Source organism: Ischnura elegans, chromosome 12 (genome assembly GCF_921293095.1).
Source record: "Ischnura elegans chromosome 12, ioIscEleg1.1, whole genome shotgun sequence".
Taxonomy (NCBI): domain Eukaryota; kingdom Metazoa; phylum Arthropoda; class Insecta; order Odonata; family Coenagrionidae; genus Ischnura; species Ischnura elegans.
Window position 1 is genome coordinate 57,340,957 of NC_060257.1, and position 72,089 is coordinate 57,413,045.

Sequence of the window (72,089 nt, forward strand, 5' to 3'; positions counted from 1 at the left end):
GGTGGGTGAAATACTACCAGCGATGTGTATCGACGCGGATAGGAAGCTGAATAATATATATTACGTCAGGTGAGAGGGGAATATGTAATGCAGTAATTGGGGAGGACTTGACCAGGACTTGTTAGTTTATGGGATTAAAAAAAAATGTGGAAACAAAAAAGCTGAAATATACGGAAGCCGCTATCCACGGAGAGAAAATAAAAACGGAAAGATAATTGGAAATAACATATCTTTTGATGCTTAGACTTGGAATGACCGATATCTTTTTGATGTGTGTTTTTATATACTTTTGAAATCTTTTTATATATTTAATTTTCTGAAGTTCATTTGTTGTTTTTTGTATTTGTTTTTATTTTTTAGTGTTTTGTGTTGAGTTGGTTCCTTGGTTACAAAAAGGAAAACAAGGGATTGTTGAGGAAAAAGTCATATTGATATGCGTGGGATGAATTAAGATAAAATGGTGTCGAGAGATACTGAAGTTTTCTTTTATATGATAGCTTTGATACACTACTTTCTAATTTCCTGTATAAATATATTATCTACCAACGTATATGCGTTACAAATATGTTAAGCGAATTAGGCCGTTACCCGCTAGGTACTCGGAGGCTGCGCGTTAGGTTTAGATTGCTGGAGCTATTGAGGATAGATACCTGGTAAGAGCAACACAGAGAACATCATATTAGAGTCCCACTACGCTTCCAGGTCCGACAGAAGTGATAAATTGCCGAACGGATTGGTATGGGAATTATTTTTTCCCCGAACAATAAGGGACTTTAATAAATGCTAGTCTTAATTACGTTTGAGAATTTTATTTTTATACGTAAACGGCTGATGTCCCAACATTCCCCACCAAACTTTTTTTTAGGCGGCTTGTGGGAGAGATTGTAGATTAAGTTTTCATCTCTTTACCAGTCTCAATATTATGTATTAAGCTGAATATATGTAATATATGTATGTACAGCTGAGCGCATATGTGTTTTATGGGTAATGTGTTGTTTGTATGTTGCTTTAAGCAATAGCAGAAAGTTATATACTGACTATTAGAACGTTGATCGGAAATCAATTTTTTTATTCTATAATTTAGTCATTCCTTATATACCTTAATTTTATAAGTTAGTCATTTAGTCGTAATTTCGTTAGAGCATTTCCTTTTTATGTTTAAATGGCTGCTGTCCTTACACCCCCTGCCACACGCTTTTTAGGCGGCTTGCGGGGTAGTGTGTAGATCATCTAGAATTTAATAATTAAGTTTTCATCTCTTTACCAGTCTCAGTATCATCATTACTGGTCAACAATCCTAAGATTTGCTTCAATGTGTACAATAAGTGCTCGCGTGGGGTTACAGGGAAGAAGGGACTTTCTACTCAAGATCTCGGACCAATCAGGCCAGTGCTGGGCCGCCGGGACACCGTGACGTATCCCGGTACGCCCTCCAGGCTGGAAATATTTGGCGCCCTCATCTTCCGTAACTAAAAAAATGTTACAGTCAGAATACCAATATTGATCAGTAAACTTGATTTCAATGATGTCTCATTGAAAAGCATAATAGGGTGGTTTCCTGTTATTTTTTTATTGCCGAAATCGAAAGATTATTACTCCTGGAGTACGTATTTCACGCTTTTAGATTTTTAAATGACCTATCTATTTTAAAATAAATCTATTTTTCGCGATTAAATGAAAAGTGAAAATTTTCAAGCGCGCGAAAACGTGACGGGTAAGTATGAATGCTGGGAAAACTCCAGTGTGACGTCGTTCTGGTACCCGCTGCCGCAAGTTAGGTGACCTTGGGACGAGGCTCTGAGCGCTGATACGACGCAGGATGCTAGCAGGTAGCAAAGTACATGCTAGCTGGTAGCGCTTGGCTTGAATAAGGATTATTAATACCTTATCAAACGAGAAAAACTCTCCGACCTTAGCCAGTTTTAATAGGTGACTATTAGGACATGTTTCCCTGAGCTCTGTTCCTCATGCATGCATTGGTAACCTCAGACGATGTAAAACTCCTATCTACTCGTATAGAAACTAGGTCCCTGTGACGTCAAGTGGAGTGGCATCGCATGGGCGCCAATCTGGCCTTTTTCAAATGAGGATAAAATTCACCCTTGCCATTCGTCTAAACCGGTATTTCTAAAACCAAATAATTTGTATACTATGAAGACACTAATGGTGGGTAATGAATCGCAATCAATGCCTTTCGTTTTCTTTGATGAAGGAAACTACCCTATTAACGCCGTCATGAGTAAAGAAAATAAGTATTAAAATTAATATAATACCACGTACGAAGATCATGTATTACTTTACCAAGACCTAACCTTACCCTGTACAAACGTTTCTTGTTTATAGGCCCAAAAGTGTATAACTTATTACCTGATTCATGTCTGAAATAAAAAAATAATAACGCAATTATGAAAAATATACAGTCTTGGTTGTTTATAATGCAAAGTATGGAGGATATTTTGTTTAATATATTACTATATAATACATGTACGTACTTACTTCAATTCAAATGCTGTGCCTAAAATGTTTCTATGTCAGCATGACCCTTTGTAAATGATGGTATCCATAAAACAGGTTGTCCTTAATGGCTACCTAAAGTTACTCCTTTTTATGTAGTTAATTCTATTATGAACTTTTTATTTTTTTTGGAGTAATAAAACAATTTATTTTATTTATCTGGTAAGATTCGATTCAATCTCAAGATGGTGGTGGGGATTAAAATTTCACACACCCTCCCCCTGCACGGAAAAAAAAGATTTGATTAAAACTATCAAACTGGTGTGATATGGAATATTTTTGTTAAATATACTTAAACTTTGACGTAAATTATTAAGCACTTGATTTATTTTACCAAACGATCTTGTTATATTTCATCAAACATTTTGATATTTCATAATTTGGTCAATTGTACGAAAGAGTTTGGTAAAAATAACTGAACTACATAATTTAATACGATTCTGAGTTTGGTAACTTTCATCGAAGTTATGATTAGTTTTACGAAGGTGATTGCTTGATTGGTATGAGTTGGGTTCTGGGTTGAAAATCTTTCACGTGTGCACGCTAAATCGGTTTTATTATCCTTTCGATTTTGATAGTTTTTATCGAACTGCTGTGGCCATTTCGGTAACATTTACCAAATCATTTTGATAGAATTTATCAAACTGGTTTGGTAATTATTACTGAATTTTTCAATGTGCCATATGAACCCAAAAGTTTGATATATTCCATCAGAATTCGATAGTTCTAACTAAACTTTTTTTCCGTGTGCAAAGTGTTGGCGCCTTCAGGCTATGGACGTCCACCGCCCTAAGAAGGGCTCCGGCACGTGCCTGCGAGGCATCCACTTGCTTATCCGGCCATCATGCCTCAAGACGTTGTGGATATAGTTGTTCCGGCTTCTTAATAAGGCTTCAATACATTTCTCTCCTCTCATACTCCTCGTAGGACTTTCTCAATGCTCATTCGGTCAATTTATTTGATTTTCATTATCCTTCTCTTGCAACACATGCCGGAACTCTTGTTTTCTTCTGTTGCTATCACTATTCATCCCTCACATTCTTGGTGCAGGAGCATACACCAAATCCAGGTTCTGATTTTTTTCTTCAATATTAATATCTTCAGTAGTTTTCTTGAATGTGTGATGTAAATTCTTGAAAGTGCAGTAATATCTTGAATGCACTTTCATATCTTTCACTGCTACCCTTTGTTCATGACGAGTTTATCGTTTAATAGTAAATATATTTTAATCAGGAATTAACAAGTCCGGTTAAGAAACTATCGATAAACGTACTCTGCCATCTCAACTTGTCGTATCTGTAAAACGGTTGAATTGCATACGATAAATTGATTTTAATTGCAATGCTCAATTGGGAATTAATTGTTCCAGATTTCTGCGGTTTAAGACTTCTGAATTTTTTTCTTAGAAACAGACCAGCAGAGTTTCATTTTATCTGAAAAAAAACCAATTTTATGATTTTTGGTTAGGACATGTGCGAAACTCATGTGATTAAAAAATCGGATGTGACAATATGATTTTATTTCCTCATATATGTACGATTTCACGATCCTACAATTTTCCCCGTGCGAACCAAAGGGAACCCCTAATAATATTCGTTCTGTGAGAGGGGAATGTGTGAAGCTAAGGTGATGTTAAAACCATCTTCTACTCTTTATATTTTTTAAATTTTGGTTGGCTTCTCGGACAGAGTAATTTCCTTTTATGGGCTCTGTCAGCGATAGTAATCACGGAGCGCATATATATGAGTGTTTTGTGAGTAATATATTGTTTATATGTTTTTATGCGATAGCAGAATCTTATATACTAGATTTTAGAACGTTGATCGGGAATCATTAATGATATTTTTTGAAATTTTATTTTGTCATTCTATCCATTTTAATCAGCTTTATTATTTTTTTCACACGTTTTTATATTTTATTATTTTTTCGTTTTTACTAATTTTTTATCACTTGAATTTCGCACATGAACTAGCCAAATAATACAGATAATTTGTTTTTTACAGGTGAAATAAAACTGTGCTGATATGCTCAAAAAACTACCATGTTCAGGAAGATCGTGGATCCGTGATTAAAAAATCCGATGTGGCAATTTCATTTTATTTTCATTTTTACATGTGAAAAAAAAAATTCCTGGGTATGTACGGTTTCACGTTCCTTTAATATTCCTCGTGCGAACCGTAGGAAATCCTTAATAACATCCGTTCTTGGAGGGGCGTAATGTGTGAGACGAAGGTGATAAAAAAAACCTTCCAAGATCCTCCTGAACGTAGCGGCTCGGAATGTAGGAACAGGAACGGATAAAAGCCCAGGAGTGTTCGTGATAACAATCGTGATAGCGAGATACATAGAATTATCATCTCATTTCAATATGTTTCAATGTAAACTGAATTATTTTGCATAAGTAGGATAAGGGTGGAGATAACGCCTGGGATGAGTAAGCTGTGGAACGCGTGCCTAAAACTAATCGCCTACACCTTTCTTTGTGGTGCGCTCCGTGAAATATTTTACTGAAAATCATATTTTTTCATTTCAGATGAATTTTTCGTTGTTATTTCGAATTTACTAGCGGCCGTAAGATTTTCATAAATGGCGTTTTAGTCGTGCTCGAAGTCGCAATTCATGAAAAAAATTTTGTTTATAATTCGCCACGAAAATAATGCTATTATAATCGTCAGAAACAATATCAAAATTGGGTGAGATTGCGTAATCAAATTGTTGATACTCGCTCAAAGACTAATTGTTTTAAAACACTTATTATGGCACATTTTCGTCCAACCTTAATTATTGAATCTCCTTATAAAATCCTGAAAAATATTAAATAAAATGTGGAATTGGCTGGGTACCTAAGAAAAACCGTTTTCATGGTAAATGCAGATTGCCTACAAAAATCATATTTGCGCGCCATATCTGAGTAAATATGCAAAAGCAAAATAAATAGTAATGCATTTATTTTACAAAAGAGGATCCTCAAAGGTATTGCGACCCCATGTTTATGGACCAAAAATGCTTAAAATTGTCCTTCCTACCACCTCCTTAACTATTGGAGGTTCCTCCGGAAACACCTCGTATGACACCCGTTTTTTGACCTATCGTGAATAAAACATAATCATCATTTTATTATCAATCCAGACACGCTTGTTAGCAAGACAATAGTTTATTTCTTGCTTCATTCATTGTTTCAATTACGAATATTACGAAAGAGGATCATCAAGTCGGCATCTAAATGTGATGATACCTCTCAATTTCAAGTTCAAGCTCAATCCGACGAACAAATTTTTTACGCCAATGGTATATCGTGAACAAAAGAAATAGCAATGCAGGAATATTACAAAAGAGGATCCTTAAGTCGGCGTCTGTAAGTTCTGTCATCCACCGCGCATTTAAATGGGTTTACAAAAGTCGCCACTCGCGTCGCTGACGGACAAATTGATCCGAGTTTGACGGGGAAATAATGTATAATTAGGGTTGTCAACCGAAATTTACATTCATGATGATGTGATTAATAAAATTCCTAACTCTGCATTGCTATTCCTCGCCATTGCAAATACTATTCTGTAAAATATTGAAAAATAATTAAGTTCGCATTGCACTCATCACCGCGCCGCGGACATTTTTGACAACCGATTAAAAAGCGACCGAAGTGGCAACAGAAATCAGCCGTCTATGGGATGGAATTGGGCCTCCTCTATGCAGTCCTATTGGTTTTAATATTGCTCACTTCTTTTTTGCCTAATTTATTCCTGGTTATTGATACCACTGGGGTGAATATATAACACTTTGTTTTGATCCGTCGTGAAAAAAGCACTACCATCTTATTATTATCAGGCCGGTCACGATTGTAAAGAGGGGCGTGAGCGACTGCGTTTGGATCTCAGTAATTTGAGTCCGTGAGTTTTTTGGGTGGGCGTGGTCAACAGATAAAAAAAATGAATAACAGTCCGCCTCGCGATAGAATAGCGATGCATATTTATACAGCCTTATACACAAGCTTTCTCCCGGCCTCGTGCCGGGTCTAGCCCGAAGGCAGTTTTCGTACTCGATAATCCATCTCAGGGAGGATCTTGATTGGACACGGAGAAGGGCATTCTCTCGCTTAAAAAAAAACAAGTTTCGAGTTACAAGGGTTCGCTGTCATCTCTCTGAGCACTCTTTGGCAGTTTTTAATCGGGTAGGTAATTAGCCGGTGGAAACATTACAGTTTTTTGTATTCATTCTTACCCGTTGCTGTGTGTAAGCTCATTATTAGTAACTATCAACGATAATCATTTGGCAAATTTTTTCTCGGCTCAAATGTGACGAAGCATGAGTGTAAATAAGTTTTTTTCAGCCGTGGCTCTGCATTTCACTGTCATTTCTTTTGCTCGTCACTAATTGATTCTTTCATAATTAATTTGTAAATATGAAATGCTTCGAAAGTCATTCATTATCGTGTGATAACAGGGAAAAAATTTAATTACTATGAATTTCAGTTCGAGGTAGGTATGTTTTCTTTTGTTTGAAACATTTGGTTCTCAATAAATTTGATAGTAAATGGAACTAGCGATACTTTCATCATTCAAAGGATTCGTGAATAATTGAGAAGGGGGTGGAAGAGTTTAGGATAGAATACAGCTCTATATAGTCTTCTTCTTCCTTCCAGGATTAGGCTACTAAGCCTGTTCCGGCTCCACATTACCATCTTTTCCTTGGTCTTCCCATACTTCTCTTCCCAAATGGTTGATATTCCATTGCTTGTTTTGGAATTCTTTCATTTGGTATTCGAAGTAAATGTTCCTTCCATCTACGTTTGTAGTCTTGTAGTTTGTCAGTGACTACCTGGACACCCAGTTTATCTCTTATTTGAGTGTTTCTTATTTTATCCAATCTTGTGCAGCCTTTTGCTGACCTTAAAAATTTCGTAGTATATAATATAATATAGTTCTTTATAGAAAGGAAAGGAGTCGGACTAAAGCCCGAATACCACGATCATTATTTTCTTTCGCTCAGAATGAAAGCTCAAGCGATAGGTTTTCGTGGATCAAAAGAGTGATCCTTCGACCCATTATTTCCTAATTACACATTACAACTGGTTTGGGATGTGCGAGAACTTTTTGATCTCGAGTCGAGTATCGGGTCGAGTATCGAGTCGAGTATCGGGTCGAGTATCGAGTCGATTTGAAAACTACTCGCGTGTCGAGTGGAGTCTGGTCATTTCTGGAGCTGGCAATATGATAATATATATTGCTTAACTTATTCCCATTTTCAAATCCCTTTGTGAATTTTCTTGTCTGAATGCTAACCTTAATATAAAAAGGAAAAGATAATGAGGAATGTTGGTGGTAATTGTTTCAGTATTAGGAGATGGATGAAACTTCACGTGTTTTGAAAAGTTCCATAAGCACTATTGAAATGAATTAATCTCTAGTAATACGTGGCCAATTTAATTCATATATATGTACCCAAACTGCCAGAAGCAGCCCTGAGTAAAATAATTTGCACATTGTAATAATGTTTTATGATAGCGCTTCCTATCGGCATATTTCTGAACTTACTGGCCTCGACAGCTCCGAACTACTCAACTCGACTCGACATTCGTAATTCTACTCGAATCACTCGAGTCGAGTACCAACTGCTCGACTCGACTCGAATTTCCGAGTACTCGCACATCCAACTGGGTATTTCCATGAAAATGTCATCTTTTTCTCTCAAATCAAAATTTAGGCTGGAAATTTTTTATCTTTTTAAATCAACATATAAATTATTTAAGTGTTTCAAACACTATTCAGAGCCTTATTAAGCCAGGAGAAGGCGCGTGGAAATGTAAAATTAGAAGGCGCTTGAGGTGTCATCGATACCCCAGAGAAAATATTTTTTTTCTCTTTCCTTGGAATGGTATACATGATGAAACCATTGCATAAACATAAGCATGCAAAGATGGTTACAGTTATTCTAAAAATACATATGTAATCGTCAAACATACGTAATGATAACAAGTGCTAAAATCTATAATCAATAACAATTGCCAAAACACTTAGAATGAATAGCAAGTGGAAAAGATATATAGATAATAACGAATGCAAAATGAAACAATCAATTTTTGATTAATGCAAAACTCTGAACAATGTGAATATAATACCATATGCAAAGGAAAGAGATGTTGAGTTTGTTTTAGCAGATTATAAGTGACGTGAGAGATAAGGAGCAATTAGATGTTAAAGAGATTGACCAAAGGAGAGTAAAAGTAGAAAGTTGCGTCAAAACCAGCTATTAGGTTGACGACCTGCGATTGGGCAGACGATTCACTCGATTGCGAATATCCCACTATCGAATTCCTGGCATCGTGACGCACCATTCCTGATGAAAACGCCACGATAATCGTAGATGGAAGTTTTATAGATGGTGCTACATTAAAATTCTCAGTGTTGTATCCTAATTGAATATTTAAAACAGGTATGGAACACTCTGGGTTGGAAAACACTCTCAATGCATGGTTAAGCGGTACATAAACTCACTAGAGACCATGTTTATCCCTTAAAAACCTAATTACCTTACCCACTGATTTAAAAAAATATTTTGCTTAGCCTACTTATTTCAAAACTAATTAAGAGATATTATGAAAGAAAACCCGAACAAAAATGTTTAAATGCGTTTTCAAGCATGTTCCCAAAGGGCAGCACGCCACAAAAGTTTCCTATCGTCTGAAAAATAAATATACACTTGACCAAAAAAAACAAGTTTTAAAGGCCGTTTTACACGGGGCACGGAATAGCGCAGGTTAGAACTGGATTAATTTCTAAAATGGCGTGGAATTGCGCGAATGCATGAACGAAATTGGAACGGGCTATTTTTCCGTCTCGCATCCACGCATGCTCGTATGTGCTCTAGCAATTCACCGCTTTACACGACGCAATTTTGATTGCGCCTCCGCACGTACGTCAGATTGCGCAATTCCGTGTACCGTGTAAAATGGCCTTAACAATGTAATATATATTGATCTTTTGAACAAATTAGCATTTAGAGCACTGGAGAGCGAGTGTATGGGAAAATATCGAATACACCGCATACTCACTACGGAGGTGATGAAAATAGGCAATTTTGAAAAGGTAAGAGCCCTTTGCGGTCTAACGTCGACTTGACTTGACTTTTGTTTCATTATACCTGGCTCGGGTGAGGCCACAATCCGGCCCCCTCTTCCCCCGAGCCAGGGCTCTTTTACATAGGTATTTAATGAATAAAGTTTCTTCTCCTGACCTTCCTTATTATAACAACAATGTAATGTTTATGCTCTTGGAGTATAGGTCATGATAAATTAAACTCACATTTGGCCAACGTTTCGGAGATTTATTCTCCTTCCTCAGGGCTCTTAATTATAATGAATGTTTACAAAGAAAATAAAGAAAATAAATTAATTAAGTGGTTACAAAAATTTGAATACAATTGTGCAGTACAAATTCATTGGTAAATTAAAAATTGTGTACAGAATTAAACAACATACCTGTGATAGAAAAGTTTCGTTACTAGGCTAATCATGGTTACTTATAAATATTGATTCATTTGTTAACAAATGGTATCAAATTTTTGTAACCACTTAATTAATTTATTTTCTTTATTTTCTTTGTAAACATTCATTATAATTAAGAGCCCTGAGGAAGGAGAATAAATCTCCGAAACGTTGGCCAAATGTGAGTTTAATTTATCATGACCTATACTCCAAGAGCATAAACATTACATTGCGTATGCTGCGTTGTTGTTATAGGTATTTAAGTTAATTCTTACAGTACAAAATATGGTATCAGTATGTATTATTTTCTTCTTTTAGTACATTTGGTTCAGCTTCGTGGACATTCAATGGTCATTGGATGTCGGGCTGGTCAAGTCTTTTCTTTCCTTCATTCGAGTTCATCTCAGAAAATCCAGTATATACGATATGTATATATAAAAAATATAAAAAATAATAATAATAATTAATTGAAGCAATATAAAAAAAACAAAGCTGTTGAGCTCGACATCAAGGCGAAGGTATTTATACAAGAGAAATTTTTCAAGAGATTACCTGATTTGCCGTCAACTCGAAGTTAGACCTGATGCTACGACAAGCCTAGTGCTCGTATCACTAGGCTTGTCGAGCCAGCCTCGACGTTGGACCGCAAAGGGTTAGGGACCAATGTCATGCGATTAACTTTAAAAACTACTTCCATACCTTATCTACATCACAAAAGCTATAAAAGTAATCGCATATACGAAATATAACTTTCATTAATTTTTATAAATCGGTTCCCAAATGGGAATATTGGGCTGCAAACGCATGTACGAATGCAGAAAAGTTTCTCGGGTTTTCCACCGGTTGATGTCGTCCATGTCTCCCGACGTTTCGATCCGCGACTTGCTGATCACCCTCAGGGGAACTTTCGTATCTTGATTCGGAAGATCCCCTGAGGATGATCAGCAAGTCGCGGATCGAAACGTCGGGAGACAGGGACGACATCAACCGGTGGAAAACCCGAGAAACTTTTCTGCAACTGATACGCCGGGAAAACCTAGGATGTACGAATGAACGCCAAAATGCACCGTGTAAACCCTCAACTTGTGCGAATGCTTGAAATCCATCGAGGCTATCCTAATTTAATGTTATCCATTCGTACACATTCCGTTCGGGCCCACCAAAATCGTTCATACATTTAGATTTACGGTTACTTTAACTTACTAGTAACTTTCACGGGCTAATTTATCGTGTAACTAGGCATTTTGAGGCATAATGCCTATTCCTATGTGGGTTATTTATTTATTTAATTGCTGGCGGTGGTTCTCGGGTATTGCTGCGTAGGTAACTTTTTCTTACTCAACGTTTCACTCCTCCTATTGGGAGCGTTATCAAGAGAATGGGAGGAAACCGTTCTCGTCCCGAGCTTGTATAGGTTTCGTTAGCCCATTGTTGACCCGATTTTGAATTTTAGCGGAAGGCGTTAGCCGTTGGTCATTATATTGGGCCAGGAACCCTCACCATATACGGCTGAGGTTATATCCATCCTCCCTACTAAAGTTGTTTGGCCTTTTCGCTATCTCGATGGATTCACGTATAAGACGCGGATGATATTCTTCCGTCCTCGCCAATACCCGTGTAGCGTCAAACATTATTGTAGTGAGAACCGCCGCCAGCATTGATAAAAGAAGCTGTGAAAATCTTCATACGATATTTATTTGATTGTTAAAAAGCAGCCGATACGGCCTTTACAATGAATATATAACTTAAAAAATGAAACTTAAACATTTGTAAACTATTTATAAAAAAATATAAAAAGGTTAAAGAAAGGATTCAGGAGTTGATGGCTTTTTGAAGCTGCCTCTTGAATGATCCGATGGGCATTGAGATATTCAGGGAAGGGTGGTGGTGGAAATGTCATTGAAAAGGTGGGAAGTCTGTAAAAAAAGGAATATTTGAGAGAGAGAAAGACGGAATGTAGGTTGGTGTAGTAGGTGGTTGTTACGGAAGGCGCGGGTGGGAATGATTTATCAGTGATGAATAAATAAAAATGACATTTGGTTATGACTACTACGAGGAGCATGTTTCACCATGGAAACAAGGAGTGGACGTTAACTGGTGCAGAGTGGTTATATTCGAAATGTGGTGCTACAGAAGAATGATGAAGATGAAATGAATTGACCAAGAAATAAGAAAGATGAATTCTGCTGGTTTTTCCGGGTATTCTTCCGCGTTTATCCATTTGTAAGACGATATTTCGCCAACGTTCCAGTTGGCTTCCTCAGGTCCACTGAAGTGTTGATGCAGAATATAAGATGAACAAATTTCTGCATCAACACTTCAGTGGACCTGAGGAAGCCAACTGGAACGTTGGCGAAATATCGTCTTACAAATGGATAAACGCGGAAGAATACCCGGAAAAACCAGCAGAATTCATCATAATCTCCGTGGAAGCCTACTTGGAAAAAATAAGAAAGAGCTGAGAAGAATGGGAGAAAAGAGAAGTCTTTTAAAACCTTAAGGAAAAGACGAAACGTCTTAGTTGGCCACATTACGAGGTCTATTTTCCTGATGAAAACAATCGTAGAAGGACAGGTTGAAGGAAAGAAGTGCGAGGGACGGCCCCGAATGAGTTAAATAAGATAGGTTATAAAGGATGTAAAAGAGAAGAAATACGTCGCTCTATGAAAAGGCTAGCGTATCTTTCTATGTAAAACATCCTGTGTTGAGTCCGTGATGCTATCTCAGCGGAGGCTCGGGAATTACATCGGTGGAAGATGGTAGTTTCTCCACAACCGCAGCCTCCGGGCTTGACTTAAAATCCTGGCATACAATCTAACTAGACTCATTTATAAATATAATGGACTGGAATGAGTGCCAATAAATTGCTTTTAAATTACTATCTCCTGTAAAAGCCATGGTCCGTGGGAAGAGTGGAGCGGATTGTGGTCTAATCCGGTGCCAAGAAAAATAAAACCCAAGTCAAGTCAAGTATAGGGGATAATGAAAGGGCTGGAGAAATGGCTACCTTAGCAGTTGTGTGAACGAAGGAAGTACTGTACATTATTATTATTATTATTATTATAGTATTCTACCGATTAAGGTAGGTTTCCATGGAGTACTCAAGAAGTGATCTGGGAGCCTCCCTTTCCTTCCAGCACTGCCTTCTTTAATTCACTGTAAGGCCTACTCTCTTTCAATCAATCTAAAAATCCTAATTCTTCGTTAAAACTTTCGCGGGTGCTCGTCATGTTGAATTAGCATAGCATAGCCCAACAGTTTTAATTCAACATGACTAAAAATCCTATTCTTTTCCTTCCCCTCCCTCGTTTCCCTAACATTCTACCCTCTAACACCATTTTCAACATCCCCTCACCGCTAAGCACTAACTCCATCCATACCTTCTGTCTCCTCCGTATCTCATCTAAAAGCTGCCTCTCCTCGCCAACCATATCCAGCACTTAGTCTTTCTTTTTCCTCTCCGTCCATTTCACCCTCTCCATTCTTCTCCATACCGTACTGTACATGTATAACGGTAAAAAGCGATTGTATTCCTTAGTGATCCAAAGGCCTGGATCAACCATAATGGAAGCTGACAGGAGATCAGATAAAGGAAAATCACAAATCAACGAGTCCATATTTCCAGGGACTAAAGTTTCCCCTGCGTCATCAATCAAAATCGTCACTCACGGCCGCCTTGATTTAAATAGTTGCTCCTCACTTTGATTGATATTTAGCTCTTTGCCATATTTATTTCCGGCATAATTCGGTCCTTATACATATGGACGCTTGAAGCATTTACCCTCTAAAAACGATCTCATCGTGACCACCCTAAAAATGTTTTTTCTCTCGTCCTCTTTTTTATTTACTTTGTGACATAGCAACGCTCCAAACATTTTTTCCATGCACCGAGTCCCTACATCATTATTATTATTAATATTATCATCATCATTATTATGAATTTGCGTATAATTAATCAAGAATGCAAACTCGCTTATTGCGAATTTCTGGGAACTATCGTCCTATTTTGTTACACACGGGACTTCGTTATATCTGGAATGAGAGATTTTGCCCTGTACATCAGAGGATTGCCGGCTAACAATCCCTAATTCCGTCTTTATTAAAGCAACATATCCGAAACAATTAACCATCGTCCCAACCTTTCCACCAAATGGCTGTTAGGAGAAGGATTTTAAGATCAACTGTAGAACTATGTGGTGATGACCACACTTAAGAACAACTTTTGATAAGGTAAGGAACGGTTAAGTAGCCAAGATGGCCGTAACTTATTCATATAAAGGCCTGGTTACACGATGCATTAACACGTACGGGTTAATGTCTAAATGTATGAACACAAGAATGAACGCCGAAATGCACCGTGTAACCACCCAACTTGTGCGAATGCATTAACAGGAAATAGAACCTGTTCTAATTTGGTACATGCATTCGTACATGTTCCGTTCCGGTCCACCAAAATCATTCACGCAAATGGACATTAAGTTGTACGTGTTAATGTACCGTGTAACCAGGCCTTCACAGAGATATTTACCCATATTAAGTTTGCGAAAGCGCTATAACTTGTCACAAGACGAGAGTAAAAAAACGCTTTACTGAATGACACATCGAATCAGACCCAACAGAATTTCCACCCAACAAATTGTATTTTTATCCAACAATATTAATTCGTAAGCACAACACAGGAGCAACCAGAATGATTAGCATTGGAAAGGGATTTATAATTTGCCACTGGTACCCGCGATTCGCTTCAACGCTGAGGGGTTTTCTCGGCAAATTCTTCCGCTCAGTTTGACGACTTAATCGATCAAACGGCTTTTCCATATTCAAATGTACGACGACGCCTTTTTCCGTAAGGTGGTTCTGATGAAGTCTCTCCTCCTACACGATGACGTATTCAACGGAATTGGTGGGAATGAGACTCGGTTTCCTTGACACCTTCAGTCAGGAGTGGATTTAGTGAGTACCGAAGGGCAAGGAAGAGAAAAATATTAAGTAGTCTTTCAAGCAAAGATAATGCGGTGCTTCTGAGAATTATAACTCTCTAAAATTAAAACACCCCTTCTTCCATGCAACCGAATTCATATTCACTATCTATCCATCATAATTGTTGTGTTATAAACCTGCAAAGATGTCGTAACCAAAACACTTCCAAGGGTTGGCTGCACTGCTTTTGTATGTTCTCCTGCGACCTGCTGTGTTCTATTCAGTCTGGAACCCGCCCTGCTACACAGCAGTTGTTCTATAGCAGATGTTCTCGAACTGTATTCTAACTTTCTATCTTACGAGGCAATAAACGGCCTTACGTACATTGTAAATGGAGCAAATTACTCACGATTGAAATCCCACTCCACTGGTAATGAGAAAATATTTTCTTACTTTTTCTCTATTTTTTTTATTTCTTACTATTTCTTTTCAGGATTGCTACTATCAATAACAGACACTTTTTTAATTCCACAATATATATTTTTTAAATTGTATTGGCCGGTTTCGGCTGTTACACCATTATATATTCTGTACTCCATAATGGTGTAACAGCCGAAACCGTTAAAAAAATATTTTGGTAGTAACGCAGTGTCTGTTATTGATAATATGGAGCCCTTCCTCTACGTACAAACTTCAAGTTTTGATTTAAGACCTGGATTGAAATATTCGACCAGTGCAAGACATGCTGAGGATAATTACCGAGCTGACACATCGTAGTCAGCTCGGTAATGAAACACCTAGACGCGCAAAACTTATTAATGGGAACTCAACATGGATTCAGGAAAAGCAGATCGTGCGAAACTCAGTTAGCGCTTTTCGCCCACGATATTTTAGTCTCTGGGGAAGACAACATTCCAGTAGACGCGATTTTTCTTGATTTCAAAAAGGAATTTGATAAAGTATCCCACGGAAAGTTAATGATAAAACTGAAATCTTATGGTCTAGACGAAGATGTCATTTCCTGGATTGGAGAATTTTTGAGCGACCGCGTCCAAAGAGTAGTATTAGACGGTGCAGTCTCCAATGAGGTTAGAGTCACTTCTGGCGTTCCTCAGGGTAGTGTCATTGGCCCACTCCTATTCCTTCTTTATATAAACGACATTGGCGAAGTAGTGCAGAGTAAGTTACGATTATTTGCAGACGACGCTGTAGTTTACAGAGAAATTCGTTCCAGCAAAGATATAGATGAACTAACGAATAAATAATAAGGGTATTATGTAGATGTAGATGTAATTAATTTCCGTATTTTTTCCATGTACTTATGTGAACTCACCGAATACAAATTGCAGTCCCAATTTGGACTTTTTTTAAAGCGACTTTCTCTCTCTTTCTAGACCCTAATTCCTTTATTCAATAAAATGTACACATTCTCCTCTCCTTATGGAAGAAAGAAGCCGTGACGCAAATGCAGCTAATATCTTAACAGGCCCTTTCGTTGCATTTTAAAAGCTTGTGGTTGAATGATGCAACGAGGAAGTGAAGATGTTATCTTCGTTGAGCAAAGTACATGATTAAGGGTGAAATTAAATGATTTGGACCATTAATAGGGTGGTTTCCTATTATTTTTTATTACCTAAATCGAAATATTATTACTCCTGGATTACGTATTTCACGATTTTAGATTTTTAAATTACGATATATAATTTTCGCGATTAAATGAAAAGTGAAAATTTTCAAGCGCGCGAAAACGCAACGGCGGGATGGGAAGTATGAATGCCGGGAAAACTCCGTGTGACGTCGTTCTGGTTCCCGCTGCCGCTAGTGAGGTGACCTTGGGGCGAGGCTTTGAGCGCTGAAACGACGCAGGATGCTAGCAGGTAGCAGAGTACCCTGCTAGCTGGTAGCGCTTGGCTTAAATAAGGATTCTTAATACCTTATCAAACGAAGGAACTTTCCGACCTCAGCCAGTTTTAATAGGTGATTATTAAGACATGTTTCCCTGAGCTCTGTGCCTCATGCATGCATTGGTAATCTCAGACTACGTAAAACTCCTATCTACTCGTATAGAAACTAGGTCCCTGTGACTTCACGTGGGGTGGCATCGCATGGGCACCAATCTGGCCTTTTTCGAATGAGGATAAAATTGACCATTGCCATTCGTCTAAACCGGTATTTCTAAAACTAAATAATTTGTATATTATGAATACAACAATTGTGGGTAAAGAATCGCAATCAATGCCTTTCGTTTTCTTTGGTGAAGGAAACTACCCTATTACGACTCGTAATGTGGCAAAAACAATACGAGTGAAGAAGCAGTTGGGATAGGATCGTATTCCAAAGGAGAAATGCATTGTGTGAAAGTATCGGGACACATCGATGGAGTGCATTATTTTCTCAAAGATGGAGATCGTATCACTCACATTCATTCGACCCCGGAAGCCGTTTCAATATGTGAACGTTTTCATTCAAGAGCATCAGAATGATTTAAAGACTAAGTGGCATGTTCAACAGATTTCGGGCGTTATATGGTGAAAGTTCGACATGTTTAAATAAAAGATGGTAGTACTTTTCCACAGCATTTGTGTTTTGGATAAATTTTATGTAATTTTTGTGCAAATTTTTTCCAGTATTGTGGAATAGTTCTACCATCTTTTATTAAAATAAAACAAAGTTGTAATAGACATTTGTGGCTAGGAGAGAATTTTTAGTTAAGAAGAAAGGCAAAATACGTTAGGGGAGGCCTTTAGAACTTTTTTTAAATATAATTAGGAATAATATTTAAAATATTTCTTAAGGCTTTCTGAAAATGTTTTACTATAAGTCAATAGCTCTATGTGAGTTTAATTTTCACCCGAGGAGGCTTGAGTGTCCAAATAAAAGAAAAATGTCTTGAAAGGGAAAGAAAGGCGAATCCATATTCGCAGAAAAAAGGTAAAAATCTTCTCCATTCTTTGAAAAGGGTGGAGTATACTCTTGGGAAATTTTATTGGGCGTGGATGCTTGATCTTTCACCCGTAGTTATTGTTAAGTCATGTAAAGAAGAAAGTTCTCTTGCTTTTCCGGTGTTTTGATTGAATACGGGTTGAAGTGCATTGTGTGGACCAATCCGAACTCATTATCGAGGAACTGCAGTGCTTTCTCAAATCTTACAACTTGTGGCTATGGTTACGAAGGCGTTGTCATGAAATCGATTGGATTCATAAAACGAGAGATTTTGAACTATGGGTCGTCTAAGTTTCTAGTCTTAAAAAATGCTTTTTCATTATCTGTATAATTTAATGTAACATGTAGAGTTCAGCAGAATAAAAAAACTCATTGTATCATTAAAATAGTTCTCAACTAATATTATGATCAATTTTTCATATTTTTCTTACCTTACTTCAATAATTCTATTTCTGGCAATGAACATTTATTTTAATGATTACTATTTTTTCCGAATCTTTTCAAAATTTTTTTAAAATTCAAGGGATTATGAACTACATATTAAAAAGCATGCGAATTGGTTCTCAAAAAGGTCGGTGAGGAAGAAAACGTTCGAAAAACAAATCCGGAATATCCGGCGTCAATTTAAGGTATTGTGAGTTTCCTCGACTCAACTTCGGAATAATGAACGCCCTTACGTCCTAAATATCGTCCCATGTTGTAAATTTCGGTAACCATAATGGGTCAAGCACATCTCATGTCACTCCTGTACTTATGTAACTTAAATGTCGAGCATGGGTCTATAATCAGTGCGACATGAAATCATCTTTTGGAGTATCTAACGTATTGAACAGTAACGGATATAGAAAAAATTTAAGGGGGGGGGGCGCGAAAGATATTTTGAGCTACCTACACTTGTATCGTAATGAAAAATAATCAAGTTACATGCATGGTTTAAGATTATTGTATTATATTTAAACTCATTATACGCATATACAAGTAAATGTTATCTTATTATATAAAAAAGTTGCAATTGTTGTTCTGCAATGTACAGCAATGCGGGAAGTCCCTCAATTGGGGGGGTGGGAGTCGCGCGCCCCCTGCCCCTTTCATATGTATCTGCCACTGATGGAATGATGATGAAGATTTAATGTGTCAGTGATCCGTGTTGAACTTCGCGGTAGGAAAACTTATTATATTATTTCATTGCTCTATCAACCACATGGCAACTATTCGAAGGTTGCTTTGGGTGTACCTGTGAAGTGCATGATCAAAGTTAAAATAGGGATAATATTTCTTGACCGTCTTTTTTTAATGTTTATCTACATTGTTTGTTTGGATGAGATACGGTGGAGACAGAAGGTATGGATGGAGGGAGTACTTAGCGGAGAGGGGATGTTGGAAACAGTGTTTGAGGGTGGAATGTTGGGTAAACGAGGGAGGGAAAGGAAAAGAAAAGGATTTTTAGATAGATGGAAAGGGAGTAGGTCTTACGGTGAATTGAAGAAGGCAGTGCTGGAAGAAAAGGGAGGCTCCCAGATCACTTCTTAAGCACACCATGGAAACCTACCTAAATCGGTAGAATACTTCAATAATAATAATAATAATAATCTGAGTTGTTACGAAGACTATACTTTCATTGGTTTTCGGATTAACTTTGTGGAAGTTGAAGTTCAAAAATACCAAAAGGACTTCTTTTTCCTCCTCGGGTTTATTTTTTGGTACAACATGTTTCAACCTCAAGATCAATCTTACTGGAAAATTACCTCTTGAGATTGAAACATGTTGTAACAAAAAATTAAATTCGCGGAAGAAAACAAAGTCGTTTTGTCGTTTGTGAAGATAATACTTCCTCTCAGTTCGCTCGTAGTCAATGTGAAGAATTGTTGTACAAGATTATCGAATACGATTGGTGCTTTTTTGAACATTGTTTAAATAAAAATATATAACTTACGGTTTGTTTTTTTATTTTTCGAATTCATCGCCTCAAACAGTATTTTCACATAATTAATAAATTTCAATATGTGCGCCCTCAGTCGCTCGACAAGAGAGAAACCACCCTGTCCTTACTGTTTTCCTATGAATTACTGAAATCACACCATTCTCTTATATGATCTTGATAGTGATTTTCATGGTATCGTTCTAGAACCTTGGCAATAGTTCTCGAAATTTCTCGTGTATTTCCGCGAGTAAGTTAAAGAATCCTTAAGAAGGGTGAGAAGGAAAAAAGAAAATAATGAATGAAAGGAAATCGAATTCTTAACCGGAGAAAAAAAAGGCGAAATTATGGTGCATTCTTTAGCCCAGGGTGGATTTCCTCAGGCAAATGTTAGCTGGTGTGGGAATGCGATCAAATATTGAGGTTTATCATTGAGTCATGTTATGAAGAAAATTATAGCCATTTCTGTGCGATTTAACAGGGTAAATTTTCCTCCGATCTTTATCGGGTTATGCTCTTGTGAATCGTTGAAAAATGCACGAATATTTTCGAGGTGCTATCTTTTCTCATCTGTGAGAACTCGTAAGAAATATCTGGGTGAAAATTGAGATGAAACGTCTCGTGTATTTACGCGAGTAAGTTAAATAATTTTTAAAACAAGGGTGAGTAGGAAAAAAGAAAATAATGAATGAAGGGAAATCGAATTCTTAACCGGAGAAAGAGAGGCGAAATTATAATGCATTCTTTGGCCGAGGGTGGATTTCCTCGGGCAAATGTTAGCGGGCGTGGGAAAGCGATTGAGGTTCATCATTGAGTCATGTTATGAAGAAAATTGTAGCCATTTCTGTGCGATTTAACATGTAAATGTTCCTCCGGTCTTTATCGGGTTATGTTCGTTTGAATCGTTGAAAAATGCACATGAAAATTTTTGAGGTAGTTGGTATGGTAGTTCGTAGTTCTCTATCGCGACTACCGTTGCTTGTAAATCCAAATTAGTTTAACAAATGTCAGTAGCTATGGTATACTTTGTACTGCAGGTCTTTTCCGGGGAATATGGGGGTGCGTAGCCCTATGGGCGCAGCTAGGAATTAAGGCTTAAGGGGGTTTTTGGGTGAAACTAATACTGGAGGCCTGGGGGATATGGGGTACCCACCAGGGTTAGCGGGAGGTGTGGGGGCTCTCCCCCAGAAAATTTTTAAGGCAAATGGTTTAAAATGGTGAGTTATACGGCTTTTTGAGGGATATTTTATTAATCCTTACCCTATTCCGTAAGTAATATTTTAATCCAATTACGTAAAAAGAATTAAACTTAAAGTATTTTATAGTAATAATTATAGACAGAAAGTTTAAAGACCTTCCATTCTGTGAATAGTTGGATGTTTTTTTTATGAGTCAACCGTCCTCCTAATATTGGTTACCAAACGTGCCACATAAAAATTTAAATTCTCTGAGCTCTGAGGGGGGTATGGTTTATCCCCAAAAATCCCCCCCTCGCTGCATAGGAGAGAATAGGCATGAACTGCAACGCTGCCTCCCCCGCCCCCCCCCCCAGCGAGAGAAAGCTAGTCTTGTAAAAAAACGGGCAGGGGTACTTATTTTTCGCATCTTGAAGAATTCGTTTTTCGGGGTCATCTCCTTTTTGCGTTCTCACTCTTATCTTCCATCCTATTCGGTGGTTCGCGAACTCGTTATGCACCAGAGTCTGGTCTAACCACATTGCTCTCGCTTACTTGATAGCGCTTCTATTCGTGTCTTTTTCCAAATCTCTTCCTTTTCCTCATTCCTCATCTTATTAATCCATTTAATCTTATCCGCGAGGAGCAACAGGTAAAGATTTCAGATGAACTCGACTGTTGATTAGGGATGGCGATCGAAACTGGTGCTGGTAATGAAAATGGTATTGGGACAAGAACTTTGAGGGTTCTAGGTGAACCCTCTTAAGGATACAACACACCGGGGCCGGGTACCAAGCACGAGGCTTATACGCCCGATCACCCGGGGAGGGGCTGGAGAGGAAGGAAAAAGGATAGAGGCGCCGCCGCGATGGGAGCCCGCCGACGCCTCTGGGAAAGGATAGGAGCGGAAGGGAGGGACGGGAAAAACACCTCAACGCTATAGAAGCGAAAAGGGCCCACTAAATAGCGAAACCAAGCACACGCAATTAATTTTCTACCAATTCTAGTAGATTTTCCTATGAGGAAGAAAAATCTATCGATCGAATCGGTATTGGAACAGGTCGTGTTAGGATAATAAAAGTGTATGTGGAAAATTGCGAGTATTTTGACTTAAAATTTCTCGTGCACGTCATTAAACCAACGCCAGTCTTCTATTTGTGCCTGAAGGTTTATGAAAAACAGCCGAAATATTACGGCTACAATATATTTTATTTACCTGTTATTTTTGTGTCTATATGGTACACTTAATGTGCTGACTCCAGTCCAGTTAAATAAGGATAAATAGACCTCTACGACCTCTAAGCAATACAAAACAAAAAAGAGTCTCCAATGAGCGTAATATTCGGGACCACTCGTCAAATCAAACGACTACTCTACCCGAATAACCCTACTGTAGAAGTTTACGGGAGTTTTACTCAGGGATGGCAAGTGAAACGAAACGAGAGTCAGAACCAGTAAAATTATAATAGTTTCGTTCCCGAGAGCGAAATGTAGAAACTAAATGGATTTAAACCTAGGGAGCTAAACTCAGGGTCGAAACGGAATCGGAGTCCTAACTACTTCGGGTCGAAACTAAACTAAAACTCTGGGAAGTAACGAAACGCAGATAAATTTTCGCACCGGAGGGACCACGTGCTTCACCTTCGAACGGTTTAGTTTCGACCCACACACCGAGTACGAAGTATGGGTGAATGAAGTAGTGGTTCGGCTTACTGCCATTGGATGCATGGGGCACTGATATTTCGACCGTAAACAGCAGGACGATGAACGCTAACTGGCCAATCGATTTTTGAGCTCTCTGCTTTAACCTCTCTACACGTAAAGTTTCCAAGTAGGCTTCCGCGGAGATTATGATGAATTCTGCTGGTTTTTCCGGGTATTCTTCCGCGTTTATCCATTTGCAGGACGATATTTCGCCAACGTTCCAGTTGACTTCCTCAGGTCCACTGAATTCTGCATCAACACTTCAGTGGACCTGAGGAAGCCAACTGGAACGTTGGCGAAATATCGTCCTGCGAATGGATAAACGCGGAAGAATACCCGGAAAAACCAGCAGAATTGTCTACACGTATATCAAACGTAATGGGTCTAAACTATTCCTTCTTATCCCTCTTCACTCAACTTCTTAGATCGAAACTTAGCTATCAGCAGCGGAGTTTCGATTAATTTAGTTTCGTTCCCGGGAGTAAAGTTTCGTCCCGGCTCGAAACTAATCTCCTTGGTGGTTAATCCCGAGCGGGAATGAAAATAAATCCAGGCCTCGTATTTACGTTCCCCTCCGAGTCGAAACGAAGCATTTTCGTTTCGCTTCACTCGCTATCCCCGCCGTTAATTGCTCATATCCGTTCTGATTCCTTAAATGCTTCCTTGCTTAAACTTATTTTTCACTATATTGATTCCTCTGTAAGTTTTAATTGTTGACTGATTGAAATGATCAGTAAAGTGATGAATTAGAAAATCAATTATGTCTATCTTGTGATTCAAAGCACTGCATGTAACAAGCAATTTGGTACGCAGTCACACGCTCGCGTGCACCAAAGACTGAAGTTCACCATGACAACAATAAATCGGCTAAGCTACATGATTTTTTAATCATTTTTATCTTTATAATGATACTTATTATATCAAATGATCATTTATACTAGTCGTTGTAGATCATCATTTCTTTTTTAAAATGTACATTAGAGAATAAAACCGGCCTCGGTGCCGTCGGGGTAAAGTCCTCGCCTGCCAAACAGGAGGTCGTGGTTTCGAGTCCCGCCTGGGTAAGTTCCCCCTATCCAGGGGATGGTTGTGTGTGTACGTTAAATTGTTAACATGTTAATAACCCCGATGTTAAAGGCCGTGTAGAGCTGTTTTCGGTGGAATGGAAATAAAAAGATAAATAAATATAAAATAAGGACTTTTATCACCGTTCACCGCCGTTTCTTGGCGCGTGACTGCATGTTAATTTAAGGTAGGCTTTGCATCTCATGACTTTCGTCGTGCGTGATTAGCTACTAAAATAAGCAGGTTGTGACTATTAGAAAAAAAGAGAGTCGCAGAACCTCTGTCCATGCATAAAATACCTCGGACGAGACAATGAATTTCACAATTTTCAGTCGTCATTCAACATTATTGACCGCTCATTTCTCCGAAGGAATATGTTATATCTTTACTCACAGAAATCTTCAGCGGACGAAATTCTCAATCACTTGTGACGGTTCATGGATAACACTTACCTGAAAATAAAAAAGAAAGATAATTTAACTCAATTATATAGCAAAATTTCAAATTTATAAAATTATTTATGCACACCTGTCTAACACTAATATTATGAGGATCGCAAAAAAAGAATATACGCATCACTTATTGAATTAATATTAAAGTATTCCACCGATTGAGGTAGGTTTGTATGGAGTAGTTTTTGCCAGTCTCTCCTCTCTTATAGGTTGGGAGTGACCTTATTTGACGAAGCTCTAGTTTATTAGTGCTTTTGGCTGAGGGAGAGTAGGATTAATAGCTCGAAACATATTTTCAATTTTAATATTTTTAGTGAAGTGTTCTACCGATTTAGGTAGGTTGTATTGAACTAATAATCTTAATAATGTTTATCGAATTAATCTTTGTTAACTATATTACATTTTACTTTATTGCAATAACGTAGAATCCATGAAAATACAGAAAAGATAAGTAGAAGAATTTAACGAGGAATGAGAATGATTTTTATGATCATGAAAGATAAGGTATCAACTCTTTTTTTCCCGAATAATAGCATTTATTTTATAGATAGTGGTTGGGTTCCACGATTGCCATTTAAATATGGACACTCGGAATGATGAAAACATCGAAACAATTATGATAAATCGTCCAAGGGGATTCTTCATAATAAAAACCAATCGTAGATAGCGTTTAGCTGCTTATAATCAGTGGTATTTTTTTATATCTATAAAATGGCACTGAGCTACCAATCCGGGGTCGGTTTATATATTTTTTTAAAGGTAGAGGTTAGAATTGTGTTTTATGATGAATAAAATCGAAACAATTGCTTTAAAATCTTATTTCTTCGCAGTAGCGTTAAAGCGACCGTTAAGGCCGCTATACACGGTGAATAATGATGCTGAATGATCTTACGAATGAAATAATTTGCAATGCCATTATGCACGTGATCGTGCGAGCAAAAAATATAAAATTTTCAAATTTTCATTGAATGCGCATGAGGTTTCATTCGTAAATTTTTCCGTTATACACGGTGAATTATTTCATTCGTATGATCATTCACCGTGCATAGAGGCCTTAAGCAACGGAGTTTTATTGATACTATGTCTCGTGAAGTCATGGACAGTTACAAAATCGTCCTCTTGGTGTGAAGCATTTAGATTGAAATGACATAATATTGTGATATAAGCAGCTGCTAAAGTTGCGTTCAGGGCCAAGGACAAGTGTCTGTCTCAATGCCATTCACGCTGAATGTTCAATTTTAGCGAATGCAGAGAGCTCTTTGACTGTCCGTGTTGAAAATAAATTTCATTTGACAATTGCGAGAAATTAATGCCTTGAAACGAGTCCATTGTATCTAATTGTATCCAATTGTATTGTATCCAATCTACCACAGGGAGGTAGATGTCCTTGAAATCAATACGCGCCACTGCAAATGGAGAACGCCCAGTAAATACGGGCCTCGCGTATTTTTCCGTACGGATATAATTGGTATCAGCTGGGACAAATCCTCGTCTGCCAAATGAAAAAGTCGCGGGTTCGAGTCCTGCATGTATGTCTAGGGAATGGGTGGTTTTTAATGGGTTCATATAAATTATCTAATGGGTAATATCCCAGCAGAATTTTTTGTGTATAAATTAAATATCGAAATAATAGATAAGTTGTTCAAAAGTAGCTATGAATTTCCGGAGTATGAATTGGCTAATTATGACAATTAGTACACCTTTTGATTCACGTCAAAGCTCCTTTTTTATAGTTATTTAATACTCAACGAGATACTTCCCTCGAAATGTTATTTTTGTGTTACTGTATTTGTAAAAAGTTTTTAAAAAATTAAATTTTCTTGGTCTAACTATGGTAATTAATCTATTTTAATGTTTCTGGCGCCTCGTAAAGCTTTTTATTATGTTATTTTTTACTACACTATTGATTGACACTTTGTAGACACCAATTCAAGTGAGAATACTGATGCTGTCCTTATATCGAAGTAGGTATCACAGACAGTGCTCTGTTAAGGAAAAGTTAAGTTGTAACGCAAGTTATTTGTTGCTAGGCAAAGCCGTAGCACATTCGTAGCTGCTAAGAATCGGAGCCGAATAATATCAAGTAACATATTATTTGTGTAGAAATTGAGACATACATTTAGATGAGATATTAATAAGGCTGAACAATTGTTGGTTATCCATTCCACTATATATGTCTAGTTATGTGGCCGGTACCTGGGTTATATTATGATTATATTCCTTAACAAAGTTTGAACAATTATGCCAGTTTATCACAACAGGCAACTGCGTACTCATCACGGAAATAATTTAAACTGCGAGGTACGAGTCATGTTAATGCGAGAAGGCATAATTAAGGTAAACTTAAAAAATAGTTCCTTTTGCTGTATTTACGCATAACATAAAATATCAACCAAATATCTCAGAAATAAGGAAAAATCACGGGGGAGTTTGGTAATCTTTCGGCATGAAAGAACAGCTGATCGCACGAGAAGGTTGTGCTAAGGTATCCCAGATTATAACAGCTTCCCCTCATCTTAGCGGATGAGGGGAAACTTTTTCTTTTGCGTGAATAATATGATTCCATTTATTCGTGTTGAGATTACTGTACGGGCTTAAGATTTTAGCAATAAAGTAATGCAAACCTTCATGGGTGTTGATTTTACGATATAAATACTTATGAATTCCCTCCTCTTCTCACCGTCCCATGTGGTCTAGTGGCTAGGATATCTGGCTTTCACCCAGAAGGCCCGGGTTCGATTCCCGGCATGGGAACTTTTTGCCGCCCTAGAACTTTGCCTTATTTTAGGTTTTGCTTCATTGTTATCGATTACTTCCGAATTAATGCAGTGCGACTTGTTTTTTCTTTTAAAATATAAATTATTCTTTTCTTAAATATCATGGCGTGCTCCTCACGTTCGCTGTGTCGTTGCCGAGTATACGCTGACAGGCGTCGGATCGATAAGTGGTTTTCGCTGTCTCAGAAATCCTGTGATAAGTGGTGATTTTTGTTTCTCTATTGTGCCGACCGTTTGTTATAAATCCAAATTCGTTTAAAAAATGTCAGTCGCCATTTTACGTATTTGATTCTGTATAACAATATGATTCAAGTCTTGATATTTCCTCTTAAATCATCACCGAACAATCTCGTCACTCTAATGTGTTTTGATTAAGTAATTACGAAGAGAGAACTTTCGTAACAAATGATTGCTCTCATTAAAAATCTCATCACCTTAACTTATCATTATATATTTTTTTAAATTGCTAGAACGGTAGTTTGAGAAGTCTCATCTCAATTGTGAGGGGCGTCGAAGATTCGGATGGCGAAGATTTTCCACTTCCTAATTTGTTGACCGAAAGGAAAAAAAAATGTTTAAAGAATGGCTTAATTTTCTCCCTTTTTTGACGGAAACGAATCGGTTCATTTCATCACTTTTGAGCCGCAAGGTATCATCAGCATTTGTCTTCCCTGTTGCCACCGTGACGATTTAAAAAAATCAAATCCGTGCTTGTGGCTTGCGTGTAAATAAATATCCAAAATCTTACGCGGTAGGAAATCGGTGATTAGGTACGGAAGGAAATGGTGGACCAAACATAATAATAGTGAAAGTTGTAGACTAAGCTTCACACCGCCGGATCACTAATAGCATGTGGAAACAATTGACAGTCCCGTTTCCTCTGTCAACGGACGCTCTCTGAGGATGGAGCTAATTAACATCTCGACAACAGCTTGCGTAAACCGTAACTTGGATATGTGTTATTGTGGATTTCATGAATCCGCTCATTGAAATGTAACTGTATACAGATTGTCTAGCTCTCATAAAAACTTATAATTCCCCAAAACTTTGGAAATGATTCTAAAAATCATTTCCATGCGTCCTTAAGGCAAAAGCCTGTGTAGTAGTGATTATTATATGTTGCATAATAAGTGGCACGATATGATGTAAGTTCTGAATATTAATTAAATATGAAATTACAACATTTCCATTTTTCATGTGGAAATATGGCATTGTCTGAATTAACTGACGGTTATGTATTTTATTGCAGGATTGGCTATGGATGCCGTAAACACATGTAGGAAATTCATAATCTTGATGCAGTGTGGATCATTAATAAGCAGGAAACAAGGCCATACCTACATAATATAGGTACGTGGATACTTATGTTATAAAAAATCAGATGTAAAATGATGTTGGTAAAAACCAAATCGTTAAGGAATTTTTAGAATGAGCGGTATAACAGAAGGCTGAGGTTCTTCTCGTCAAAATTACCTAAGGTATTTGGCTCTTCAATAGTCTAGCTTGTTACGTCGGTTTGAGACAGATGAATTTTACAATAAGCATTCTGACATTTCTGCATTGGATGATTTTGTTATGCGTAATCAAAGGCACACAATTATTGTGGGTGAGTGTTAAGTGAGATAAAAATAAAATTTTTAAGCCTAGTATAACTTAGTAAATGGCGGAGAGTGAAATCAAATATCAAGACAACGGTAATTTTTCATTGGAACCGTTGAGTTGGTATTTTTTGCATGTGTAATTCGCACCGCTCTCCGAAAACCTGATTAGTCTTTTGTATATCATTTTCTGCGAGTGATATTTAAAAAAATATGAATCTTCAGGGCAAACATATATATTTTTGTATGAAGGAAAATAAAAATAATCTATAAAATGTCATTTCCAGTTTACTTTTCTGATACTTGCATACAAGTTACAGAGATTAGGCGTCCACATCGAATTTCCGTTTCGCACCCGGATGACAATAGGCTTATTTTGACCAGCTTCAAAAATGAACTATTTCGTTAATTAACCTATTCTAAGCTTCAACTATATATTTGCAACAAATCGACAGAAATAAGGAGTCCGGGTTTACTTCAAGAGCCTTCACTATGTTCAGAATGGTAGGATAGGCCCACAGGAGCAGAAATGTTTATTTTATTATTACAAGTAGAAATAATATTTATTATTAATAATAGGTCGGGGAAAAATAAATCCATTATTTTTGTATTAACTTCAGGACATTATTTAACATGCTTTGGATTGTCCGATTTCGGTCAAATATGCACCGTTTTGTTTGATAATTTGTTGCTATTTTAATAATAGCTTCATTATGCCTCTTGCATAGAAGTCTTGGTATTTTTTGGTGCAAAACTATAGTGCCCGTTTTTTTTTTATCTTCTGTCGATACCAATTTCTTAACACTCAGGAAGTTTTGCAATGCGAGAAAAAGATGATAACCGCTTGGTGCTTAGCCTGGACTATACGGTGGATGCATTAAAACTTTCCAGCCAAGCTCTCGGATTTTCTGGGGAGTCACTCATCAGGACAACGCAAGGTCACACAGATGTGTGTGACCTTGCGTTGTCCTGATGGAACACAACGCCTCTCCTGTTGTACAGTTCTGGCCGTTTCTGGTCAATCGCTAGCTTCAAAAAGTCCAGTTATGGACAGATGAGATCAGAATTTAACGTTTTGCCTTATGGAAACAGCTCATGATAAATGATTCCTTTACAGTGCCACCAAATGCAGAGCAGAACCTTCTTGGCCGTTAGTCCTGGTTTGACCGCCGATTGAGCAGGTTAACCGCACTTTGATCACGATCCTTTTTGCACTTTATTGTCGTATGTAACCCACTTCTCATCCCCAGTCACCATCCGTTTAAGAAAAGGGTCGCTTTCATTCCGTTTGCCTAAGGCTTCGCAGGTGGAAATTCGATCTATCATTTTGTTGTGTTAATTGGCGTGGCACCCAAACAACGGGCTTCTTTTTCAATCCAAATTTGTGCAAATGGTGTAAAACTGTATTATAGTCGATCTTTAGTTCCTGGGCGATGTTAGGACTACTAAAATGCCGGTTAACTTCGATTATTTCTGTGATTTTATCGAAATTCTCGATGACTGGCCTGCCCGTGCGAGGTGTATCTTTAACATCAAAAATTCCGTAATGGAATCAACAAAATCAAAACTGCTTGTAATTATCTGTTGGAGTTCGGGAACCATAACCACCATACAAAAAGTTCAGCCGCCTGGGTTGTATTTTCGCCTTTTCAAAGAAAAAATGTCAAATTCACCGAATTTTCTCGTTGTTGACCTCAATTTTTAACACCCTGTAACTAACAATTGAAAGAACCAAACAATAAATAGCAACTGCATTTATTTAGTATGAAATGTCACCTTGACAACGAGCTTAAATTTGAAATCGTCTGATGTGTACCCTACGAGATATCGATCACTACAGCCATCAACCTGCAAAATAATGGATTTCTTTTTCCCCAACCTATTATTATAAAAAAATATTAGCAGAAATATTTATTTATTGTAGAAAAAGATTAATTGTTAAACGCACACGTTAATAGTTACAAAGCTCCTCTCCAGCGAGCGGCAGATCTCATAAAGGCAGCAATGCTTTGAAATACATACCGCTACAGTTGGGGGCACACATTGATAGACCTTGCGGACGTCCGATCTTGAGTGGAGATGGATTCATCCCGGCGCGGGAAGCGAATCATTTCGAACAACGCCTCCACGCCCCAACGTAAACCGTCTTCACTCATGATCCACGCCTTCCTCCCAAAAATATTTAAGCATTTCCCTCCCACCGCCCCGCGTCTACGGCCATTCCCAACGCCATTAACATCAAGATGCCAGAGAATCCACTGACACGGTACATCAAAGCTGGAATACTTGATGCAGGCCCAGTTCGCTTCGATCTTTCACGAAGGGCTGTGTGCTGATCAGGGATGGCAAGTGAAACGAAACGAAATTGTTACGTTTCGACCCGGAACGAAACGAAAATACGTGGAGTAGGTTTAGTTTCGTTCCCGCACGAAATTGAAATCACCAAGAAGTTTAGTTTGGACCCGGGACGAAACTTTACTCCCGGGAACGAAACTAAATCAATCGAAACTCCGCTGCTCATCGTTAAGTTTCGATCCCAGAAGTCGAGTGGAGGGGGATAAGAGGGAATAGTTTCGATCCATTACGTTTTAAATACGTGTAGAGAGTATAATTAATAGTAGCGGGCGTAACTTTTTCGGAAATCCTATATCGTAGGAATAGAAGAAATAAAAACTTTGCTTTTATATGGTAATTCATTGTGATCGACCATGGTTTCGTTACAGCGTAACATTATCACCTTCATTTATGCAATTATTTATAACTAAAAGTATCACCTACTCGTAGTAAAATTATGTTATAAAGTGTGCACGATACATTTTTGGGGTAAAATTATTTATGTTCATAAAGAGGAAACGTTCAACGTGAGGAAAAAAAGGTTGGGAGCCGCTGATATAGATGATAGAAGATATTAAAATTATTTGGCAATATTCCAGATATATTTTACCAGTTGCACCACCAAGGCTTGGTTCTATAGAGATATTATTTTGTAGTGTATTTTACTGCATTAACACAATACCCTATCTGATGATAACCACTTCTTAGCCAAACCTGTTGCTACCCGCCAAACCTGACTCTCTCTTTCTCTCTTGGCGAAACTCTCTTAGCGAAACTTGACTGGCAATCCGGGTTCGAATCCCGGCTTAGCCGCATATTCTTTAATGGAGAATTTCATCCTTGGTGTATGTAACTACTGGATCATCAGTCTCCCTTGAATAAAGTTAATTAACTAATCTTTATATTTCATTGCCCTTTGCGTAAAGTGAATATTAGTATCTAGTTGTTTGCATCGTCTACATTGTGTGAAGGGGACTTACTTTTTTAATTTTGTGTGCCAGTGGTTTTAAGCCTTATATTAGACGTCTTTAAGAGTCAGGAATTCTTCTCGGGCTCTCTCTCGGGCAGGTTAATTCAGCCGTATTGGCTGGCGTTTCCGAAAACAACCTTTCGTCTATTCTCAAAACATTCTTTTTTCATTCAATAGACCACCAGCCAGTCGCACCACACCAGAGACTTATTATTGTACTCACCAAACGGGCAATACGGTTCAGTGTGAATTTGAACATAAAGACCACGAATATTAAAAAAGAGGATCCTCAAGTCGGCCTCTAAATGTGTTGTCAACCACGGCGCGTTTAAATGGGTTTACAGAAGTCGCCATTCGCGTCGCTGACGGAGAAAATGATCCTAGTGTCTCGGGGACATAAGGTATAATTAGGGGTGTTAACAGAAAAATATATGCATGATGATGTGATCTATCAAATCCGTAGCATTTCAATGTTATTCCTGGCAATAGAAAACATTGTACCGTAAAATATAGGGAAAAAAGTGGATCGCATTCCACTCATCACCGCGCCGTGGACATTTTTGTAAGCCGATTAAAATGCAACCGAAGTGTCAACAGAAATTAGCCTTCTGTGGGATGTAATTGGGCATCCACTATGCAGTCCCCATGATACAGACAGCAACACGCCTTGAGAATTTCCTGAGTACCTATTATTCACCAGGAAAAATTAAAATTGGCCTTAAGATTGTTTGTGGCGCAAGCCCGTGGCCGTAAAATCGCTGTATTATGTCGGCAGAATTCAATTTCTTCCTTAAAATCTTTCCCCTACTTTCCTCTTCAGGAATTCAGACGGTGATTTCTTTTGGTTTGCCTTAAGCTTAGCATCAGGCTGAAGAAAGAATTTGCGCGGTAGGGAATGTGGAAAGTAATTGGCCAATTTCCACGCCACTAACATCGTGAGATCTGACGTTACATCAGACAAAATAAAAGGATTGTCTACATCTCGGGCCGTTAATTTGTCATGATGAGCGTAAATGTACCCTTCTTAGGTAGAACCCCCAAAACTACCCGAGTGCTTTCGAGTCAAAAGAAGAAATGAATCTTGCTCACTTCAGACTAGGAAGGAAGTACTCTTAAATGTTAGATAAAGGATTCTCCCCACCCGTGACGCCATTGATTCCTTTCGGTCGCGATAAATAGTGACGCTCTAGTCGCTAGGATACTTGTCAATATACGTTGTTGTATACAGGCTAGGAGACTTTATGGAAGAGGCTCAATTGGGTTGCTCTCATAAAATTAAAATAGCTATTTTTTACATGTATCGATAAGTAAGTTGAAGTTATTTAGGTTTGCAAAATATGACTTCATAATTCTCAATATTCTTGTTATTACGGAGCTTCAAAGTTCGCGAAAATCACTAAATTCTTTCGCGCTACAAAAACGTCCTGTGACGTCAGAGTGCGAGTAAGCAGATTCGCTCCATGGCTATTACAAACAGTAATGACCATAGCAAACAGCTACGATGATACTGAGACATAACATTAAGGTTGTGTCAAAAACAGTTGCGAATGGTTTTAAAGACTTTACGATGTACGTATTGCTCGATGGCTGAATCCGACTTCGTGAAGGCGGAACATTTTGAAGGTAGATTAATTCATGGTCGTTTATTTCTTCCCCGGCAATGAAGATTTCGCGGAGTTGAGAAGCCGGGAAATTGAAACGTAAGATAAATTAAATGAACTATCTCGTTCGATAGTAATCTAGAGCTCGTTTTGTATCTCATTTAACTACTGTCATTTGCTCATTGCTTTGAGATGCATAGATGTATATGCTATGAGAGATACATAGATTTTTCTAAAACTGGGGCAAGCAGTCTACTGGCACCACGTAAACGTTTTGTTTACTGGACTCTGACGTCACGCTCAGCCAACATGGCGATGGGTCATTTGAAGCGCAAGATTTCATATACGATTTTCAAAGTGGAATTATGCTAATAATACGCATGTTAGAGAAGAACTGCTTCACTATAATTTTTAGCGAGAAGGATACTTTTTTATTGCATAATCACCCATTTTCAGTGGAATTCCCCATTCTATCCAATTAGCTGATTTCTGTAGCCACTTCCGTCAATCGGTTAAAAAAAATGTGCTTGGCGCTGTGATATGCGCAATGTGATTCACTTTTTTTCCAATATTTTGCATTATCTTTAAAATTAGTAAATATCTTGACATTTTCCAATGAAAATCGTGATAAAGATCTCGCTCATTCTTATCGGACGAAGGAAAATACATTTAAGTTCAAATATCTTCGAAATCTGGGTCGCTTAATAAAAATATGTGGACTACACAAACGGTCGTTAATGATTATATTACAAATATGTCTAAAGCTGATTTTCAATGTTTATATTGCCAATATTCAACGCAGAAGAATTTAGGCTTTATTTCCATGCCAATTCTGTTTAAATCGGTCGAGTCGTTAAATCACTGCAACCCTTCAAAATCGGGTATTTTTACTTTCGAAATGGGAAGTAGATATGCCTGTACCTGCAACGGGTCTAGTAGACATCTCCTGGGGTGGTTTTGTAGATGAAAATATGATATATCATTCATTCATATCGGACGTAGGAAAACAAATGTATCTAAGTTAAGATATCTTTTCGTGAATGTTATCGTGCGGATATTGCTATTGGTAAAAGTTGTTTTCTCTTCGTGGTTTCCGAGCTGTTCAGGATCTTCATCTCATTTGGGTCAGGTTCACCAATTTAGTAGATGTAGAATCTAACTTGGCGGGGTGTTCTGGAGATTTCCAGTTCAGTGAATTTTTGGAAAAGCAGCAAATACCAGGAGGTTGTTACTTGGCTCATATTAGTATCGCTATTGAATATTCATCCGGCTGGTTTAAATCCGCCAGAGGGAGGCCGACCTGGGCGTTTAAAATTATTCACATGCTTGGGCGGTGCTATATATTCTTCCATCGGCAGCCAGTTTTTAGAAATCACTCTATTCCAATCCCAAAATGGTCACTTGCTAAATACCGTAAGCTTACGTTGGCGCGCAAACCCCTCAACTTAATTTTCATTGCAAGAATTTAGGGGCACTTTTTCTGTTACTGGGGAAAGGTGATGTTTTTACATCAGTTGCAACTAACTACAATTTTTTCAGTATCTTTCACAATGTGATTCGACCTGAAAGTTTGGGATGGTTAGGTGATGGTTGAGCTCACCACAGACTAAGCCAAAGGCGTGTGAAGTTCACAAATTCAGAGAAGGGATCCAGTTCCTTTCCCTGGGCCAAATCACTCACTCTATGATTCCACGCAAAGGTTGGTTTTGTTAGCTGAAGGTAGAGTTCACCCCGGACTAAGCCACGGGCGTGTGGAGCTGACAAATTCAGAGTTGGGTCAGATTGTTTTCCTGGGCCTCATCATGCACTCTGTGAATCAACCCGGTGGTTGGTTTTGCTGGGTTAGGGTAGAGCTAACCCCAGACTAGACCACAGGCGTATGACGTGCACACATTCAGAATAGGGGGGGGCAGTTGCTTTCCTGGGCCACCACGCAGTACGAAGATTGGAGTGTCCGATGGCTTAGGTCAGGGGTCTCCAATTTACTAGGCCACGAGGGCCACATTCCAAGTTCCGAATCGCCCCGCGGGCCGGATAGCAAAATTGCCGATGACTGAAGTATTCGATTCCAACGCCTACTGAAGTATCCGGTGGCGTATTTCTTATTTACGAACAGTTGAAGGCGACTTTGACGTGTAGTAGAGCGCTGCAATGTTCCTAGCGGCGTCTCACAGAGTTAAACGAGCGAGAATCGCGCGCTAATTGAAACGAGTGCGCGGGCCGGATGAAAGCCCTCCGCGGGCCGTATTTTGGAGACCCCTGGCTTAGCTCGATATTTAACCCGCGACCCCCCTATGAACATTCAAGAGCTGTACCCACTCGGCTACTACTACACACGGTATTAATGTATCCCGAGAGGAAGCTAGTAAATTATAAGGACATATCCTTCAATCTGAAATATACTATACAAGGATAAGTGAATGGGCTCGTGCGACAATTGTTTATTGCGCATTTTGATGTTTTTAAGCATACAGAGACCTATATTTCCCAATTTTCGAACCGACGCGACTCCTGATTCTCGAGTTATTCCCCATGAAAAATCGATGGCACTAATTCTTTGGCAGGAGAGTTGATGACGTCACAAACTCCTACGGAGCATTTCGCCGGATTTGTGTGTATGGGCGTGTCGTCCTTGTATATGGTCCCGTTGTGATTCAATTTTGTTCACACTATTAATAGCGACACCTACCCTCAGCGGAAAGTTCATATTTCTAATCGAGTACTTTCGGCCAACTCTTACCATGTCACCGACTCATATGATTAAGGGGGGGCTTTATTCGCACCATTTCGTACCATCTTGTTTTTTTCGCTCATCAGAGAATGACTTGATGAGAGAGATTTTTTTTATTTCGTGTCAACTTATCTCTCCTTTCCACCAAGCGAATTACATTACTGAATTGCTATAATAGTGAACAATCCATTACTACTAACATTGAAAAAAGATTTAAAATTGTTAACTATTAACATCGTAATCATGCCCCGGGCTGTCCTAGTTCTGAATAGCCATGTCCACCAACTTCATCATTCTGAATGCTTCACATAAGGTTGCGACATATCACTTTTTGCTTCAAATTTTCACTGGGGGGAGCTTCACGGTTAATTTATTTCCCTCCGCAGTGGAACCGCTGCTGACTTAAACGCCGCAGAGGATATAACTTTCTCTTTCATTTCGAACCCTACGGAAACTATCTCCGAAAGGGCTGCATTGTGTTCCGGATTCTGGGATAATTTCTCGCGACGTCTGGGGCCGTCGGGAAAAAAATACTTAGCGGTCATCGGCTGTGGGCGTCGGCGATAAATCCTTCAAGGAAGGAATTCATCGGATAATTACCAGCCGAATAGGGTAGTTGCCTTCATTAAAGAAAAGGAAAGGCATTGATTGCGATTCGTTACCCACCATTACTGTATTCATAATATACAAGTTATTTTGTTTAACAAATCCCAGTTTAGACGAATGTTAATGGTCAATTTTAACCTCATCTGAAAAAGGCCAGATTGGCACCCATGCGATGCCACTCTACATGGCGTCACAGGGAACTAGATGCTATACAATTAGTCAGGAGTTTTACATAGTCTGAGATTACCAATGTATGCATGAGGGACAGTGCTCAGGGAAACATGTCTCAATAATCAACTATTAAAACTGCATAAGGTCGGAAAGTTTCCTTCGTTTGATAAGGTATTAATAATCCTTATTTAAACCAAGCGCTAACTGCTAGCATGGTACTCTGCTACCAGCTAGCAGCCTGCATCGTAGCGGCCCTCATAGCCTCGCACCAAGGTGGCCTCACACGGCGGCAGCTGGAACCAGAATGACGTCACACGGGATTTTCCCAGCATTCATACTTAGCCGTCACGTTTTCGCGCGCTTGAACATTTTCACATTTCATTTCAACGCGAAAAATAGATATCATCATTTCAAAAATCTAAAATCGTGAAATGCGTACTCCAGGACCTTATCAAACGAAGGAAACTTTCCGACCTTATGCAGTTTTAATAGTTGATTATTGAGAGATGTTTCCCTGAGCCCTGTCCCTCATGCATACATTGGTAATCTCAGACGATGTAAAACTCCTGACTAATTGTATAGCATCTAGTTCCTTGTGACGCCACGTAGAGTGGCATCTTTCGATTTAGGCAATAAAAAATAATAGGAAACCACCCTAGTCATACTTAGCCGTCGCGTTTTCGCGAGCTTGAAAATTTACACTTTTCATGCAATCGCAAAAAATAGATATCGTCATTTAAATATCTAAACTAAATCTAACGTACGTAAAAATGGAGCGAATTTTGGGTCTTAAGGGATGTAAAAGTTTGCGTTACGCCTGAGAATGATGTAATTTCCTAAAATCGGGAAAATTTAATGTTATTGCATTTTTGCTCTTTGAGCGACCTCTACACGTTATGCAATCGGGCTGAAATTTTTAGGATAGCCATTCTGCATCCCATTGATCATTTTAAGAGGTATAAATAAAAAATCCGAGGAAAAATAAAAAGATAGCCAACACCCTAGATACTGTGTAATGAAACCCGGGTCTTGCATTTTAAATATATTTGTATGTCTTACGACGTTTATTCTTCCATTTTCCATAATACAAATATTTCACAAAGTTAATCCTGAAATTATCAGTTAAATACTCATAATGTTGTCTAGTAGGGTTCAGGTTGATGTAGTGGCTAGAGTTCTGGCCGGATTCGATTCGATGGTATTCAACCCGGAGAAATGGAGAAAGATGGACGGTTTTTATGAAGCGAACATTTTTTTCTCTATTGTTCCGGATGATAAACGGCTGGTGTCCTAACACCCCCTGCCACACGCCTTTTAGGCGGCTTGCGGGGTATTATGTAGATGTAGATGTTCTACGTGACGTCGGATCCTCCATATTCCTCCTTTCTTATTTCACACGCAATTAACCTTTTGCGTCCAACAGTTTGTCGTCGAAACAACTTGTATATTGACTGGCGACATTGGCGATAAGAAGGAGCTGGTATTTTTCAACTGATATTCTTTGATAATCAACGATACATTGGACATTTGACATGCTGTACCTAAAATATTAATAAATTGTGAGTGGTGGTTCCCGAGATACGGCCCCAAGAGTGAGCGCGTGCCACCCCAAGTGGGCCACATCGCGCCAATGCTCGAAGCTCCCAAGTCCGTCGCTTCATTCCTTGTTGGTCCTATTCTTTCGGCAAAATGTATTGTTATGCGATATTTACTGAACGGACTCCGTTACCACTAAGTGTAGCTTTGTGACTACTGGTCATTCTGAAGAAACAAGTTGATGCATCACCAGAATGTTTCAATGTATTACCAAAACCAAACATATGAGTTGTTCGTAAATATCTTCACAGTAGCATACAGGAAGATTTCTGGGTAAAAATGGGTTAACTCGCTCGTAGCGGAATGATTATTTAGCAGGAAATGATGTGGGGTAGAACGTCGTGTCAATTTTTATTTTTCATTTTATTTATTTTATTTATTCGCAAGGTGTCGCTGGTGCTGGGAAGTTGTGAGGAACGAGTCTTACTCGTGCATGCCTCTCAATATTTATAGCGACTGGAGTGCCTCCTGATGTTTAGCGCGTACTCATTTTAATGGTGACCTTTCGAGTTTTCAAATTAATGCGTGGATCGTATGTTGTTGCGGCAAACTAACTGATGTTCCGGACTTAGCTCACCGCACTTGATGGATGGATGTGAAACTATAAGTAGCACATAACCAAATTGGAAATACCAGTAGGTATACTGTATCTCCAATCAGAAAATGTTACCGCAGCGCTTTAACAAACGATTTTTTTTAACAATTGAGATGCAGGAAATTCATGACCAAGGCCTACTCGATATACGCTGAGTATTTCTCGATAATAATGCAACAATGTAGTGTTTATGATCTTGGAGTATAGGTCATGATTTAAATTAAATACACAATTGGCCAACGTTTCTGAGATTTATTCTCCTTCCTCAGGGCTCTTAATTATAATGAATGTTTATAAAGAAAATAAAGAAAATAAATAAATTAAGTGGTTACAAAAATTTTGAATACAATTGTGCAGTACAAATTCATTGGTAAATTAAAAATTGTGAACAGAATTAAATAACATACCTGTGATAGAAAATTTTCGTTACTAGGCTAATCATGGTTACTAATAAATATTGATTCATTTGTTAACAAATGGTATCTAAATTATACTAAACAATTCTAATTTCGATGAATTAAATAATAATAAATTTTACTTAGGTGTTCGATGTCCGATCTTTTATTGCAACTGTTATTTGATTTTGATATGTAAAACATTTCTTTAAATAATCTTTTCTTAAAATTGGTTTCTATGTCTAAAATTTTGGTGTTCTCGAAATCAAAATGATGGCTATAGTCTAGACTGTGATTTGCAAGAGCAGAAAGAGTGATTTTAATGCAAGTTCGAAGTGACAAATTCGTCCATTCCACTGAATCGTCATCTTAAAGAGGACGTAAAATCTAGATTCCCAACGGTAAAAGAGTTTTTCATTGTAGCTTTTTCCTGGTGTTTGCTATTAACAAGAAAACCAATGTATTAGTGTGCCCCAGAAGAGAAGAAGCCAGGCTAACATAAAAATAGAAAAAAAAACCTAGTAGAGGTGGATAGGAAGCGGGAATGACTAGCGATGGGAGAAGCAAGAAAGAAATTATCAGCAGAATAGCCGAGGCGAAGAGAGAATTCCACCGAAAGAAAGATCTACTTGCAACGGGAAATTTAAACATATAAGTAAAGAAAAAATTTTTCAGAACTTCCATTTGGAATATGCTTCTCTACAAAATGGAGGCATGGGCAATGACAGCAGTGAAGAAATCGAGGATAGATGCCTTTGAAATGTGGTGCGACAGATGAATGATGAGAATCGAATGGATCGACCGAATTGGTAATAAGGAAGTCCTGAGAAGAGAAGCCTTATTAAAACCTTGATAAGAAGACGGAACAACTTTAAAGGCCACATCTTGAGACATAATGGCTTAATCCTTGTTAAACGATAAGCGAAAATTTTGCCGCATTTTTCAAAAATTCTAAATAGCGTGTTTACTGAGTATATATCTCAGGTGGCACACTTTGGTATTCTATTTCTGCACTTTTTCCTCGACCAAGAGCATTATCGTCTGCAATTCCTTAAGAAAAATTATTCAAAGTATTTACGAAGAAATTTGCATATTAATATAAAAGGCTAAGTTCTAACAACACGTATCTGAAATTCGGCCGGTTTGAGAAAGGTATCCTAAAAAAATTTAATGACAATAAAAAATAAAATACAAGGAAAAAACAACTCTTTGTTTGTAAATGAATGCTTCTTTTTTCAGTTTGATGAACTTTTGGTTTTTAATTTCAATGTGCAAGTACAAAAAAAGTAATCGTTTCTTTGCTCACCTGAAAAGTTGCTATTTTTGAGATACGAGTTGTTAGAACTTAGCCATCGATATGCTTCGTTTTTTTTTAATGAATGATAAAAAATGTTTAAAGTGCTTTCAATTATTATAAGTTATCCAAATGCGTTAAAATACCCTGAAATTTTAATGTATATTTAGAAAAAAATAAACAAAAATATTAACTTGCGACAAAAAAGCCGCAAGCGTGTACTGGTGCTATTGTCGCGGGCGCGTATAGCTAAGGGTCAATGAAGGCAGTCGTCGAGGGACAAGTAGATGGGAAGAACGGAAAAAGAAGACCTTGAATAAAATACATGGAACAGGTACAGAAGGATGCGAAAGAGACTAACTATGTGGGTGTGAAATTATTAGCTGATTGCAGAATTGATTGGAGAGCTGTGTCAAATCAATCTTACCATTGTTGACCTGTGATGATGATCTGGTAAGCAAGACTCAAAAATAGAATGGATAGAGTTTACCCCGTGGGTTGCATAACGTATGAAATTGCCGGTGACCATAGAAAAAGATTGACGTTCCTCTCTTGTTTTTTTTTTTTGAGAAAGTTCGGACTGAATCTCAATTTTCGCTCCACTGTAGTGGGGGCGCTAGAATGGCCACCCGTTTGGTAAGTTACGGGCACATTTTTTTCTTAGGCATGCTTTACCGCGCTCATTAGGAGGAAACGGTGTGTTTCCTTCCCGTAATCGGCAAAAGGGAGAGATAACTTGGCGCGCCTAACGTATCATCGTGGTCATTCAAAAGTTAGAAGAGGTCGCTATCCAGGAAAGACTTTCATCTATAAGCCGCACATACCCTATCATTACTCGGCGCATTACCGTGGCATCAATAGCCTTTCATCGCCCGTTACGAAACATTGTTTCGCTCCAAGTGTGGCGGGTCTTTTTCAATCTTCCTTGCACGTTTACACCATAAAAATCCTATGCACGCACCGACACCACACAAAATGCTGTCATTACTCTGCGCGGGTCTTCAAGTTATTGTATTATTTTCAATTTGCGGCCAAATTCTTATCAGTTTTGCTTTCCTGATGTGAGAGTTGAAGGTAGAGTTCGACCCGGAATTATGCGTTGCGGTGTAGGAAATTTCATAAGTTTGGGGAAGGTCAGCCTGTTTTTTCCCCTTTGGCTAGAGGTGGGCAAACTGTGGCCCGCGGGCCAGAGAGTTTGTGATGGCCCGACACAGAATTAAAAAAAAGATATGGTACGCTTGCCTCATTAAATTGATTATATAATGAAATGTAGGGCCCAGCTGTGAAGAAGCAAGAATTAAGAAAGGAGTGCGACAAGGATGTATATTGTCACCCGTAATTTTCAACGTTTACATTGAAAAAGCCATTAATGAAATCAAAGAAAAGGAATTGGGAGTGAATATCCATGGAGAAAGAATAAGCATGCTAAGATTTGCCGATGACATAGCCGTTATAGCAGAAACAGAGAAGGATTTGAAAAATATTCTGGTTAATATGGGTAGGGTAATGAGTAGATATCAACTGAAAATAAGCACGAAGAAAACCAAGATCTTAGTATGCAGCAGAAGAGAAGAAGTCAAGACCAACATTAAAATAGGGAGGCAAAAACTGATAGAGGTGGATGAATTCTGTTATTTGGGAAGCAAGATAACTAGTGACGGGAGAAGCAAGAAAGAAATTATCAGCAGAAAAGCCCAGGCGAAGAGAGCATTCCACCAAAAGAGAGACCTGCTTACAGCGGGAAACTTAAATATGGAAGTAAAGAAACAATTTATAAGAACCTACATCTGGAGTATGCTCCTATACTGAAGTGAGGCATGGACAATGACCGCAGCGGAGAAGGCAAGGATAGAGGCCTTTGAAATGTGGTGCTACAGAAGAATGATGAAAATCATATGGATCGACCGAGTTAGTAACGAGGAAGTCCTAAGAAGGGTAGGAGAGAAGAGAAGCCTCATGAAAACCTTAATAAGAAGACGGAACAACCTTATAGGCCACATCTTGAGACATGATGGCCTGATGAAGACAATCGTTGAAGGACAAGTGGAAGGCAAGAATGGAAAAGGAAGACCCCGAACAAAATATATGGAACAAGTAAAGAGAGATGTGAAAGAGAAGAAATACGTAGGTGTGAAAAGATTAGCTGATAGGAGAACTGAGTGGAGAGCTGCGTCAAACCAATCCTAGGATTGTTGACCAGTGATGATGATGATAGCAGCTAGAAATTTAGCTAATATAAAATTAACCAAATAAATAAGTAGAATGGAACTACCACCATTTTTTAATTTTTATTGTGCAATTTATATATTTTATGAAATTAAATATGATGGTAACTGATGAATATAATCATTGTAAACGGTGCGGCCCTATGATAGCCTCCGCTCATACAAAGTGGCCCTCGAGCCCAAACAATTTCCCACCCCTACCCTAAGCCATGTAGTGCCTTTGAAGTTCAGTTTATCGCGCCGGTAGGGTCTTTGAATGAATTTCAGGCATTACTATTCAGGGTGGACCCAATACCAATTGAAAGTTAATCAAAAGAGAACCATCGGCGTAATTATATCGTGATCAGAAGAACATCTTACTGTAAAAATCACTGAAAATTTTAAATCAACTGAAAATATTACTGGGGAAAATTCATTTTCTCATCTCATATAGTTTCCAAATTCAAAAACTACTTCTTTGCTTTTGTGGATGATACGCAAAGTTTTATTGTTGGCGTTTCTTAGATTACTTTAAAAATTAGACATAAAATGATGGGACAGATTAGAATTGTATTGAGTCGGAACAGTAGATAATTTTTACTTTTAATGTACGATTGCTTGGCTGATTATAGGTTTTTGCCATAAATTTACTTTTCTTGCGGGATCCAGAAAGAGCTAACTTGGGTCTGGGTATTAAGTAAGCGACCCTACTTTAACCAAGACACTTCGCAGTATGGTCAGTGCCACCATGTGGCAGAGTACCCGATGGGAAAAATAATAGGGTGGTTTCCTATTATTTTTTTATTGCCTAAAAAGAAAGAAATTATTACTCCTGGAGTACGCATTTCAAGCTCTAAAATTTTCAAATGACGATATCTATTTTTCGCGATTTAACGAAAAGTGAAAATTTTTAAGCGCGCGAAAACTCGACGGCTAAATAGGAATGCTGGGAAAAGTTCGTGCGACGTATTTCTGGTTCCAGCTGTCGCCACGGGAGGTGACCTTGGGGCGAGACTTTGAGCGCTGATAAGACGCAGGCTGCTAGCAGGTAGCAGAGTACCCTGCTAGCTGGTAGCGCTTGGCTTAAACAAGGATTATTAATTCCTTATCAAACGAAGAAAACTTTCCAACCTTAGCCAGTTTTAATAAGTAATTATAAAGACATGTTTCCCTGAGCTCTGTGCCTCATGCATGCATTGGTAATCTCAGACGATGTAAAACTCCTATTTACTCGTATAGAAACTAGGTCCCTGTGACGTCACGTGGAGTGGCATCGCATGGATGCCAATCAGGCCTTTTTCAAATGAGGATAAAATTGATTATTAACATTCGTCTAAACTGGTATTTCTAAAACAAATAATTTGTATATTATGACTACACTACTGGTGGGTAAGGAATCGCAATCAATGCATTTCGTTTTCTTTGATGAAGGAAACTACCCTATTGTCGTGTAGAATTTTCAAGATGAAGAAGTGCCTTTTTTACTCAGTAGAAGAATCCCGTAGGTTAACCAATGGCTATTCTGTTGTTATTTAAAATAACCATATAAATGGTGGTAATAAGGTAAAATGTATTATGCATCAAGGTAAATCTTTAAACCCTAGCTTATATCTGTTATTAATTTACCATAGCATGGCTGTATATAAAGCGGTTTTATTTGCCAAAAATCTATTATCCCATCCACCGACGGAATCCATGAATAGCGTCCTTGTGTCTGAGTAAACGACCCCATTCCGACTGGCACGTGTCGCAGTATGGTCATTATCCTTTTGGAGGAATGTTCATAACTCATTAAAGGTGGTTTAGAGTGGCTTTAATGGGCCACTACCTATTCGTTACGGTTGCGCGTGATGGAAAACATCGCAAGATGCCGCCTTGGATCGCCAAATCATTATAGCCGCACCTTCCTGCCGGCCCGCGGGGCATATTCGGACGTCACGCATAGGAAGCGGAGCAGGGCGCTCGTAAATGACGGAAGTATATATGAATCGCAAACTGCAGCAAGGTTATCCAAGTCCAAGTGTTATATCATGTCCAAGTTGGACGACTTATCTTTTTCTTATTTATGCTGCTGCTAGGTGCAAGACAGAGGGCCATATTGTTAGTCGACCCTACATATCCTTCCCTACATAACAAAAGCCCCCTACATACGTTTCTCAGTCGACCCTACATAAGTGGTGGGGGGTAATTCCGTCGTCAAGTTCTCTGTAAAGACGTAGATGATGGCGCAGCGCCAATTTTTCTTACTAGTTGCGTAATGGGAACTAACTATGAACTTAAGAAAAGACATCCGATAATTTTTGGGCGTATTGTTAGGGCAACGGCTCAATGTAAAGAAACAATCGGTGTCGTCCGCCAGGTCGTGTCGGTACGTTAATTATCGCTACAAATTCTCTCATATCGAGCTGAAAGTAGAGCCGTTTTGTCTTTAACTTATTTCAAAAGAGGTCTGTACAAGATAGTAATAAGTACGGAGCAAATATGATCATTGACGTGGGAACTTACGTTGCATCATCAAGGATCGTCATTCGCTTTCACTTTCCGCAGTTAAGGCTATTATGTGGCAAATAGTGGCGTGAAAATACGTTTTCTATGGTAATACGTAAACGAAGTATTGGCCTCCCAAAAGTACACCAAGTTCCAAACGTGAAAAATATTATATATTCGTAGAAGTAAGGTGCATGCATGCTGCTATATTGTTCTTATTCGTTCAGTCAATTTTATAATTTATTTTCTTTGTTGGCTACAATGGGTGCTTTCCATTCATGCGACTCACGAGTCGACTTGTGTCGACTCGCGGTAACTGTTTATAGCTCTCCTATTCCTGTGCGTTACCGTTTGTTGACTTGTGTCACAACAGTCGGCGACACACACAGAATGGAACACGAAAACCGCGACGCAAGTCGACTTGTGTCGACGGATATCGATGAATGGAAATCACTCAGTGTGACTGCGCGATAGTTCCAACGATCTCTCGAACAATCGTAATCTGAACGAGGCATAAGCTCCATGTCATTTCTGTACCAACGTTTGTTAAAGAAAGGAGCCGTCGACTATCAATTAATCGACCTTTCGGTTCAAATTTCGATTGTTGTTCATTAGGTATTATTACTACCACATCCATTCATTGACGTGTGTCAATGAATGGATGTGGTAGTAATAATACCTTTCTGCTGTGTTTCTGTACATTTTAAAATAGTTCGTGTGAGCTCGACTCGTTTAATGCATTACAACGTTTAATGTTATATGCATTACAACGTAGATTCTTCAATCGAAGTGATTAGCAGACGATATATGGCCGCCATGTTTTTGTAGGGTGTAGGGCTGGTTCGGGTACCCTACATCAAGTAGGGCTCGTTTAGTTCCAAAAACGGCCATATGTAGGGCTTGATGTGGCGTATGTAGGGTGAGATCGGTTTATGTAGGGGCTGATGACGTATCCAGGGTCGGTTGGCCCTACAGGTTCGACTAAGAATACGGGCCTAAACGTTTCCTACTAAAAGGAAACATGTAATGCCATTAACACCGAACCTATGTTTCCATTAAATGTTTCCTTATGGTGGGAAACATTGAGTCTCTCAGCTAGCAACAACTGGAAGGAGAAAAAATATTCCAAATTGGACATGATGCTTTCTGCAGTTAGCGATTAAAATATCGGCGGCTCTGCTGAATGCAAAGGTTTTCAGAACTCCGAATTCTTTCCTATCTATTGCGTTCATTGGAAATTCGGCTAATAATTGTTATTTAAATTAACTATATAAATATAGCCGAGCCTTGATAAGTGAGAGTTTAAGGGACCGGCATTTTTTTCTCAATCACCCAGTTTCTCACTTAAAAAGGTACTAGAATGGCATCTCTCACTTGTAGAAGCAGGGAGGGAAACCGGAACTAAACGAAAGTCAAAACAGTACCAGTGGTGCTTCAAGCACAACCATCACGGCGAAAGAAGCAAAGTATCTCGCCATGGCAGCGACTTCATCTTTGGGCCTAATGGCCCTGACACTGTCGTGGAAGTTGGTTGGTTGAAATACAAGGTCCTTTCTGCAAGCGTTAGTATTAGGAAAGCGGTCAAGTCGAAACGCGCGAACAATTTGAACGTCCTTTAATACCACCATTACGAGGTGTGTTCAGAAAATACTGGGAACTAATTTTTTAGAATTTTCGCAAGTTTAGAGAGTCCGATTGTCATTTTTTTATTTTTTTATTATGTTGGTACACGTGCCCCTGAAGTATGATAAAATTTTCACAGGCGTAACGCACAATTTTACAGCCCTTCAGGCCCGAAATTCGCTCCATGTTCACGTCCGTTAGATTTAGTTTAGATGTTTAAATGACGATATCTATTTTTCGCGATCAAATAAAAAGTGTAAATTTTAAGCTCGCGAAAACACGACGGATAGGTATGATTATGGTGGTTTCCTATTATTTTCTATTGCCTAAATCGAAAGATTATTACTCCTGGAGTACTTATTTCACGCTTTTAGATATTTGAAATGACGATATCTATTTTTTGCGATTAAATGAGAAGTGAAAATTTTCAAGCGCGCGAAAACGCGACGGCTAAGTATGAATGCTGGGAAAATCCCGTGTGACGTCATTCTGGTTCCCGCTACCGCCGTGTGAGATGACCTTGGGGCGAGGCTTTGAGCGCTGATACGACGCAGGCTGCTAGCAGGTAGCAGAGTACCCTGCTAGCAGATAGCGCTTGGCTTAAATAAGGATTATTAATACCGTATCAAACGAAGGAAACTTTCCGAACTTAGGTAATTATAATGGGTGATTATTAAGAGATGTTTCCCTGAACTCTGTACCTCAAGCATGCATTGGTAATCTCAGACGATGTAAAACTCCTGTCTACTCGTATAGAAACTAGGTCCCTATGACGTCACGTGTAGTGGAATCGCATGGGCGCCAATCTGGCCCTTTTCAAATGAGGATAAAAATGGACCATTGCCATTCGTCTTAACCGGTATTTATAAAACGAAATAATTAGTATATTATGAATGCAGTAATGGTGGGTAACGAATCGCAATCAATGCCTTTCGTTTTCTTTGATGAAGGAAACTACCCTATTATAGATGGCATTAAAATAAATTGCTGACAGAGCTAAAGGCTATTCCAAAGATCGAGTTTGAGAAGTATTTCGAGGATTGAAAGAAGCACTGGCGCAAGCACATAATATCAAATGGGGACTATTTTAAAGGCGACAGTATTAATGTAGACGAATAAATAAATATTTTTGTTTTCAAAAAACTAAAATACCCGTTATTTTCTTCACACTCCTCGTACAGAAGAAACGGGATTTAATCAGTTGCCATGGATACTATGGAAGTTGTACTTATTAATATTTTATTTTATTTTTTCTTTTTAATATCAATAAATATGTGCAAAGCTAAGCCCTGATGATAGATTAAAATGAACAGAAACTTTGGCTAAAACTTCTTTGCATAACATACATTGACCTACACTCCAAGAACTATTTTAACATGGATATTTTCTCATTACAAACATTTGAGAAAACCTCCCAAAATACCGACGCCGATTTTGAGGTGAGAAATTAGTGGGTTTTAATGTTGATTTTTACGTCAATATGATTTATCATGCAGGCGAAATTCGACATCGCCATTTCTTATGGACGTATTTTTAAAACTAAGTGTTTTGCCTGCGGTTTGAATCATATGCATTTCGACCGCGATGTGCTGAAGTCAGCTAGACTACTGGGCATCCCGTGGGTGGCCCATTAATTTCGACGGTAGTCGAAACTTCGTGGAAATGTCTGGGAAATTGAAAAAAACTTGCTCCATAAAATTTAACGGCCTTCATTATGGTCGGAAAACCTTAAGGAAAGGAAACTGGGCCCGTCCCTATGCTCGAGTTCGCTGCTTGCCGACTGTTTTTTTCCTTCCTTCAAGATTCAATTTGGTGTAACTTTATATAAGGTCTTACGCTTTTTCCGCCAGTTTTCCCTAAGGGACTGCATAGAGGGGGCCCAATTTCATCCCATAGACGGCTGATTTCTGTTGCCACTTCGGTCGTATTTTAATCGGTTTTCAAAAACGTCCGCGGCGCGGTGATGATTGCAATGCGATCCACTTTTTACCAATTTTTTGCGATATTGTCTTTGCAATGACAAGGTATAGCATTGAAGAGTCATGAAGTTGATAAATAACATCACCATGAATCTAAACTTCGGTTAATACGAGATATGAAGTGAAACACTTTGCTCTTTTCACATAAAAATTACATCAAAAATCACACATAATTTTTTTAAATGTGGAAAGTGCAAAGTGTTTCACTTCATATCTCATAATGGATCTCCACAGAGTATCTGCCTCATCCATCCAATTCGTTCGGTTAATACCCCTAATTATACCTTATTTACCCGTGAAACTCGAGCGAGAAATGCGAGCCAACTTTTTTCCAATAAATTGCGTTATAATGCTTCCAATTGGGAGGAATAACATTGAAAAGTTATGAAATTGATTGATCTCATCATCATGTATATAAATTTTGGTTAACACCCTTACCTATACCTTATTTCCCCTTGGAACTCGGATCAATTTGTCCGTCAGCGACGCAAGTGGCGACTTTTGTAAACCCATTAAATGCGCGGTGAGTGAAAACACATTTGGGGAACCGCCTGAGTATCCTCTTTTGTAAATTTCGTGCGTTTTCCATTCGAGCGAGTAAAAGCAGTGGTACGTAGTAACGAATGCCTCCGAATTGTTGGCATCTGTATTTGTGGCGACCACTATTATTACATTAGAGGAAAACTTGAAACGTAGGCATTCAAAGCGAGAATCATTGGTATCGGTGCCATTCGGGAGCAGCTGCGTATTACGCTTTGTCAAGCGAGCTTTAGCGGCCATTTCAGGTCGCGTCATCGCAGGTCGCCTGATAATGCGATCTGCAATGGCTGCGAAAACTCCCTAAACCAACCGCAGCTACTCCCGAAAGACTCCGATTCGTGAAAATTTCATATGCGATAAATGCGATATTGATGCGAAGCGCGTGAAAAAGGACAGGCCTTATATTGTTTTTAAACCGCAAAAGGTCTAGCCGATTAAGGTGGTGAAAAAAGCCCCCAGATGTTTTTGAAAAATAAAAAATATACACCTAAAGTGCATAAAAAATTATGCGTTTCCCCAAAGTTTCAGGCCCTCAGGAACTTATATCCAATAATTACGTTTAATTTATGTCTGATAGGCATTGTTAATCTTAATATTTACTCTTAGTCAATAATATTACAAACTGATCAACAATCGTTGCTCTCAACAGTCAAATCAAATATCCTCCTGGAATACATAGATGCAAATGGCGCAAAGCAGTTATTCGTGTTTTTGACAGTGTTCCACCAATTTTAAAAATCTGAAAAAATTAGGATTATACTTAGATGTTGGGGTAACAACATATGTTTTTTTCGCCGTGTCTATTGTTTCCAAAAATTTTTAATTTAATTTTGAAATTTTGAAACTTATGCAGAAGTTTATTTTTCCGTCAAAACATTTCGAAAAAAATCAGGATGGTAGAGCGTAATAATGTTAACATTTTAAAATTTAGAAAAAGATTTTACAAAAATAAAAACTGGAGCTATGGTCAAAAAACGAAAAATCGCATATTTTACCAAATATAAAAAAACGATGGCATATTTATAACTGCCGTCGCAGCGCCGAAATATGGTACCCACTTTTCCCTCAGAGACGCTGTTCCGGCGCATTCCGGCCAAAATTAAACATTGGAAATGTCTATGGTATATTTCAGCAATGTAGCTAATGCTAAGGTGTAATTATTTTGTGCGTTCGAAAGTTCCAAAATATTTTTGCCTCCCTGAATGTTGATTGGGTAGGGGTAATGTAATAGTGGTCATTCAAATGATGGTAATTTAATCACTTTAACAATTTTACGAATTATTAACGTGAATTAAGAATTTTCAAAAGTGTTAAAGTACAATGTCAACAGGAAAAACTTTGTGAATTACTTCTAGGCTTCCAACGTTTTTGATTTTGCTGAATTGTCAGGCATTACCTGTGCCCTGGCTTCTTTATTCGACAGTGCAAAAGGACTGTTACTTAAATCATATATTTGTGGAGATGGGTGGTTAGAAACTCTACGCGTTCAACATATTAATTTATTAAAACATTTAATGCAACCCCCCTTACAATCTAAGTGAATCAATGACTAAGCTACCTAAACGTAAACAAAACAGCAAGGTCTCCAAGGCAACAATATTAAATATGATGGGACCATTAATGGTCGCCACATTTTTGTTGCCGACAAAAAGAAGGAGGGAATTTAAAGAGCAGAAAGAGAAAGTTCATGGTTTTCCGGTAACATATCCTTATCCACCAAAAAAATAAAAAACTCTCGGAAACTTTGTCGGTAGATGCTATGGAGATCTGATCTCGACGGAGTACCTCCTCATGCCTAAGCTTCCTTTACATCCATCCTTTTAAACCACAGTCATGTCAGCGTTGCTTCCTCTTCAGCAATGTCCATTTAGATACACAGGAACTTATCATGTCATTAATCATACTTTCTATACTCTTCGGTACATTCTATATTCAGTGCCAAGAAAACTAGAACAGGAAAATCATGGTCACCCTCTCCGTTATGTTCCGGAAATGTTTATTTTCACAATAATCTTTATGATTAATGTGGTATCGTAGTTTTCCGTTCCGTTCAGGATTCGTGGATCTTTACATCTTCTGGCCTTCCGCCGGGTTGGTTGTTAGAGGTTGACTTTGATATTATTGCCTTTGGATTATTGTAACAAAAAACTAAAATCGGTGGAATAGGAGTAGTTTTAAATATGATATATATTTATTATTTGTCAACCTCTGACAACCAACGCGGCGGACATGTTAAAGATGGATTGATCCACAATTGTTATGATTATTTCTAGATAAAGTTGCAATAGAATGAATAAAAGACATAATTGTAAACTTGGAAATCCGAGTTTTTTTTTGCATACAATTGGCTGTGTAGTTTGGCTTTATTTTTAGATCAATCAATTATCAATATTATCATAAAATGAGAAATTGTTTAACACTTGCTCGTAATTTTTTTCACATGTATACCTAGATCTTTATTTCTCGTCCAACAATGGATTTTTTTAAATGTGATTTCTCTGACTGACACTGTTTATCCCTCTGGCATGCATCTTTCAATACGTTACTTTCCGTACACAAAGCAATCATTTCGACTCATATCGATAGTTACCTGAAGTTTGCCACTTCACCTAATTCTAACCCTGGAAATCCGAGAAATTCAATTGGCCAATAGAATATGTAAATAAACTGAGTATCTAAAATTGTATGTTTGCATTACCGATATCGATAGACTTCGTATAGGTTTCACCGATTATCGTGTATGTTTCCAAATCTTCGTATTTTTTCTAGATTTAAGGTTTCTAGACTCTCTGATTTGTTTGAACAGGTACGCAAGGCCCTCCTTACAGTCCATAAGATGTAAGCATTGCGTTTGGAAAAAAATAAAAGTAGAATATGTTTTGCTTTTCAATGGTACTTTTACTATAGGTCGATGTATAATGGCGAGATATTTCTGTATTATGAATTAATAAATGTAGTATTAATGCTTTTACAGTTCGTTTTCGTCTGGAAATAGTAATTTTCAACCAAAAAAATCACACTATTTTCGGTGAAATATCACGCGGATGATCTTGACAGCTGATGATAATGCAAATAAATAGTGGTAGTTTTGAGAAAATTTGATGTCTAACATAATATTTAAATACGCTTAGGTTTGAGTGCTGGACTTGAATATATTAAATAAATTCATATATTTTCCTATTCTTCCGAATTTAGTTTTTTGTCTAACTAATTCTAGGACAATGTACATTATAGATATACACTGGCTGTACATTGTCTACCAGATTTTCTTAGCTCTAGCTTAACCCATTAGTGCATAGCGTCTGATATATAGGACACTCGTATTTAATTTTAGTTCTGGGCTCCAGTTGAATTGCGCTACATTTTGACACTATATTGAGTTCAAATGCAAGTCTGTCTTCACCGCCCTGCTAATATTTTATTCGTCTCCTTGAATTTAATGACTTGAGAAGCATTTATGTGAGACATGGAATTGAAAGAATTTTCAGTCACCCGCACGGGGTAAGTAAATTACAATTTATTGCCCTATTTTGCTCAATATGTTGATAACTTTTATCTCATTCTAAAGGTTGACCTCCTTATTTTCTATATTATCAAGTTTTTCTATCCTATTTGAATATGTAATCAACACTGGAAAATGACCTTCCGACGCATCGTACGGGCTGTATTATTAAAACTATTGATTGTAAGAAAAGCCAAATGGATCCAATAATAAATAATAATGGATATTCTCATTTATTAATTCATAATACAGAAATATCTCACCATTATACATCGACCTATAGTAAAAGTACCATTGAAAAGCAAAACATATTCTACTTTTTTTTTCCGAACGCAATGCTAACAGCTTATGGAGTTTTGGATGAGGCCAAAGCTATTGCAAGAAAATCTGCATATTACCCACGGCTTATTAGAGAGGCAATAGAAATTTCTAAACGACCTATGAATTTTAACAGGGATTATAGGTATAATTTAAGCCATGTGTGGAAGAGATATTTTTCGAAAATTTAATAACTACATTCCACTTTTCATCTTCCTTTTTTTATAGTAGATGTTTTAAAGAAGTTGGCTTTTATTTTATTTTTATTTACTTTTTCAAATACCTTGACAACGATGGACCAGTTTTTCCAACGGTACGATAGATGTTTATATTTTCATTCTCCTGACGACGTTCCCAGTAAGTGGAATGAGACGTTGAGACAAATATTAAGCACGCAGACGTACACCCGAAAATGGATTATAATTAGAGATGTGCGAATAGTATCCGCGAATACTCGAATACCTCGAATATTAGAAAGTATTCGATATTCGAGGTTTCGAATAGTTATGCGAAAAGTACCGCCTCGAATACCTCGAATACTTTGAATTTCGCGTCATACACTGTCGCACGCACGTCGTTGGTAGTTGACTCGGAAAAATGAAGAGAACTCTAGTCGTTTAGTGCTCGCTGCGCCGTTTTACGCAAGTAGACGAATTACATCAAATTCGTGGATTTTAGCGGAGAAAAGAGTTCGACGAGGGGAACCGAAATGGTCGGGTGAAAAAATCCGAAAATCCCCGATTCCCCCCACCAGGAGAACTTCAGTGCCGTGGGATAGCAACCTAAGGGCATTTCCCACGATCCGCTATCCCCCTCCATTCAGCACTTGCCTCACCCACTCTGACGCTTTCCTCTTCTCCGAAATCAAACAAAAGGCCCCAGATCGCGCAGGGATCGCATTACGAAGACCCCTGCTTCGAAAAAAATATCAAGTTACGAGAACAATAAAAACGTGTTTCACGCCCTCCCCCCTTTTCTCACCCACTGACCTTTTTCTGGCTACCTGCTTCGAAGTTCCCCATTTCTGGAGGTCAACAGCTGTGTGAGTAACGTGGGATACTTACATTAGCGCATTTCCCAAGATCCGGTATCCCTCTCCATTCAGCACTAGCCCCCCCTCTGAGGCTTTCCTCTTCTTCGAAATAAAAAAAGGTCACAGCTCGCGCAGGGATCATATTACGAAGACCTTAGCTTCGAAAAAATACCAAGTTACACGAGAACAATAGAAACGTCTTTCGGGCCCTCCCTTTTCTCCCCCACTGACCTTTTTTCCTACGAGCTTGGAAGTTCCCCATTTCTGTGGAGGTCAACCGCTGCATGAGTCATCTATTAGCACAAAAGGTGTCTAAGAATGACTTTCGTCAATTGATGTTACACCTTTATTGAATTGAAACATTAGTAATGTGCGCGTAATTTCAAAAAGAATAAGACCAAACACGAAGTATTTCTGAGTTTATTTAAGCATTTTACGCAAAGAAATAAATGTCAAAATACGACAGAGACTTAGCATTCTGGCGAAACTCGATATGAGCAGCAGAGCTTCTCGGGAGTTGATGCCGTATTTTTTTCCGAAAACATATATCAAGTTACAATTTATGAGTGGTGCTATAAATCTTTATTGTTACAGTCCCAGACAAAGGGATATTTTCTCAGAATATTTGGTTTCTCCCTGATAGCAATTCCAATTCATCTTCTTATCTCGTGAGAACTCCCAAAGATGGACTAATAATAATAACTAACAAAAAAAACTAACAAAATAATTGAAGAAAATCCGGTGGAAAAGAGCTTGTATTTTGCAAAATGCCTCAGATTGTCAGCTAGCACTTGGCAGCAGGAGTGAGGGTAAAGCGATGTTAGTTGAATTAATTATATGCCCAATTGTTTCCATAAAATTAAAATATTCATTAATAAGCTAAATTCCTGTTCGAATCATTTAAAGGAAATCAAAATTACTCCCCAAAATCTTGTTTCCTGCTTCATAGGCAACCGAGTCAAACATACCAGCATTCATCATTTAGTATTCGAGGTATTCGAAATTCGAGGTATTCGAATATTCGAGCAATGATTTAATATTCGAATTCGATATTCGAATTCGAGAAATCTGCTATTCGACCCATCTCTAATTATAATAGTGCATCTAATCGCTGCGAAAACCTTAAAACTAAATATTGATTGTAAGAATTTAAAAATTGCAGAACTAAATGAAAATGAACCTCATTAGGCAGAATAATTACTTTCTGAATGAATATTCGACAAAAATAACTGTATGCACTAATGGGTTAAGTTTGTGCCTGTGTTGCCTTGAATGGAAATCGCGACCTTTGAATAAAAATATTTCCGTCTGGGTAGATATTAAATGATGGACGTCAAAGCTGTTATCTTCGCCGTTTCTCAAGTCGCAAACCTCTCTCGCGAGAATATATCATCGAGCTTATGCTTCAAGAGGCGCTTTTTTGACGCGTAATTTTTTTTTACCTGTCTTAGTCCCCACCAGGGCGAGATGCAAGGAGGGGTTTGAAAATAGCCGTCTACATTTCTTCGGGAGGAAATGATTGATTGATGATGTTCTCGGGGAATGGGAAGGATATATTTTAAATGCCACCCTTGCGTATTTTTTTTGGTGCTAAATTTTCAAGTCCTAGACTTAGGAGCCATAGCAAATAGGAAACAAGTTATGACGGGAAATAATTTATCCGTCTCGCTTTGACCGGATAAAAATTAAAGCCTATGAAACGGTTTTAAATAATGCACTGCTCTAGGAAAATAGACGTAACATATCGCGAATATATTGTGCGTAGTTTATTACTAAAGCCTAAATCACACGATCATTTTTTTTCGTCGCGAAAGTGATCACTAGGTGAAATGATCGTCGCCGGCAATTGTTTTTCGCGTTCGCGATGAGGATTCCCATCGCGATTTTTCATCACTAGTCCGGTCGCTTTTTCCGTCGCTAAAACCGTCACTAAAACCCCATATCAGCCAATCGGAACGCATTCCCCTATGGAACGATTGCAGCGCAACGTTTGACTATTGTGGGAACGACATAGATAAACAAACACGCTATATATTTTCGTGATGCGGGTCCTATGACAACGAGCTGTGATATCGGAAATTATGCGAAAAGCGACGGCGGAAGTGACCGTGTGATTCAGAAAAATGATCACTAGAGCGATCGCTTTTCGCGACGGGAAAAGTGATCGCTATAGTGATTACTTTCGCGACGATAAACAATGATCGTGTGATTCAGGCTTAAGCTTCTGTTTGTTGCATCGATAAATCTTGAATTTGATTGTTAACCCACTTCTGATTATCGGATCGGCTTGACATTTTGCGCACTTGGTCACATCAGATTTAAATCCGGTATTCAATAGTCAGACATTTGAAATATTGTTCCACTGTGCTCTAATTAACTAAATTTCCATGTGAAAAAATAATGTTCCATTTTCTAAATATATGGCCTTATTTATAATCAATTTGCGGAAATTTCTTCAAAAGCTCTTGTTTAATCGATTCACCACTCTTGATTCACCACTAAAAGTAAGAAATATTAATATATTGGAAAACGATTAAAGAAACATGCTTTTCGAAAAACAAAAGAAAACGAAATAAAAGGTAAAAAATAATAGCTTTTCATCACTCTCTGTTTTTTTTTTAATTCTTTTTGCTGGTGAAATATTTTTGTATGACGTGTACAAGATAGTCCCTTATATAATTAAAACTCATCTGGATACCAATCCTTACTCACCTATCAGGATGTTCTACACTCATTTCTAATTACCCTATCAAGCACTTCTAAAGGCCGCTATACACGGTACATAATCATGCGAATGATCATTCTGACTATAACGGAAAAATTCTCGAATGAACCGTCGCATGATCATTAAGTGTAAATTAGAACATATTATATTTAGCTCGCATGATCCTGTGAATGATCACGGGCTCATTCAGCATGACCATTCGCATGATCGTTCACCGTGTATAGCGGCCTTAACAAACCAACCAAAGGTTACATTACCAAGTTCCTATGACCTAAAGGAAGACTATTGTTTTTTTTTTTTAATTCTTTTTGCTGGTGAAATATTTTTGTTTGACGTGTACAAGATATTCATTAATATAAGTAAAACTGATGTGTTTTTCTCCAGTTTTATAGCTTTAATTCATCATTTATTGATATATTTTGCGTTTTCGATCAGAATTTTAGCGTTCTATCCACTAGGCTCTCCCGCTCTCATTTAATAACTCTAGGGTATAAAGCCTAAGAAACACTTACATCGTCCATTGCAGTTTTCACTTTAAGGGCGATTTTTTTTTGGTTGGACGAACTTTTCTCTCATCCTCACTCGAAAAGCCTGTTTGCCCCTTTGCAGCCTCGCTCACTCGACGCTGTTCCTTCCATCATTCAGCTCAGCATCCCTTATACTCTCAGTATATCATCCTGCCATCATCTCTTATCTTTTATACTTATCTTTCTCCTCAGCTTGCTCTTTTTGCCGATTGTATCGTACACTTCCTTGTTCATGTTGACAATTTAAAAGCAATATGTTTTAACAAATGAAAATAACTACTTTGTATTTATGCACCTATTTATTTTCGCGGTTCAACTAGTTTCGACGCAGTGGCGTCATCCTCAGGTACAAAAACTATTTGTACCTTTAAAATACCGCGAAAATAAATAGGTGGATAAATACAAAGTATGTTATTTTCATTTCTTTGAATGAACGCCCACAAAGTTGAGCCTGAGACTTAGGCATTAGCAATATGTCTTCTTATTAATGGCTAGAAAGATGTTTCTAATCATTCAATGAATAAGTTTTGTGTATAACAAAGCTAAAAGTACTTGAGTTTTCCTACGAAGCCGTCCGTGGCGACCCGAGGGTCCCATTCCCTCCCACATGAACGACGAAGCCGTCGCACGTATAAAAATTGTTCCAACGCCCACTAAAGTTGACGGCGAAGCCGGATCTGGGGATTCTAAGGTGCGTAGCCCTTCAACGAACCAGCGCGGAGCGCCGAGAGTTAGTTTTGTGTATGAAAAAGTGAAAAGTACTTGTCTATTTCCACACTTATTCATTCCAACCGACTCAAGTTTCGGCACATTATGCAATTTTCAACCTATGAAAGGGCTTTTCAACCTTGAGTGAATGGAGACAGTGGCGCAGCGAGGGGGGGTTTGGGGGTTAAACACCCCCCCCCCCCTCAGACCTCAGAGAATTTTTTTAAGTTTAATCAATTTTACTTAATTGGATTGATATTTCTAATGTAATAGTGTAAGGATTAATATACATATCCATCCAGAAAGCCGTAAAAATCACAGTTTTGAACCGTTTATCTTAAAATTCCGCAATTAATTAATCTCCCGCCTACCGCTTATCCTGGTTGGTATTTCATACCCCCACACACCCCGGTATTAGTTGCAACCAAACCCCCCACCCCAAGCGTTAATTCCTAGCTGCGCCCCTGAATGGAGAAGTGTGGAAATAGACATGTACCTTTTATTCTGTTAAATATCAAAGATTTCCTCCGATTGAAGCTGGAAACTGTATCTTTTATAAATTGTTTTGCTTGCAATTTTTTTATATTCTTAATCCTTAATAGATCGCGTCGGGTCACATTGACCCGACTGGATTTTCTTAGATGATTTTTTTAAATAAAATAACGCTGTGCGGAATTGAATTTTTTTTAGTATATAATTTCTTGTAATTCTACCGCTGAGTAAAGTTGGATTTTCAAAGCATTGCTTTGTTTATCTGCAACCGATGTTTTGACCCGACGCGACCGTGAGCGTATCAGATTTTTTCCGCCTTTACATTAGATTCTGGCCTCGTTACCATCCAGTGCAGCTCTATGGCAACGGGTCACTCTGAAGAAACAACTTGATGTGTCCCCAATGTATTTCACTGGATTACCAATGCCGTATCATATGAGTGACGTACCTAAATATCTTTTAGATCACAAGCAGAAAGTTTTCTTGACGGAAATAGGTTAAACGAGTAGGTACAAGGGACGAAAAAAGACTAAATTCCTCTTAACTTTCCACTAAGCTAATAAGGAACTATACTTTATGTGCTCTCAAGAATCCAGGAAATAAGGGATAATGACAGGGATTTTTCCGAACGTACTTAATGTATTCACGGATTTGAATCCGTATTCTCGACTTGTAAAGCATGGGCCAAAGCCCGTTCAGACATCCTGCAGGAAAGGTCACATTGTTATTCAATGCGAAAAAAGCGGGGTAGGTTTTGTTTGAGTCCGGCATTTCGGGTTGAGATTTTTGACGGATCATTTTCCTACGGTGGAATTAAAGTGAACGCTACGGGGAGACGTCGGCATCCCTTTGAAAGCGAGAAGTCAACAGCTCGCCTAGACGGGTTCTCAGCGCCCAGACGTTGAGGTTAAACATCGCTGTTCAAGGTTCGTTCCTGCCAGTTCTCACACCGCCGCTGGGGTCAGTAGGACGGCTAGACCATGCGTAGCGCAAAAACTAGCTCTGGAACCTAAAGAGGCACGGTGGCAGGGAGCGTGGTGAGTCATGGAATTTTTTTTTTATAAGGGGAAATTTTCACGTGAATTTCCATGAGAAGAAATTTACCTGAATCGGAAATCGAACCACGGACCTCTATCTTTCCGGGCCACTACTCTAACCATGTTTCTGAATTCCCATGGCAATGGCAATTGCAGGCTGCTAGCAGGTAGCTGAGCACCCTGCTGTCATGTAGCGCTTGGCGTAAATACGGATACCCTATCAACCGAAGGAAACTTCCCGACAAAAGGCAGTTTTAATAGGTGATTATTAAGGGATGTTTCCCTGAGCCCTATGTCTCAAGCATGCATTGGTTATCTCGGACGATGTGAAACTCCTGACTACTCGTATAGCATCTAGGCCCCTGTGACGTCACGTGGAGTGGCATCGCATGGCCGCCAATCTGGCTTTTTCATATGAGGTTTAAATTAAGCATTAACATTAGTCTATACTGGGATTTCTAAAGCCAAATAATTTGTATATTATGAATACACTAATGGTGGGTAACGAATCGCAATCAATGCCTTTCGCTTTCTCTGATGAAGGAAACTACCCTATTACCACCGTGTTTATTGTTCGCACCTAGGGCTGGTTTCTCGGGAAGGGTAACGAACGGGTCATGCTTTCAGTGCGCGGAAATAAAGCCTGTACTGGTAATGAAATGAAATGGATAACCAAAATTTAGAATTTTTTCCATTCATGACTGTAATTTATGACTTAGTTATACTGAATTTAAGCCAAAAAAATCTTTTCGTTAAACTGTTAGGTACGCTTTTACATTAAACAATGTAGGAAATGTCAAGGGGACGGAAAATAATTTCGTTATTCTGAATATCTCGTTACACTGGCGTTCGTTATAAAGACATTTCAATGCATTATGATTGATCAACTTCGGTCAAATTATTCGCCATAGTCGTCCCATGTAGGAATACAATAACAGGTGTATTAGAGGAGTTAATGTCGATCTGAAGAACATATGCCAATACGGAAAAGATTTTAGCCCTCTCAGTGCCATCTACTTGTAGTGACATTGGCGTGAGATGCGAGATGTATTTGAATAAAATGTATTACATTCGAGAAAAAAATTGTGTTATCTCATTTTTTGTAAATCAACTTGCTGTTTTTATATTTTTTCTGGCCATATTTTTTTATTTTATTTTATTTATCTCAATGACCCCCTAAAACAGCACAATGTGGCCTTTATATCGGGCGTTTAAACAACCAACAACAGACGGTCACACACCCATGTCCTGGAAGGGGAAACGTATCCAGGTGGGACTCGAATCCGCGACCTTCTGTATGGTAGGCGAGGACCTATCCCTGCCGCCACCGAGGCCGACATACTGATTTTTAACCATATAATTAATCTCGATTTTATTTGTAGAGTTAATTTACCTCATTTTTTTTAAATTTTGAACAAATTCATATCTCAAAGCCGATATTTCTGCCCGCTGCATTAAGAACGTTAAGTAGGGTGAGTGCGCTTAAGGAAATGAAGTTAAACTTCATATCCGTGAGTGAACTGTTAAAAAATAAAGGGTAAAAAGATGAAAAGAGATTTTGGAGCTATCCGAAAGAGGACCACGAGAGTGTAGCCAGGAGGAGATCGTGAAGACAATTTCAATTCCATTTCCTTAAAAGAGGAAAGCGCTGGAATGCGAAAATTGCCCGACAATTGCTCTGATTTCACCTCTGCTGATACTGTGCCGAGAATTGTAAGATTAATAGTGAGATTAGGAAGGAAAGAATCTCTGCGTTCAGACCAGTTTGAATCAAGGTACTTAATTCCGTTGTAGAATTGAATTTCGATTATGAAAGCCTCACATGTTTGAACTTTGTATTTAATCAGGACATATTTGAACATAGAAACGGTGTTCCAAGGACGGGATTGAGATAGAATTACATTTTGAGAAAAATATTTCTTACAAATTCTTTCGGCGGTTGCTGTAGCTATTTGGTAAATGTCCGAACTAGTGATTCCCTGATTACGTTCAGAGTTGATACTGATTATATATTTGGATCGCAAAGTTTTTGAAATTATCTAGCTCTGCATTCTACCTGCTATTATAATGGAGTGAATGGTGCATGGAGTTCTGTATAATTGACCAAGGGAATGGAGAGAAATTTATTATTAGAAAGTATGTTTATGGGATGTATGACGTCATGAAGGACCTATCATCATCTATGAAGCCTGAATGAAAATGATTCGGAAAGACGCAGTTATTATAATATTTGGGTTTTTGAGCTCAGGAAAGGTTGAGTATTATTTAATATGTTCTGGCCTGCCAATAAAAATCCTGTAGTTTTCGTATTTTTTGACGTTTTGAGACATGTGGAAATTGTAATAGTTTTCAATTTTTGATTTACTACCCCTATTAGGGATACCTTTTGCCTTAAAAAATTATCTCAATTGTTTTCATTCGATACACTATTTTTTCTATCATATCCTATTTTTTAAACTTTTCATCTACCCTTACTGTCCACCCTTAGTAGGTTAATGGGCGCATATTCCTTTGGATATGTTATTTTTTTTTTCAAAAAATATCACCTTAGTATATGGAATAAACATATGGAAAAAGGCTTTTTAAATGTTTTAGTGAATTATTTATACTTTTAAGGCATTAGTATCGTTGACCTTCCCTGTTTATATCGATGGTACGAGGAGGAATAAAATGTACACATCACAATCATAACCTTTCTTTAAAGTTATATAAGACCGTGGTCACGACGCTTTTTTCCTCAACGATGTAACATGGGCGCAATTTCGTTATATCATCGCGAGGTAATGACGCGGATTAAGTGATAATCTGGGAGATTCCAATTCCAGACGATAATGACCCGATAGGAACCCTATAATTTCCTTCCTATTTCCACGAGAATTGGTTTGAGAAGGGAAACGTCATATACGATGGTCGTTTCGCTGAATCTTTAATGAACTGTTTCCTTTTCCAGTGATACAGCAACTTCCTCCTCAAGCCGCCCCGCAATTGAGGAAACAATATGACCAATGATGTATGCTTTTTGCGTAATCGGAAATTGGGCCCCGTACCGGAGTGTTTTTGAAGGCTCCAAGTGCAGTGAAAGCAGCGAGCGTTATGCCCGCATCAATGGATAGAACCTGAGTGCCTTTTGGAATTTTTTAAATTATGACTTCCTCATTCTGTGGTGGACTCATTCTTACGATATTTCCCAAGAAAGGGTTTAATACTAGGAAGTAAGGTGTTCCGTTGATACATATATCCATGACGTTTGGGAATTCTAGTGTTGCATGCATGCGTATCTCACACTTACGCCGTACTTGAAGTACCTGAAGATGGCATAGTTACTTAATTATTGACGTAATTTAATCTCTAAAATTGTATGCTAAGTGCAAAGTTTAAAACTTTTTATGTCAATTTGTTTGTTATGTACCAGGTTAAAACGGAGTATGTTCATTCCACCAGTGTTGGAATTTAAATATTTACATCTTATGACGTGGGGTTCTTATATTTTTTAAGTCCATGATTCGTGAGCCCGTTAAAGGCTATATTCAAAACATTATTACTAATTATTAAAATATATAATTAATAAAAGTATTTCATTTTTGATTAGATGGGATAAATCGTTTTCTTGCGACCTTGACATTCATCAGTTGAATGGAGAACTTTCATCCTTGAATCGTCAAAATATACTGTTATTTTTTGCGCGTCAGTGATGAAATGGCCAAATAATTAGGAAACTTTAAATTGGCACATGCTATTTTTGGTAATTGATTTAAATTATAATTATCTCAAACTTACTTAAAATTAATCTTATAATCAATAAATATGTATATCATTTGCTCTTTCCATTTCTCGTGATAAAAATGAAGCTAGGTCTCCATGTTAGCCTCAGCTTTTGGTTACGGAGCAGCCGCCTTCAGCGTTCTTGCTTGAATTAACTCTGAGAATAGTCCTAATATTACAGTAAGGACGCGTATTTATCTTAGTTCTTAATTATTTAAAATAACAGCGCTATTAAATATTCATAAGAGACTTTGTAAAAATCACGCGCTCCAGTTTGTGGCGGGCTGTGAAAATATTATTTTGAACATATAATTAAGTTGATGGTTTGAGGCGTTACTTTATGGAATGTATTGAATGAAAATTAAACCCAATTTTTTAATTAATTAAGGTTTAAATTTTCATTCAATACAATTAACACCTATTATACAAGTTCTGGTCTGTCCAAAATGTGGAAATTTCATTCGTCATCATCACTGGTCAACAAAACCTAAAGGCCGTTTTACACGGGGCACGTACTTGCTCAATCTGACGTGTGCACGAAGGCGCAGTCAAAATTCCGTCGTACAAAGCAGTGAATTGCTAGACCAAATGCGAGAATGCGTGGACGTGAGATGGAAAAATAGCCCCTGACCTATTTTCGTTCATGCATCGCCATTTTAGAGATTAATGCAGTTCTAACCTGCTTAATAGAGTGGTTTCCTATTTTTTATTGCCTAAATCGAAAGAGTATTACTCCTGGTGTACGTATTTCACGCTTTTAGATTTTTAAATGACGATTTCTATTTTTCGCGGTTAAATTAAAATTGAAAATTTTCAAGCGAGCGAAAACGCGACGGCTGAGTATGAATGCTGGGAAAAGCACTAAGCAGTAAACTGGAAAAGTAATATGGGCGAAATATTACATCTTCGCGCATACAAAGCCAATTAAATAGAAAGATGTAATATTACGTCCATGGCAATCTTCAGACAGATTAACAGGACGTAATATTACGCCCATGGTACGCAAAGTGTTAATGTATTTCGGGCATGTAATTTTTCAAAAATTTTCCCGGTCCATCCGTTTCCCTATTATTATGCCGCTAGTTTTTTATTATTATTTTTTCATGGTTTTTCTACATTTTTTCTTTTTGCAACCGTTTTATCATTTTTTTCTTTTGGAAATATTTTTTTTTCCTTTTCAATTGAATTTTTACAATGGATTACTCCCTACAATGGCTGAGGACAATGGAAGTACATTGAATACGAACAAAAATACAATAATAAAAAGGTAAAGACAGAGGAAAGAATTCGTTATTAGCGAATAAATATTTCTTTTGAAAGTCTGTAGCTTTGGAAGTGTTTACAATTAACTGGGTTACCCCATAGTGTAGCTGTGAGCGTGTTGCGTGAAAAGGAGTTGTGAAGGCGCACAGGGTTTGATGATGTTAGTAAATAGGGTAGTTTCCTTCATCAAATAAAATGAAAGGCATTGATTGCGATTCGTTACCCACAATTAGTGTATTCAAAATATACGATTTATTTGGTTTTAGAGATACCAGTTAGACGAAAGGGACAAAATTATGTAAAATGTATTTCGGGCATGACATTTTTCAAAAATTTTCCCGGTCCACCCGTTGCCTGGGGGGGAGGAGGGTCGCCACTTCAGGCCATCCCATCCCCTCAAGCATATTCCTAGTTACGCCCATGCATCCGAATATGCCCTTTTTTGTCGCTATTCCGCGACGGGCGTTTTTTTTTGCAGTGCTTTGGTATTTCTGCCGTTGAAAGTTAGGGCATGGGATTTAATTGACGTGACGAAATCTTTTATCTTCCTGCGTTGCGCACATCCGATTCTTTTTTCACGTCACGTTCTGCATTTGGGCCCGCGAGTGCCAAATTCCGGTTTCCTTCTGCGCCGCCTGGTCCATCCTCGATAAGACCTTTACCCCGATAAAGGTAAATCCTGCCAATTAAACCTCCCATCGATAAACTTCCCCGTTTCCTTGTAAGGCGACAGTTTTTTCGGGACACGCCTGCTACTGCCAATCTGCCGATGGTTTCCTCTCTAGAATTTATGTGCCGTCGAAGCCTGGACCAGAAGGAAGGAACAACCCTCGTAACTTTCTCCTCTCCGTGCTACGCGCGACAGAATTGCGTTCCTACTCTTTGCATTAGGACGTAACTGGGCCATTATAATGTCGGAATCTTCATTAATAATGCAAGGAAGCTGAATTTTGGGTTAGGAATGTTTTAAAAAAGCTCTCGTTGAGGTCTTTCCCGAACGAATCTTCCGGGTTTAACTCACGGGACATTTGAAGTTATCGTTTCTCTTTCCAAAAATTTCCGCTGTGCCGATATGTCCATTCAAATTAATGCAGGAGGTGTGGCGACACCGCCTGGAATACTTAATAAAATACATATGGAATGTTTCAGGAAGAATCTGTAAAACTTTAAGCGGTGCTAGGGGAGACAAGTTTTAAGGCATTATTTATCCACTAACATGGGGTCGAAACTCCTTACTTAGTTATGGCAACGGAAACATTTTTTTTTGATGCTCTGAGCAGTTAACATGTAAACGATTTTTCTTGGTTATCCAGCCTTTTAGACACATTATTTTTTGTTCTGAATTTTAAGGGCATTAAAAAATTAAGCTTGGACAAAAATTTGCGATTGTAATTGACCGATACAATTCATCTTTGAGCTTAACTACACGAGAGTTTAGAGCGAGCATTAACAATACGATTGCGACGTCTCACCCATTATGAGGTTAATTGTCCCATTGGCATTAATTTAATACCCTTTTAAATACAGATAATTGAATAAAATGTATTGTTTAGATGTAGATGAATGATTTGCAAGTGGGTCACATTTAATTCTCTGTGCAAATATTTCATGAAGTTGAAGGTATTAAAAAAAACGAAAAATGGCAATACTGGCTATTTAAGGGAATACAGTCAATATTAAAAAGTACTATTTGGACAATAATGAGAATAGAATGTTGAAAGTATATTTATTTTTTGAGTGATTATTATTTTTATTTTCACTAAAGACTTTTGGGTCCGGGACCACGATTTGATAAAGGTGATGGACCAAGATTATTGATGGAACCGATGAGTCTGACTGGCTGACTACGGCGATAGGGCTAGAATTTTTTGCTCTGCATTTCAATTGAACAGGTACTTAATTTCCATCAAATGGAATACTAACATAACTAAAATAACCATACAGGCAGGTTGGGAGATGGTCAGTTAATTTTCAGAAGTCTCTAATTCTGCCAAAAAGGAAACTATAATGATGAAAGTATCTTTATTATCTAGTGACTATTTATTATTTCATTCACTTCGTACGAAAAAGTATCAATTCAATTGGTAACCGAAATATAAATTATAAAATTACATTCAATGTGTTTTAAGTTCTCCTCCCTCGCTCGTGCGCATACTTAAGGTTTTAAATTGGCCACTTAATGGAGATTGCTTTTAAGAAGATCGCGCCGCTAAGTGCAATTCATGCCAGTCAGGTAAAATAACGATGTAGAGACAGGTGGGTGAATATCATGTGCGGATTACGCCTGCAGGCCGGGACCACAAGTCCGACGAGGAGAAAGTAAAAAAAATCGGCTCCGGTACTTTTTTTTGGAGAGCCTGGCGTAGCCATGTGCGACCTCGCGTCGTCTGCTGCTCCCCATCGCGCATGCGCGGCCGAACCTGCTTCGCTAGTGCCTCATTCACATTACGATTGTTCCAGCGATTGTCGGAACTATCGTGCATTCACACGACGATTGTTAAAACCTGTGCTGCCCTCTAGTGCTGACACAAGTGAACGGGAAATTGACAGCAAAGGTGTTGAGGTATGCAGGGACATGATATTACTGTGTTCAACGTGTATTTACCGAATAATATTGCTTCCGCCCATATTCTTCCTTCCTAGGACAAATCCATGCAAAAAATAGAGCTTCACGAGCTTTTCGTCTTTCTCTTGTCGCTTCCGTTTCCGGTCTCCCAGCGCCTAACCATCGTAAAGTGGCAACGTTCGGAACTACGTCAACTATAGTCAGGACATGCATTCACACGGCTAGTTCTGTCAACTATCGTTAGGACGATGGCTCGGACAATCGTAATGTGAACGATGCATACAGGCCTGTATGTCTCGCCGTGCCCCCGTCTTCGTCCGTCGGTCCTCAAAAAAAAGGGCCAGCTGCCGGCGTGTTTATACTACCACCTCTTCAGCGGCGATGAATGTGAGCCGAGTATTCACGCGGGAAAATAATGACGACACAAGTGTAAAAGGATCAGTATAACCTTTCCAGTGTAATTGAAAGAGTATGAGAGAGACAGGCATCAAGTGAGTGCGTGCAAATGCACACCAAAACTAACAAGACCTAGCCGACATTGGAAGACGGGAGTGGACCTGATTGGCTCAAAACATTAGAAATTTTACAAGTATCAATTTTTGTTGAATTTCCACAATTTTTTGATTTTTTTGTGGCAATATTATGCCTTTTGTTTGTTTTATTATTTTTTCATGGTTTTTCTACATTTTTCTACAATAATCTTTCGATTCAGGCAATAAAAAAATAATTGGTAATCACCCTGTTATGTGCGTGTGTGTTTTCAACCCGGAGTCACTGTCGACTAGCCTTCTACGACTAGACTTACTCGTTCAGGTCGAATGAGCAGCCAACCAGCTCCGGCTGACGAAGTCCACACACCAGTCTCATCTATTGTGGCAACGGTATAAGAGCATCAACTCCAAATATTAACAGCAGCCAGTTAACGTATAATTTTTATCGTTATTTGAATTATTCATTGAGAATAAATGGCAGAATTAAGCTAGGAAATCTTTTGTTCCTGCGAGCAACAGATTTTGATGCAATTTGGTGTTTAGGTATTCCTCGTTCATTTACGAATTACCCTCCTTATCGGGTAGTAATAGTTTAATAACGCAATAGTTTATTAAAAAATGAGGTTGAATTTTTCCTTATGACGAGGTTACGCAGGCTAATTATGCATATAAATCAATGTGTAATAGATATTTACGACGAAAAATGCTTAATTTCCTCTAAAACCGTGAATGCTGACCTTAATTTATATAGGAAATGCATTGACGGTCTCGTAGATGTTGATTTTTCATTCAAAATATGGCTTTATATTATTTATTTTTATACTCTGAATCGCATAAATCCGTGTTGGTGGTAAGAATGCTTGGTAGAAGGTGAATGAGGAGGAAGAATATTAGATTTATAGGCAGAATGAAAGGGAGTAGGCCTTATAGTGATTTGAAGAGGGTAGTCTATGTCGTTAGTGGAGACGGCTTAGATTAGTAGACATGAGTTCTAAAATGCTAATAATCTCTATCGTAACAGGCTCAACTTTGTGGAGGTTCATTCTAATAAATAAAAGCGAACAAACTATGTATAAATCCACCAATTTATTTTTGTGGTAAAAAAAAAATTGGTGGATTTATACATAGTTTGTTCGCTTTTATTTATTCTAAAATGCTCCTAGCAAACCTACCTTAACCGTGAAGGATCTAAGGTTTTCCCGGCGAATAGACTGGAGGAAGAGTTCTCGGGTTTCCAGCCGGGTCCAAGGGTTTTTCTGCACCGACGTTTCGAAGGCTAAGTCTGCCATCGTACCCTGATTCACCCTGAAGACGATGGCAGACTTAGCCTTCGAAACGTCGGTGCAGAAAAACCCTTGGACCCGGCTGGAAACCCGAGAACTCTTCCTCCTACCTTAACCGTCATCATACTATTAATAATATTTTCGCTGTGCTGGAGATTTCTTAATGAGCCCATTATTATATTAGAAGCTTTCCAGCCTGCATCGCCCAACTCATGATAAAACTTGGTGTATTACGTTTTACATTTTTCAAACAAGCCGTAACGTTTTTATTTTTGACAACCCCCAATCACCTGGTTGCTAAGGTCATTTCTATTGTCAAAAATAAAGGTAAACCAACCCCAGCCGAAGGCATAAATGATTAATAAACAAAGCTTGTACGTGCCCTTCCTTCCTGAAATTTTCAGATTTTATGAACGTTACGAAATAAACTGAATGAGTCGCTACTTTTGCTAATAATTTCTTTGAAGTTATAAGGTAATTCTTTTACTGCAGCCTTTAACGGTGTGATTTACTTGCATTTCATTTGAGGAAGTGAGAAGCCAACGGGTACAATTGATTTCTTTTTCTAAACTGATTTAGTTACCAAAAATTAGGTTAAGAAAACAAACGAGACAGACTAGATATTCAGTAATTTGCATTTGTTTTTCCAGTCCATGTCAGCACATAACAGAGACTCACTCGTATCCCTTAGCTATCAAGTTTTAGTATATTTTTACTATAAATTTCTGCACCTAAATCTGTTTAAAAATAAATCACTTGTACCTCTTGACTTCTAAACCCCTTGTTGTCAACGGCTTTCAAAATCTGTTGCTCGCAGAAATAAAAGATTTCCTGGCTTAATTTTGCTGTATATTCTCAATGAATAATTCAAATAATGATAGCCATTGTACGTGAACTGGCTGCTGTTACAATGCCTCTCGTTGGGAAAGCCTACGTTCCATTCTAAACCCCTTATTTCATGAACAGATTTCATCTTGCCAATCCCTGATCCGTGATTTTAGTCGTACTTCCGCGTCTGACGTAACCAGGTCCATACCTGCTGTGAAGTCGAACGTGATCAGCTCAGGGCATCTCAGTTTGTGTCCATTATATCGAGTGTATGACCATATTTGTACGTGAAGTAAAGAGAGTATGACCCGAGGTTGTGAAGGGGAAAGTGCATTCGAAAAATGAAAGGCTACAATGGCGAACTTTAGCGCCAAATGATGATTTTTACGACCTGTCACCCTTGATGGAATCGCACTCATCTTCTGGGAAGGAGGCAAACTCGAATGGTTTCTTTCTATTGTATGTGCAGTCACGCTTCAGCTCCCATAGGGCTCTGTGTATTTGGTCGATGGGCGATGAGTAATTGCCGCGTTCTCCCGGAGAATCCTTTTGAAAGAAGCTCCTCGTGAAAGCGTTCTTTCGGACGCGCGCTACGAGATCTAAAGAAATACTGAAAAGGAAGGGAACGTGTTTAGGGTGTGGAGGTGTGGTGAGGAGAATTTGGGACCTCGCGTCACACTGTGAGACCGGGTATAGGGAAAACGCGGACGACGGTGTAAAAAAATCAAGTTTAAATTTTGGATAAATTGAAATTTTCCGACATGATGAAGGTAAAAAATATACCAAACGTTGACCAAAAAATGTTGCATTCATTTATTTATTTCATCGCCAAAAACGGCACAAAGGCTTTTACATTGGCTATTCCTTAAATAAATAATACCTAAAAGATAACAAACAATAGCACACTAAATAAAAACTAGCAGAAAACAAAATTTTTAAACAAAAGAAGGGGCACTATTGATTAGACAATGGTGAATTATTGAGATGGCATTTTAAGGTGGCTTTGTAACTAGTAAATTATTATAGTATTCTACCGATTAAGGTAGGTTTCCATGGAGTGTTCAAGAAGTGATCTGGAAGCCTCCCTTTCCTTCCAGCACTGCCTTCTTTAATTCACTGTAAGGCCTAATCCCTTTCAATCTATCTATAAATCCTATTCTTTTGCTGTCCCTCCCTCGTTTCCCTAACATTATACCCTCTAACACTTTTTTCAACGTCCCATCCCCGCTAAGTACTCGCTCCATCCATACCTTCTGTCTCCTCCGTATCTCATCTAAAAGCTTCCTCTCCTCACCCACCATGTCCAGTACTTAGTCGTTCCTTTTCCTATCCGTCCATTTCACCCTCTCCATCCTTCTCCATACCCACATCTCGAATGCCTCCAATCTTCTCTCGTCTTCTTTCCTAAGTATCCACGTTTCCGCACCGCAGATAGCTACACTCCAAATCAAACTCTTCACTAACCTTTTCTTTAAAACGCGGACGCGGGTGTAAAAATAATTAAGTTGAAATTTGAGATAAATTGAATTTTTCCGGCATGATGAAGGTAAAAGTATACCAAACGTTGGCCAAAAATACTGCATTTACTCTCAAAGACTTAGGTACAACCAAGACACACATTATCATTGGTCAACAATCCTATATATATTGGTTTGACGCAGCTCTCCATATCTCTCTCATATCCGCTAACGTATTTCTTCTCTTTTACATCCTTTATAACCTGTCATATGTAACTCATTCGAGGACTTCCCTTGCCCTTCTTCCCTTCCACTTGTCCTTCAACGATTGTTTTCATCAGGCCATCATGCCTCATGACAGTGGCGTACCTAGGAATATGATTTGGGGAGGGATGAGGGGGATTTGGTGGGGATGAGGGAGATTT

The 72,089-nt window shown here is 38.3% G+C and overlaps 1 non-coding gene across 1 annotated transcript; it reads left to right on the forward strand.

Moving 5' to 3' along the window:
- The first annotated feature begins 26,853 nt into the window (after positions 1 to 26,853).
- Trnae-uuc lies at positions 26,854 to 26,925 on the forward strand. The gene has a single exon. It is a non-coding gene; the product is annotated as a tRNA-Glu (tRNA).
- Positions 26,926 to 72,089: the final 45,164 nt, after the last annotated feature.